The sequence below is a fragment of the Acipenser ruthenus genome, chromosome 52 (genome assembly GCF_902713425.1).
Source record: "Acipenser ruthenus chromosome 52, fAciRut3.2 maternal haplotype, whole genome shotgun sequence".
NCBI lineage: Eukaryota > Metazoa > Chordata > Actinopteri > Acipenseriformes > Acipenseridae > Acipenser > Acipenser ruthenus.
The window spans coordinates 2,126,682-2,184,753 of NC_081240.1; the positions used below are offsets into that span (position 1 = coordinate 2,126,682).

Below are 58,072 nucleotides of genomic sequence, written 5' to 3' on the forward strand. Positions count from 1 at the left end.
TAAGCACAATGTGAATACAATGTGAGCCAGCAAAACTGGTACATTTGAACAATGTTTACTGTTTCCGAGCGGGACAAAAAATAAATAAATAAAAATGAAGACTGAAAAAAAAGAAACGGTGACGCTCCCAGTTTTCCCCGAGACGTCTGCAAAATTTACACAATTGGACAGGGTCCCAGTCAGAGGATACTGAACACACATATGAATATCTAAATCATGAAAGAACCACGCAGCCAAATTCAGAGTTAAAATACAAAAATAAAACTCACACCAGACACCGTAAGGCGCTTCAGCAGCGGATCTGTCAGCCGTTCTACCTTCTAAATAAACGTCTCGCCGAGCCCGTCAAATAAATCGGTTTCTTACGACGAATCTGTCTCTCTCTGTCGTGTGTTTTATTTTTCTTTCATCTTGTTGTACACTTTGTAAAAGCTCTGCTGCGCGACAGTAACGCAATACGGCTTGTTTTGGTTTAGCTTTTCCGGTCCCCGCCGAACAACAGAGAGCGACTTCCTGTTTTGAATTGCTGCAGCTGCTACGGGAACCTGAGTGGGCAGCGTCTGCAATCACCTCAAACCGCAGCTTCTTGGTTTTAGCTATTGTGAGAAAAAGCAAACAGAACACCTTAACTTATCGCTCGTTCCCCCCCCCCCCAGAAAAAAAGTAATGTAATATCCTTACTTACTTAATAAGAAAAGTAGCGCGTGTCTAGTTGCAGTAAATGAAGATTTAGGATATTATGTCTCCAGTCTGATGCTGTGTACTATTGTTTATTTAATACAAAACCACATAGAAACTCTCTAATATGATTTCGATAATGATATTCAAATCGCGATATCGTGGAATTTAAAAAAAAAAGTGCATTATAAATATCATATGGGAGATAGTGATATTGAATAAGGGAACTATGAAAAATACCTAGGAGTTTATGTTGACTCAGAAATGTCTTCATCTAGACAATGTGGGGAAGCTATAAAAAAGGCCAACAAGATGCTCGGATATATTGTGAGAAGTGTTGAATTTAAATCAAGGGAAGTAATGTTAAAACTTTACAATGCATTAGTAAGACCTCACCTAGAATATTGTGTTTAGTTCTGGTCACCTCGTTACAAAAAGGATATTGCTGCTCTAGAAAGAGTGCAAAGAAGACCAACCAGAATTATCCCGGGTTTAAAAGGCATGTTGTTTGCAGACAGGCTAAAAGAATTGAATCTATTCAGTCTTGAACAAAGAAGACTACGCGGCGATCTGATTCAAACATTCAAAATCCTAAAAGGTATAGACAATGTCGACCCAGGGGACTTCTTTGACTTATTATTATTATTATTATTATTTATTTCTTAGCAGACGCCCTTATCCAGGGCGACTTACAATTGTTACAAGATATCACATTATACATTATTTCACATTATACAGATATCACATTATTTTACATACAATTACCCATTTATACAGTTGGGTTTTTACTGGAGCAATCTAGGTAAAGTACCTTGCTCAAGAGTACAACAGCAGTGTCCCCCACTGGGGATTGAACCCACAACCCTCCGGTCAAGAGTCCAGAGCCCTAACCACTAGGAGTCACAAATGGAGATTAGATAAAGGGGCATTCAGAACAGAAAATAGGAGGCACTTTTTTACACAGAGAATTGTGAGGGTCTGGAACCAACTCCCCAGTAATGTTGTTGAAGCTGACACCATGGGATCCTTCAAGAAGCTGCTTGATGAGATTCTGGGATCAATAAGCTACTAACAACCAAACAAGCAAGATGGGCTGAATGGCCTCTCGTTTGTAAACTTTCTTATGTTCTTATGACAGGCGCTTGCAGACATACTTTTTAATTGCTAATACTGATAAAGATACAAACGCAGTATATTCAAGTTTATTTTATATGAAGATACAACAAACCCTACACACACCAATCATTGTCAGCCTTGCAGGCAAACGCCACACTGTGGTGTCTTCCCATAAAAGACAGCAGCAAGTCATTTTATGAACCGAACACTTTATTAAAATAAAACAAGTAACAAAGTTGTACAAGCTCACTGGAAGGCAGCCATTTTATCCAACTCCTCCTCTGACACAGCCCTGCGTTATTTGTAGAATATCCAGTTGACTATATCACCCATTGACTACTACAGGCCTCACTCCAGCTCTTAACATTAGGTATATCTAAGTAACATTAGGTGGTGTTTTAATTGGGTGATCTACTGTTGTGATTAGTACCAGGTGAGTGTGGTTACAGTGAATATAGGTTGATTTGCAGTTTGATTGGTTTCCACACAGTTTTTGATCCCATTGAAGTGCATTGAAACGATTGTATTGCTTAAGTATTGTCTTAGCGCAGTTTAGCAGCTGTTGACCAGTTCCCTTGCAAAGTGAGGGTGCGAGAGGAGAGGCTGTTGGAGAAAATCCGAACCTTGCAGTGCTCTGGAAGACTAACTACTAGACTAACTGCTGCTCCTTCTCTACTCCCCTTCATCTCCTCCCTTCTCAACACCTCTCTGGTCTCTTTCCCTCTGCCTTCAAACAAGCCTCTATCAACCCCCTCCTCAAAAAACCTACCCTCAACCCCCACCTCCCTCCAGAACTACCCTTCCTCTCTAAAACCCTCGAGCGGGCAGTACACCGCCAGTTCTCTGCTAAACCCTCTTCAATCTGGTTTCCGCTCTGCTCACTCCACTGAAACTGCTCTCCGGTCTGTCACTAACTCGCTAAACTCTGCCCGTGCTGCCTCTCCTCTGTCCTAATTCTCCTCAATCTCTCTGCTACCTTTGACACTGTCGATCACTCTGTTCTCCTATCCTCTCTCGCTGACCTGGGAATCTCTGGCACTGCTCTGGCCTGGTTCTCATCCTATCTCTCGGCCCGCGTCTACCAGATAACCTGGCATGGCTCAACCTCCACACCTCACCCTCTGTCAACAGAGTTCCCCAGGGATCAGTCTTGGTTCTTTTCCTGTTCTCTCTCTACACCTGCTCCCTGGGCCCCCTCATCGCATCCTATGGTTACTCATACCATTTCTATGCTGATGATCCTCATATCTTCCTTCTGACCCCACCATCCCTTCCTGTATCTCTAACTGCCTGTCTACTATCTCCTCCTGGATGGACTCACATCACCTCAAACTCAACCTCTCAATCTGACCCCCTTTTCTTCCCCTCCTCTGATCTCTCTATCTCCATTTCTTTGGAATCCACCACACTCTTTCCCTTCTCCTCAGTCAAGAACCTCGGAGTAACCCTGGATCCCTGCCTTCCCTAGTCCCAGCACAGCTCCACTCTAGCAAGCACCTGCCGATTTCTTCCTGAGCAACATACGAAGAATCCGACCCTTCCTCACCAACTACTACACGTAACTCCTCGTCCAGGCCCTGGTACTCTCCCACCTAGACTACTGCAACTCCATCCTGGAAACTCTGCTAACTCCACTGGCTTCTCATCAACGCTCGCATCCAGTTAAAGATTCTTGTACTTGCCTACCGATGGCTTGACCAGACTGCACCCAACTACCTCCAGACCCTCATCTCTCCCTACACCCCCACCTGACCTCTCCTGCTCTGCCTGCACTAGAAGACTGACTGTACCTCCTCTACGCTCCCCGGCCTCCAAAGCCCGCTCCTTCTCCACCCTCCCCCCGCAGTGGTGGAACGACCTTCCTACGGATGTCAGGACTGCCCAGTCCATGACCACCTCCCGGCACCTCCTCAAGACACACCTCTTCAGACAACACCTGTAAAACTCAACTCTCCCCTCCTGCTGTACATAGCACTCTGCCTTTAATGCACTTTAACTTGCATTTATCTGCTCTGTAGTTAATCCTGCGCTTAATCTAATCTGTAGTATTTTGTTTTTCACTTGAACTCATATCTACTCTACAGTTATCTGCTGTTGAATGGCTCGATATCAAATTGTTCTGTTTTGTATTTGCTGAAGTCATTGTATTTTATATCTTGCTCTTAATTATTATTATTATTATTTATTTCTAAGCAGACACCCTTATGCAGGGCGACTTACAATTGTTATACGATATCACATTATACAGATATCACATTTTTTATTTTATTTTATATATTTTTTTACGTTTTAATTGGGTGATCTACTGTTGTGATTAGTACCAGGTGAGTGTGGTTACAGTGAATATAGGTTGATTTGCAGTTTGATTGGTTTCCACACAGTTTTTGATCCCATTGAAGTGCATTGAAACCAGCCCATTCATTCTCAAGAATAAAACACCTGAGTGTTTGTGATCACTGAAGCGTTCCAAGTATGGCTCCTACTAGCCATATTCACTGAAGTGCACCTCAATTGTTGTTTCTGAATATGGACAGTTAAATCTTGCTCAGATATTATTCAATAACACCACCCCGTCTTACTGTTCTTGACGGGGTTCCTGTGGTGCTGCCTCTATTGCTTCTGCTACTGTGTGCAATACTGTACCAATCGCAGCCCCTTCTCTCAGTGCTCTTGTTACTGCACTGATCACTGACCTTTGAGCTGGTCCTTCTCTTATTGCTTCCTTTGCAGCGTGGATTACTGCCCCGAATCTTGTCTCTTCTCTTATTGCTATGGTTACTGTGTGTAATACTGCCCCTACCTCAGCCCCTTCTCTCAGTGCTCCTGCTACTGCACTGATCACTGCCCCTAGTGCTGCTCTTTCTCCTCTCGCTTCAGCTGGCTTTTCATATGTGCTTATAAACCCATTGGATCTTTCTGCTTCTGGTCTAATGATTTCCACGTAGCGCTGCCTGACTGCCTCCATCTCTCTCCTGTGTTTCTCCTTGTACTCTCCCCTCTCTCTCCCCCCCTTCTTGATGCACTCCTCCTTATCTCGCGCCTCCCTTTCTTTCTCCTTTCTTGTTCTCCTGAGCTCTTCCTGGAGTTTGATCATGTGACTCTCTCCCTGTTCTTTCCTCAGCTCTTCCTCCAGCTCTCTGATCCTCTCCTCCAGCTCTCTGATCTTCTCGTCTCGTTTCTGGATTTCCAATCTCATCTTCCTTCTCATGTTCTCGAGTTCTTTCAGGTGCTTTGCCTTCAGTTCCTCTTCCTCCTTCAATATTGTCTCTTCCTTCTCCTTCAGTATCTCCTCTTGTCTTTGTCTGATCTTTGTTTCTGCTTGCTGGTACATCTCACTGGTGTAGTAGCTGTCATTGTTTTCCTTCACCATGTTGTCTATCTTGTCCAGGAGCTGTATGACCTGAGTGTGATCGCTCGTGTTCTCATTGTTGAAAACATGGTACCTGTTCCCACATTTCTCAACAAGCTGCTGGAGCTCCTTACTGCCAGTCTGAATATAATCCTCAATGATCTTGCCTTTCAGTTTGTCACCATGTGTAAAAAGGAGAATCATGTACCTCCTTACAGCCTCCTCACTGAATATCTCCTGGATTGTCTCCATTGCTCTCCTCTCTTTCTCTGTAAATTGGTTCACCGGTATCACCAGGAGGAAAGCATGGGGTCCCGGGGCAGACAGAGAAACACAGCTCCTAATCTGGAGTTTGTCCTGAGAGAGCTCTGGAGTGTCGATCACAGCAACACGTCTCCCAGCCACTTGTCCATTTCTCTTCTCACACTCCCTCATTCCTGCAGAGGAGCTGGCTTCAGATCTAAACTCCTCTCTGCCCAGGATGGTGTTTCCTGCTGCACTCTTCCCAGCCCCAGTTTTCCCAAGCAGCACCATCCTCAGCTCAGGGGGGCTGGGAGGCACTTGGTTATCTTCAAGGGTAGCCTCTCCTTCACCCATGGAAACTGAAAAACAACAAGTGAAAAGTGAAATGTCACATCTGTGACTGTGCTTGACTTTGCTAAAGATGTCTCTAAAGCACCACAGATATTCTATGATTAACCTTCAAGTCAGACTTATGAATGAAATATTACTGTAGTATTCTGCAATATTGAAAAACACACTTTATAAAGAGTGACAGGATACAGAATGATTTATTGGTATTTTTTCAAATAGTTTATTTGCTATTATTTAAAGCATCAATCAGTGTTTCTTTGTTCTAGAGCTGTAAGCAAGCTTCAATGTCACGACTAATAATAAAGACTGATTGCAGTTTAATACAGCAGGTAAGCTAGCAATGATTTTGCCCCGAGGTCCCACAGAAATATTGAACTTTAAATATAGTGGTGGTTAAAAGGAATACTTACAATTGGGACGTAGTCTATCAATGCTGTGTCTTCTCCTGACCGGCAGCTTGGATTCCTCTGACTTTTTCTCCAGCTGCTCTTCCTTCTTTTGCTTCAACTTCTCCATCATCTCCTCTTCTCTCCTACACTGTTCCTCCTCATATTTCTGTTTCATCTCCTCTTCTTTCTTACATTGTTCCTCCTCATATTTCTGTTTCATCTCCTCTTCTTTCCTACACTGTTCCTCCTCATATTTCTGTTTCATCTCTTCTCTCCTACACTGTTCCGCCTCATATTTCTGTTTCAGCTCCTCTTCTCTCCTACTCTGTTCCTCCTCATATTTCTGTTTCATCTCCTCTTCTCTCCTACACTGTTCCTCCTCATATTTCTGTTTCATCTCCTCTTCTCTCCTACTCTGTTCCTCCTCATATTTCTGTTTCATCTCCTCTTCTCTCCTACATTGTTCCTCCTCATATTTCTGTTTCATCTCCTCTTCTTTCCTACACTGTTCCTCCTCATATTTCTGTTTCATCTCCTCTTCTCTCCTACACTGTTCCTCCTCATATTTCTGTTTCATCTCCTCTTCTCTCCTACATTGTTCCTCCTCATATTTCTGTTTCATCTCCTCTTCTTTCCTACATTGTTCCTCCTCATATTTCTGTTTCATCTCCTCTTCTTTCCTACACTGTTCCTCCTCATATTTCTGTTTCATCTCCTCTTCTCTCCTACTCTGTTCCTCCTCATATTTCTGTTTCATCTCCTCTTCTCTCCTACATTGTTCCTCCTCATATTTCTGTTTTATCTCCTCTTCTTTCCTACACTGTTCCTCCTCATATTTCTGTTTCAGCTCCTCTTCTCTCCTACACTGTTCCTCCTCATATTTCTGTTTCAGCTCCTCTTCTCTCCTACACTGTTCCTCCTCATGTTTCTGTTTCATCTCCTTTTCTCTCCTACATTGTTCCTCCTCATATTTCTGTTTCATCTCCTCTTCTTTCCTACACTGTTCCTCCTCATATTTCTGTTTCATCTCCTCTTCTCTCCTACACTGTTCCTCCTCATATTTCTGTTTCATCTCCTCTTCTCTCCTACATTGTTCCTCCTCATATTTCTGTTTCATCTCCTCTTCTTTCCTACACTGTTCCTCCTCATATTTCTGTTTCATCTCCTCTTCTCTCCTACATTGTTCCTCCTCATATTTCTGTTTCATCTCCTCTTCTTTCCTACACTGTTCCTCCTCATATTTCTGTTTCAGCTCCTCTTCTCTCCTACTCTGTTCCTCCTCATATTTCTGTTTCATCTCCTCTTCTCTCCTACATTGTTCCTCCTCATATTTCTGTTTTATCTCCTCTTCTTTCCTACACTGTTCCTCCTCATATTTCTGTTTCAGCTCCTCTTCTCTCCTACACTGTTCCTCCTCATATTTCTGTTTCAGCTCCTCTTCTCTCCTACACTGTTCCTCCTCATATTTCTGTTTCATCTCCTCTTCTCTCCTACTCTGTTCCTCCTCATATTTCTGTTTCATCTCCTCTTCTCTCCTACACTGTTCCTCCTCATATTTCTGTTTCATCTCCTCTTCTCTCCTACATTGTTCCTCCTCATATTTCTGTTTCATCTCCTCTTCTCTCCTACACTGTTCCTCCTCATATTTCTGTTTCATCTCCTCTTCTCTCCTACATTGTTCCTCCTCATATTTCTGTTTCATCTCCTCTTCTTTCCTACACTGTTCCTCCTCATATTTCTGTTTCATCTCCTCTTCTCTCCTACATTGTTCCTCCTCATATTTCTGTTTCATCTCCTCTTCTCTCCTACACTGTTCCTCCTCATATTTCTGTTTCAGCTCCTCTTCTCTCCTACTCTGTTCCTCCTCATATTTCTGTTTCATCTCCTCTTCTCTCCTACATTGTTCCTCCTCATATTTCTGTTTCATCTCCTCTTCTTTCCTACACTGTTCCTCCTCATATTTCTGTTTCAGCTCCTCTTCTCTCCTACACTGTTCCTCCTCATATTTCTGTTTCAGCTCCTCTTCTCTCCTACTCTGTTCCTCCTCATATTTCTGTTTCATCTCCTCTTCTCTCCTACACTGTTCCTCCTCATATTTCTGTTTCATCTCCTCTTCTCTCCTACTCTGTTCCTCCTCATATTTCTGTTTCATCTCCTCTTCTCTCCTACATTGTTCCTCCTCATATTTCTGTTTCATCTCCTCTTCTTTCCTACACTGTTCCTCCTCATATTTCTGTTTCATCTCCTCTTCTCTCCTACATTGTTCCTCCTCATATTTCTGTTTCATCTCCTCTTCTTTCCTACACTGTTCCTCCTCATATTTCTGTTTCAGCTCCTCTTCTCTCCTACTCTGTTCCTCCTCATATTTCTGTTTCATCTCCTCTTCTCTCCTACATTGTTCCTCCTCATATTTCTGTTTTATCTCCTCTTCTTTCCTACACTGTTCCTCCTCATATTTCTGTTTCAGCTCCTCTTCTCTCCTACACTGTTCCTCCTCATATTTCTGTTTCAGCTCCTCTTCTCTCCTACACTGTTCCTCCTCATGTTTCTGTTTCATCTCCTTTTCTCTCCTACATTGTTCCTCCTCATATTTCTGTTTCATCTCCTCTTCTTTCCTACACTGTTCCTCCTCATATTTCTGTTTCATCTCCTCTTCTCTCCTACACTGTTCCTCCTCATATTTCTGTTTCATCTCCTCTTCTCTCCTACATTGTTCCTCCTCATATTTCTGTTTCATCTCCTCTTCTTTCCTACACTGTTCCTCCTCATATTTCTGTTTCATCTCCTCTTCTCTCCTACATTGTTCCTCCTCATATTTCTGTTTCATCTCCTCTTCTTTCCTACACTGTTCCTCCTCATATTTCTGTTTCAGCTCCTCTTCTCTCCTACTCTGTTCCTCCTCATATTTCTGTTTCATCTCCTCTTCTCTCCTACATTGTTCCTCCTCATATTTCTGTTTTATCTCCTCTTCTTTCCTACACTGTTCCTCCTCATATTTCTGTTTCAGCTCCTCTTCTCTCCTACACTGTTCCTCCTCATATTTCTGTTTCAGCTCCTCTTCTCTCCTACACTGTTCCTCCTCATATTTCTGTTTCATCTCCTCTTCTCTCCTACATTGTTCCTCCTCATATTTCTGTTTCATCTCCTCTTCTCTCCTACACTGTTCCTCCTCATATTTCTGTTTCATCTCCTCTTCTCTCCTACACTGTTCCTCCTCATATTTCTGTTTCATCTCCTCTTCTCTCCTACATTGTTCCTCCTCATATTTCTGTTTCATCTCCTCTTCTTTCCTACACTGTTCCTCCTCATATTTCTGTTTCAGCTCCTCTTCTCTCCTACTCTGTTCCTCCTCATATTTCTGTTTCATCTCCTCTTCTCTCCTACACTGTTCCTCCTCATATTTCTGTTTCATCTCCTCTTCTCTCCTACACTGTTCCTCCTCATATTTCTGTTTCATCTCCTCTTCTTTCCTACACTGTTCCTCCTCATATTTCTGTTTCATCTCCTCTTCTCTCCTACATTGTTCCTCCTCATATTTCTGTTTCATCTCCTCTTCTTTCCTACACTGTTCCTCCTCATATTTCTGTTTCAGCTCCTCTTCTCTACTACTCTGTTTCTCCTCATATTTCTGTTTCATCTCCTCTTCTCTCCTACACTGTTCCTCCTCATATTTCTGTTTCATCTCCTCTTCTCTCCTACATTGTTCCTCCTCATATTTCTGTTTCATCTCCTCTTCTTTCCTACACTGTTCCTCCTCATATTTCTGTTTCAGCTCCTCTTCTTTCCTACACTGTTCCTCCTCATATTTCTGTTTCAGCTCCTCTTCTCTCCTACACTGTTCCTCCTCATATTTCTGTTTCATCTCCTCTTCTCTCCTACACTGTTCCTCTTCATATTTCTGTTTCATCTCCCCTTCTTTCCTGCTCAGTTCCTGTTTGTGTTTCTCATTCATCTCCTGTTCCTTTAGTATAGTCCTTTCTTCTACCTGCTGGTAAATCTCATTTGGGAGGTAGCAGCCTCCACTTCCCTTCACCATGGTGTCTATTTTGTCCAGGAGCTGTGTGACCTGAGTGTGATCACTCCTGTTCTTATTGTTAAGAACATGATACCTGTTCCCACATTTCTCAACACGCTGATGGAGCTCATCACCAGCTTCCTCAATGTACTGCTCAATCGTCCTGTCTTTCAGATCATCCCCACAGGTGAAAAGGATCATCGTGTTCCTCACAGCTCTCTTGCCGAACAGCTGCTGGACTTTATCAAAGAATTTGTAATACTGTTTTACTACAGACTCACGGTGAGTGTCAATCATTCCTTTTGGATACACCGGTATCACCAGGAGGAAAGCGTGGGGTCCCGGGGCAGACAGAGAAACACACCTCTCAATCTTGACCTGGTCTGTTTTTAACAAGCCTGGAGTGTCGACCACAGTGACCTGTCTCCCAGCCACTTCTCCTGTTCTCTTCTCACACTCCTCCATTGCTGCAGAGCAGCCAAATACAACTCTGCCCAGGATGGTGTTTCCTGATGAACTCTTCCCAGCGCACTGTCTCCCAAGCAGCACGATCCTCAGCTCAGAGGGGCTGTGCAGCTCTTTAGAAACTGTTTCTTTAGCCTCTTGTTCTACAGCCATGATTCCCCTCCCTGTTAAAGAGAAAGAACAGTTTGTTCCTCTTAGAAATGAAAGCTTTACATGTGGAGCCCTGGATTAGTTTTCTCCTCTTGTTGTCATGCTGTGCTGAAAGAACACTACCTGTCACACACAGTACTGGCATGTTCCTGTACGTGTGGAGCTGCTGTACAGAGACACAACTAGCAAGCGCTTCTAACAAATAGTGAACATTAATTAGGAGAATCAGCTTAATGTCTAAATTGTTTGTCAACAGGTTTGTAGCATTTGCAGTTTGATTTCTTGTTTGTTCTTTCATGTGCTGTGCAGGTGTAACTGTGTCCTAATAATTTGTCCAGAGAAGCTAGATTTGTTCACATAAATAATTTATTCAGTTTACCCACCCACCCCATTTCCATAACTTTTCAAATATTCAGAAAAAATATTAAAGTTTAAGGACACTCAATAATAGTCACAAATAGCCATCGTAGCTTATCTCTTTAATAAGTGAAAGTTAACTTAAAATCAAATGACAGATTTGTTTCAATCAAATTAGAAACTTTCAAACCATTTCCAAAAACAAACCGTGTGTCCAAAAATGTCTTGTTTTATACAGATCTCTTTGGATGAGACGTAAAACCGAGGTCCTATTGTAAGTGACTCTGCAGCAGCAGTTGCTGTTGATGCATAGTTCACCCCCTGGTGTCTGTAAGTCACTTTGGATAAAAGTGTCTGCTAAATGACTAATTAATAATAAAAAATAATAATAAGTGAGGACGGTGTCTTTGAAACAGCAAGAGCGTTCCCAGTGGCTGGTGCGCTCTTGTGTCTGCAGGGCTATAAACTGGAAAGGGGGCTTTGTTTTGTAGAGTCACATCTGAAAATGGAAAGTTCCATCTGGTCAAGAGAAGAGGGGCCCAAGAATTTTATATGTCAAAACAAAGTGAGGAGGGAGGTGCAGATGATGGGAACTGGAGACATGCTGTGGAGTTTTTCATTATGTAAGAAATTATTAACAGATTCTCACTGTTTTCCAGTACTGTTTATACAGACATTTATAGCACAAGCATTGGCAATGCTGTACTTAACACTGTAGGGACATTTCATTTTATATATATATATATATATATATATATATATATATATATATATATATATATATATATATATATTGTGAAGGGTTTTAGTCCTTCGGGTTCTTTTCCAGCACTTAAAATGACCCAGCCACACACAAAACTTGATTTTTAAAAGCGCAGTTGCGCTATTTTTTTAATAGTCACAAAAAACCAAAATAAACAAAACAAACACTTAGCTCTTTTACGAGCACTAACTAACACACAGGTACACCCTGACTACCACGGGACAGCTAAGCTGTTTCCCCGTACTTACACAAAACACAAGTTTAACACCGCACTTACTTTTTAACTCTGGCTACTCGGAGACAGAGCACCTCTTCTGCCTCCTTCTACTCAGCAGCCCAGAACAGACTGGCTGCTCTCTTTAAATACCCTGCACCTGGCTCTAATTTACAATCATAGCCAGGTGCAGGTGATAATTAACAATAAAACAATTAACAGAATAACAATTAAACAATAAGCAAATTAACCAAAATGTGCATACGCACATGTTTTCTGCAGGGAGGATATTAACCCCCTCCCTGCTGTGTTACAATATATATATATATATATATATATATATATATATATATATATATCTGTGGTATTGCAGAAAATATAGCGCTCGAGACCAGAAGTGAAAATATTAATACTTTCTTTTAATTATTATTTTTATTTTATTTTTTTTTAACAAAGAAAATTAAAAGAAAATAAACACACAGGAGTTCTTCTTATAAAGGCTTATATAAATTGTAACACAGTCCCGAGCGTATCCAGATCCGTTTCCCCTTCAGAGGGGGACCCTCAGCTGTGGTGGCTCCGTCCTCGTTGGCACCTTTGCTGTGGTTTCCCAGGCTTCCAGGTTTCACCAACAGATGGCACTGCGAGGTCAAGCTCTGCAGACAAGTAGCACTCTTCGTTTTGGGTGCACTAGGTTGCCACCTGTCGTTCGCTTAAAGTACTGTGCCATCTACTGTTCCCAGTGGAGCTTAAAGTGTAAGTAGCTTGTAAATAAATGTATCACTATTATAACACGTTTATTTTCGAAAAAACTAAGGTATATAAATAATGGACATGGAAAAAATGTTTTTGGTTTCTTTTTAATCACTCGATCATTCATCCTTGACCATGACATGCTTGAGTTTCTATGACTGAAGCATATGCACTTAATCACCTAATTAGTGAGACAGTTGACTGGACACTGGACATGGAGTGGTTTCAGCTGTTGAATTGCAAGCTTGAATAAAAGCAATAACGAAAAGCACAGAAAAAAAACCAAAAACAATATGTCACGTCTGTCAAGAGAGCAGCTTGGAGGCAGGACTAGTGCAGCGTACTGTGGCTCGTCGTCTTGGGGGCTCACAGCCAGCAATTTCAAACCTGGCTAGACGGTATAACCAGACACACTCTGTCAATATAAGGCCATGAACTGGGAGACCAAGAGTCACAACACCCGCCCAAGATCCACAGATCATTTTGCAGCATCTTTGTGATGTCAATTGTTAATCAGCACAATAAAGTCACTGCACCTGCTCTAAAACAGTGTTTGTTCTAAAACATTTTTCGATCACATCTAGTGAATTTTATCCAGATATAAGTGATAAGTTTCTTTTGATGCTCAAATATAAGTGATACGTTTCTTTTGATGCTCAAATATAACTGATAAGTTTCAATTTGATACTCAGTATAAATTTTTAGTTGACAACATATTAATACAGTACGTTAGAATAACTTTCTCAAAATGTACACATTGTTTATATATTTTTTTGCTTAATTCTTATAAAAGTGGATTTGAAGTCTCTCCCGAGCGGCCCAACCAAAAAAACAACGCAATCTGGCAACTGCTGCCGGTGACGTCAGTTTGAGAACAAACAGGCTGTGTACTGCAGAAGGCCGCACTGGATCTGGCTTGTTTATCAAACGGTGACGGTATTTTGTTCTCTTGTAGGGTTGGAACAATGGCCAATATCGATAATCCCGATAATGTTAAATTAAATTATTTTCTATTTCTAAAATAAAATTATATTTTTACACCTACTGTGTACCTTCTTGTCAACTGCTGGACAAATGTTAAAACAATGTCACTCTTTTTCATCACTATTCCACTGCTCTTGCCATTTTATCAAAACCTTCTTCTTGACAATTCTGTTTACCTCTGTCCTACCCAATGAAGTGTTCATGTTTATTGTATTCTGTTGTGTTGCATTTTTTTTGCCATTAAATCAGCTCTTTCATTTCCCCTTATTCCGATACGTGCAGGAATCCAAATAAAACTCACACCAATTCCTTTACAAAATAACTTGTTCTACAGATGTATGATTTCCCATGCTGTATCCTGACTAGCTTTAGATACCCCTTACTGATTTTCCCACATCACATGTTGTCACATAAGAAGCTGATGACACTCTTCCACTATCAATATTCTTTCATCCATGAATGTATGTGTGTGTGTGTGTGTGTGTGTGTGTATATATATATATATATATATATATATATGTGTGTGTGTGTGTGTGTGTGTGTTATATTCTTTGTTTTTATATATATACCATTCTACTATCCTCTTTGCTGTTTTATCTTCCACCCCTTGTAATGTTTCTCTTAATTAATTCTATCTTCGGCTCTAACTGCCATGGTGGTGTAATTGACATGCATTTATCGTTTGTTATTTTAATTTCATTTATTTTAAAATGCTTTACTATTTCTGTAATTCTTCTACTATATGAATTTAATTGTTCCTCCCCATTATAAAATCATGGATTATTTTGCCTTTCCATATGCTTAACACCCATAATCAATTACTGACCGTATTGTAATATATAAATATATATATTACAATACGGTCAGTATTGGACAACATTGGGGGGCAGATAAAGGTACCTATATATATATATATATATATATATATATATATATATATATATATATATATATATATATATATATATATATGTGTGTATGTATGTATATAGGTACCTTTATCTGCCCCCCAATGTTGTCCAGAACTACATCTCATTAAATTAAGCCGTACTTTACACTTGTTTATCATATTATCTATATGCTGTTTCTCTCAAACCATATTCCCCAAAATTTAAACTTGGATACCCTTTTGATAGGTTCCTTATATAAACATCTTTTTTAAAGAAAAAAAAAGTTTTCTGTTTTGAATACTGAAATTTTAAAACCCCATCTATTTGAAACCCCATCTATCTGCCCGCTTCTGTACCTCATCCATTGCCATCTGCATCTTTCCTATGATATATTTTATGTTTAGCCACTTTTCCATAATGCCCCATCATCAACAAATAATGACACATTAACATTCATTTTTTTGGCAAGTCATTTATCATTATATTAAATAAAACTGGGCTAACACTCCTCTGTGGAGTACCATTTGCCACCTTATACATCTCTGAATATTCAGTACTCACTCTGACTTGCATAGTCCTAAATGATAAAACATCTCGTACCCACCAAAACATCTTTCCTTGTATCCCCATATTATGTATTTTAAATAACAAACCTTTCCACAACAAATCATATGCTTTTTCATATGCTATTAAATTCTCTTTATTACTAAAAGCTTTCTTAATATCTGACTCCAATCTTATTACTATAGTAGGGGAGACCGGGGCTGGTTGTCACACGGGTTGGTTATCACAGTGCTCATAACTATGACACTAGATGGTGCAGGCAGGTGATACAAACACTGAAATGTGTGTTCTATTGTCTGGAACTCAACCATCTTGTAATTTGAGGTCACATGTAAATCCTGTAGGAAGAAGTCTTATATTTTTTCTTTCTACTTTTTTTACACCAGCATGTGGGATATGTCACCATATAATGCTTATTTAAATTATTTACTGTTTGTCCTCCGGTTCTGTGGAGGCTGTGGTATTATTTTGTAGCATGGGTCAACATTTCAAATATATATAGGTCTATATTTTTTATGTTCACATAAAAAGTAAAAATACAACTTTTTCTTTCATTGTACACAGTAGAGACTTTATGTTATTTGAAAAAAACAAAAAATGTTGCATTATTGTCTACTGTAAAACCAAGAACATACTTTGTGACGCCCAACCCCAGTATGGGGTACGTTGTCACAGGTTACCGGGGCATTTTCAATCGTCTAAATATCATATTTGGAATAAAGTTACGCTGAAATAAAAAACATCAATTTGTACGTGAAGAGTTAATCGTCAATATAACGAGGAACAGAACCTCGCAGAATGTCACCAGATTGAGGAAACTAATAAAGAGTAAAAAGTGTGACAACCAACCCCGGTCTCCCCTACTTCTGTTTTTCCTAAAAAAAACAAACAGAAGTACTATATATAGTGTACAATGGGATGCTTTTATTACCAAAATTATATAACATCTTGTTCGGGTATTTTCCAGTCAGTTACCAGGATAGTTCAACAATAATATTCATTATTATTATTATTATTATTATTATTATTATTATTATTATTATTATTATTATTATTATTATTAACAAGTCAAGTCTCAGCCAACTAATTATTTTGACTATATTAATTCTGCAAGCAATGTTATTACCAGCATCACTAATAATATATCATTTGGTTTGTGACATTAATAATATAACCAAACACAGCAGGGAATCCTCATCACTGCTGTTTAAATCCACAGCGCCTGAAATTTTGCGAGCAGTGAGAGAATATAAGCAATCTGAAGAGACCGAGGTCACTAACTGCTGAATCGTGTGTTCTACACGTAATTTCTTTGGTAAATTACATCTAATGCTAACTAATATATATATATATATATATATATATATATATATATATATATATATATATACATACATATGTACTTTTCCTCAGAGAAGGGAGAGGTTTAGGGTCATGGCGTTTCTGCGTTAACTGCTGAATCGTGTGTTCTACACGTAATTTCTTTGGTAAATTACATCTAATGCTAACTAATATATATATATATATATATATATATATATATATATATATATATATATATATATATATATATATATATACATACATATGTACTTTTCCTCAGAGAAGGGAGAGGTTTAGGGTCATGGCGTTTCTGCAAAAGCAAACTTTTAAATTTTCCTCAGGATCGTATTCTGCTTTTTAATCGTTTATATCGACATATTATACCGCCCTCGTATTTTATTAAAAACACAATAAAAATACACAACTCACCGGTGTCAGGGTCTAAACCTGCAGTAGCCATCTCTTTAAAATAATGGTAATGTATTGTAAAGACCAATACAGGTTTATTGATTGTTAAAGGCTTCCCATCCTCTTCTGAACTGAGCTAATTCATATGAACATGGAATGCAATGAGAGAATTTCCACTGAGGCAGCTACTTAAAGTAGAATGGAGAAGAGAAACTGGAAACAGAGTCATGAGAATGGCTTATGTAATAATTGTGGTGAACAAGAAACAGTGGAGCATATATTCATGAAATGCAATACATATGATCAGCAAAAAAACATATTAAACAGAAAGTTAAGGGATTTAGAAATTGAAGTAGCAACAGTAATGATATTCTGAAGGTAAAAGGGAGAGAAAGAGAAATGTATATTCAAATAAGAACATAAGAAAGTTTACAAACGAGAGGAGGCCATTCGGCCCATCTTGCTCGTTTGGTTGTTAGTAGCTTATTGATCCCAGAATCTCATCAAGCAGCTTCTTGAAGGATCCAGGGTGTCAGCTTCAACAACATTACTGGGGAGTTGGTTCCAGACCCTCACAATTCTCTGTGTAAAAAAGTGCCTCTTATTTTCTGTTTGAATGCCCCTTTATCTAATCTCTATTTGTGACCCCTGGTCCTTGTTTCTTTTTTCAGGTTGACAAAGTCCCCTGGGTCAATACCTTTTAGAATTTTGAATGTTTGAATCAGATCGCCGCTTAGTCTTCTTTGTTCAAGACTGAATAGATTCAATCCTTTTCGTCTGTCTGCATATGACATGCCTTTTAAACCAGGAATAATTCTGGTTGCTCGTCTTTGCACTCTTTATAGAGCAGCAATGTCCTTTTTTGTAGCAAGGTGACCAGAACTGAACACAGTTCATAATCTAAGGTTCATAATCTAATTAATTAATGTAGATTAGGAAGTGCAGAGGGCCCAATAATAATCCCTGTGGTACTCCACTGGTTACCTCACTCTATTTTGTATTTTCTATTTTGAGGTTTCTCCTCTAATCAGTACTTTCTGACTAAGAAGAAACAGGGAACAGAAAAGGACATGCTGATTGACTTGCGGGTGCTGAGAGTCAGTGACTGGATTGTAGGACTACAAAGTGAGAGCTGGCAGCGAGGGTAGAAATGCCTTTTCCCTGAGTGACAGTGAGACAGAGACGTTTGTGAACAGTGCGAAGTTACTGGACTTCTTCAAATGTGATGTGAGGTTGCTGGTTTCTGAGCATGGAGACAGGCTGTGGGAACTACATTGAAACGGTCTGTGACACTTTTCTGAATCTGATTCCACCCTCACCAGTTTGAGATTATATTCCTCCCCTCCCTGTTTTATCTAGTCTTATGTATCGGAACTCATATATCTGAATGTATTAAAAAGTTACTGTGTTTTGTATTGGTCTCATTGAATTCATTGTAATCATTGCCAGTCATTGCTTTTCTTGTATTTTAATTTGTGTGTATGTGAATCAGTGGCTGTTTAGGAAAACTTTACACCCATTATGTTTGTTCTTCTTCGTTCTATATTTATTCCAGCATCAATTACTTAACTGAGTAGATCGCTTCCTATTATTTCCACTCGGTCTGATTTGTTAAATTGTTTTCATCAGATATTACACTGGTCCTGGTTTATTCAGTACAGTGACATGGTCACACCTTGTTATACTTTACAACTCTTTCTCTTTCTGCTTATACATTTATTACATTCCCACATATAGATTCTGTCAAATCTCTTTTAGTTGACCTGGGAATACTCAGTTTTTGTCTGATTCAGTGGTCATCTGTGATCCCAGTCCTGTCAGAGGCCGTCTTGCAGTAGAGTTTGTCTGTGTTCCTGGTTAGACAAACCCAGTCTAGTTCAGTGTCTGGTGGGAATCTCTTGCAATAGAGTTTGTCTGTATTCCTGGTTAATCTCAGACAAGCCCAGTCTCGCTCTGTGTCTGGTGGGAATCTCTTGTAGTAGAGATTGTCTATATTGCTGGTTAGAGTCAGACAAGGCCAGTTTCTCTCAGTGTCTGGTGAGAATCTCTTGCATTAGAGTTTGTCCGTATTCCTGGTCAGACAAGCCCAGTCTCGCTCCGTGTCTGGTGGGAATCTCTTGTAGTAGAGATTGTCTGTATTGCTGGTTAGAGTCAGACAAGCCCAGTCTCGCTCAGTTTCTGGTGGGAATCTCTTGCAGTAGAGTTTGTCCATATTCCTGGTCAGACAAGCCCAGTCTCGCTCAGTGTCTGGTGGGAATCTCTTGCATTATTGTCCGTATTCCTGGTCAGACAAGCCCAGTCTCGCTCTGTGTCTGGTGGGACTCTCTTGCTATAAATTTGACCGGTGCCTGCAGGCCAAATCAGTTCATTAATTTATTGTTTCAACATTCACTGATCTTTCCTCTTTCTTTGATGGTGATCCAGTTGGTTGAGTTTCTCTTTATGTCCTTTTTGTATTATTTAACTTGCTTACAATTTTAACCAAATTCTGGGGTGTTACGGTTGTATATTTATAGGAGCTCTTGGCTAGGCTGTTGTTCGTGATCTGTCCCCTCTTCTGACTTTGCTTGCTAGATGTTGAAAGTACGCTCCCTTTTCGCTGACTGTACAAACAAAGACAGCTTCTCCCTTAATTACAATTATTATTTTTGCCAAATTCAACCTTGATAACCAGGTGCAAGCAGGTGTAACAGGAGGGGGGTGCTACTAAATCAATCGTACCAGGTGTTGCTTGCACCCAGCAACTCTTGTACAGAAACTCACACTCTGCGTTGTGTCTAGAAGAATAGCCCAGTCACGAAGTGCGTTGCTGTCTGACAGTTTTATTTCTGATAAGTAAACACAAAACAGAACAACAGAATCATCAGCACTCACACACATCAGGTTACCATGCGTCTGCATATCAGGACTGGGATGAGTTTAGGGATTTCTAAGCTTAACCATTGATATTTAGTAAGTATTTACCTAGTATTTTCTTCTCTTTTGACAGTTTGAAAGAAACACTGTCCATCAAAAATGTTTTTCTTTGACTCCTCCCAGTTTTCTGAAATAGTACGGTCTAAGCACCAATACATGCAGCACATTACAACCAGCATATAACACAAGGTAAGTTTACAATCACTTAATAGGCCAACCAGTGTCTAATACAGTGCATATTTATTGAATTTTGATGATGTCAAGTGGAAGGGTATTTCTCTCTGTTACACTACTAACAATAAAACACATTGACAAAATTAAACTAATAGGTTGAATGTATTAGATGTAGCTGGTTTTACTTATTCAAGCAGTTGTTTAAAAAAAGGGTATATGTACATATTAGTATTACACAGACCAGGTGCAAGGGTTTTTATTGATTTAATTAATAATGTCCAGAGCCTCATGGCAAACACCTGTAAATAATAATGTTGGAGTGATACAGCGGTGTGTATCACTCAGTATTTGTAAATCCCCAGGTTTGACCCGCAACCAAAAAGTCCAGTTTTACACACCAACACTAAACACAAAACACAAACACAGTTCTTAGTGATAGTGAAATAAGTGCAAGTGGTGTATTACAGTTCTCCGTGAAATGCAGGGGTGAAAGTGATGTCCGGGTTTATGCTGGCTTCTGCTACAGCTCCGGATCGTGTTATAGGAAGTCTAGTTTAAAACAAACAGACAGTTATAACAAACACCAACAGACAAAACAAACTCACGGTTTACAGTACGGTAACACAGGTTCCTTGTATGTTGTTTCTAACCATTTACCAAGGAACAGATCACATCAGCTATGACCCCTATTTATATCCTCGCTCATGACCTCGCTCATCCTCGCTCATCCTCAGATGCCACACTGTTTAACGTCTGGGTCATTGATTTTGGATACCATAGCTGCGCCCCTTTCCTAAATGACCAACTTCCACCTACCCTACAGAATAAATTGTCGTGCCATTTAGATAAGGGTACTCTGTTCCTGTTACACAGTGCCCTCACAGGTCGAGAGGGAGATCTAACACCAAGCACCATTCGATCTCTGTCACAGTGTCCTACACACAAAATTCAAGCCTTGATAGTTCATACGAGAAATGTGAAGGGGGGGAAAGTGTGAAGTTTCCATTTTAGTGGGAGCAACGCACAACTGGTGTTTTGGCCAGCTTTGGCTTTTGTTAGCTGTTTTTACCCACAGTGTTTTGTTTTGTATTGTTGTATAAATAATGCATTTTATGTACACTTGTGTGTATGTCCATTGCTGGCACCCTAGTGGCAGCCACCTGCATCTGCAACTCAAACTTGTAAATATTGTAAATAAAATCTGCGTGCCTGTGTGGCGTGTCAAAGACAACTTGTGTCTCGATCTCCAGTCTTTTACAGCGCTTCCCCAAACCCCATATTACAAGAGGGAAAAATGGAGGCCCACAAATCTGTTTGGCGCCACGCCCACAAAAGGTTAATCCGGCCCTCCTGAAGGCATTGTTTGAATATGTGCTGTTTTATTAGATTTCTATGTAGCTGGTGTTTTGTAATGTTGATAGGTGTTTGTGAAGCAGGGTTTCTGGCAGGCAGTGACAAGGCAAGGCACACTGGGTGCAAACCCAGCACAACACGCTCTTCAGAACCAGATCACTTTACAAAAGAGACAGCCTCTCTCTTGCATGTGACACACTATTACATATTGCAAATACTGTGCTGCCAAAAATCCATTTATATCAGATTTCAATGGATGTATTGTTTTAGTGCAAATAAAAAACAAATAACATAATTTTAAAAAAAAAACCTGCAGACAGCAGACTGATCTAACCCAAAAAAGTATTTTGCACCTTATCCCAGTTCTCTTAACATTATTATACAGTTGCCATAAAACAGTATGATCATAAAAACATACACACTTAACCTTGGGTCCTACACATTGCATTGATAAGGCTGAATTGCTTGTTTCTGGAAGCTGTGTGTGTGTGTGTGTGTGTGTGTCAGTCACGTGTGCCAGTGTGCTTGTGCATGTATAGGAAAAGGCATGAAAAGCTAATGAAATAACTTTTTAAAAATGTTTCTAGCACATTACATAATTCCATAAAAAAAATGACCTGCCTTGCACTTCAATACACTTTGTAGATCTCACATATAATATGCAGTTGTTAAGGAAGTGCAGGATATAGTAAACTCTATCTAGATGAAATGACCTAGGAGGTGCAAGTGTAGAGCTTTCTTTAACCCAGGATGTTTTCAGATATAAGGGGCATTTATTATTTTCTAAAAAATAAAACAGAATGTTTATATTCCAAAGCTTCAAATACAGTGAATAACTCAGGAGTGTTTCAACTGTTCTGAATAACAAACATAAACAGTAATTCATTTTTCCTTTTTCAGAAAGTATGAAAACACATCCCTGATATCACTGCTAGTGAATGGAGGTGCACAGCAAGTAAGATTTAAGATGAACTCCCTTTAAAATGGGTCTGTTTAATAAAAGGCAGATCTCAGCTAGCTGTATGTAGGCTTTACGTGTTAGAAATGGTTGACTGCTTCGTTCAGGTGGACACTATACAGACTTTATTGTATAATCTTTTTTATTTATTATTATTATTATTATTATTATTATTATTATTATTATTATTATTATTATTATTATTATTTTTAATTTTAATAAATACACCATTCAACAGATCTGGTATTTCTTGTACTCACTGGGTGGGGTGGGGTTGGGGGGGTTGCAGTTGGAAAGGTTACTGATTGCATGCTTGAGAGCTCTAGAAGCCACACGCTGCATGAATGTTTTAAAAAGGGACCGGGATGTGATGACTGAAATCAGATAATGCTATACAAAGTGATTCTACACTAGAAGAACAACACATTGGTTAAGGTAACTGTGCTATGTTGTACCAAGTTGCTGTTCAAGCTGCATTAACCTACAAGTTATCCCACCATCGGTGCACCTGTAGCAACCACACTGTCCACATTTAATCATATCCTGATGTAACTATCACTATTATCTGCTGTATTATTGAATTGTGGTTTGTCACACTTATACTTTGCTTGAACAAAAGTTATTGTATTTCTTGCTCTTATTATATTACTTGTATTGTAACACTTGAAATGTATTTGCTTACGATTGTAAGTCGCCCTGGATAAGGGCGTCTGCAAAGAAATAAATAATAATAATAATAATGTCTGCTTCCAGGTCACAGGTGGCTGGCAGTTCAAATCCTGCTGTACTTCTTGCACCGCTCCCAAATAGCCACAGTTACCTGCAATTTCTTGTAAGTTTCTCTCTCTCGCTCTATATATAACTATACATAGGGCAACATTTTGAAATACTAAAATGAATTGAATAAATCCAATGTCAAATGTCAAGTGTTTTTAATCTCAAAAGCTGAATTTTGAATCATCTGTTTTGTTCGTTTCATTGCTTCTGCTGCACTTGCTCTTTGAAGGTGCTGTTTGAATATGTGTTGTTTTATTAGATTTGTGTGTAGCTTGTGTTTTGTAATGTTGATAGGTGTTTGTGTAGCAGGGTTTCTGGCAGGCAGTGACAAGGCGAGGTAACCTGATACACAGACAGACACTGAGTGCAAACCCAGCACATCACGCTCTTCAGAACCACATCACTTTACAAAAGAGACAGCCTCTCTCTTGCAAGAGCTGTGACACACTTGGGATATTCTCAGTGCATTACCTAATTTACACCTCAGTCGTGCCTCGTTTTCTTACATATTCCAAATTTTGTGCTGCCAAAATTATATCAGATTGCAATGTATGTATTGCTTTAGTGAAAAAAAAGTAAAATCAATTAAAATAATAAACAAAACGGTAGACAACAGTACTTTGTACCTTATCCCAGGTCTGTAGCATATTTCTACATAATTTATTACAAAGCTTCCATAAAATAGTGTGATAAGAAAAAACATACTGGTGTTGGACCTATAAATTGCATTGATAAGCTGAAATTACTTATTACTGGGAACTGTGTGTGTGTGTGTGTGTGTCAGGATGTGAGTAGTGTGGGAATAAGTGAATGTCAAAAAAAGGTATATATTTGCACAACAAAAGGTGGGTTTTCAGTCCCAATAATCACAATCCAATAATCCACAAGTGCATGCAAAAGTGCTCCAGGTGAAAGTGCTTGTGCAGGGGTAATGGTGCTCCAGGTGAAAGTGCTTGTGCAGGGGTAGTGGTGCTCCGGGTGAAAGTGCTTGTGCAGGGGTAGTGGTGCTCCAGGTTAAAGTGCTTGTGCAGGGGTAGTGGTGCTCCGGGTGAAAGTGCTTGTGCAGGGGTAGTGGTGCTCCAGGTTAAAGTGCTTGTGTAGGGGTAGTGGTGCTCCGGGTGAAAGTGCTTGTGCAGGGGTAGTGGTGCTCCAGGTGAAAGTGCTTGTGCAGGGGTAGTGGTGCTCCAGGTGAAAGTGCTTGTGCAGGGGTAGTGGTGCTCCAGGTGAAAGTGCTTGTGCAGGGGTAGTGGTGCTCCGGGTGAAAGTGCTTGTGCAGGGGTAGTGGTGCTCCGGGCGAAAGTGCTTGTGCAGGGGTAGTGGTGCTCCAGGTGAAAGTGCTTGTGCAGGGGTAGTGGTGCTCCAGGTGAAAGTGCTTGTGCAGGGGTAGTGGTGCTCCAGGTGAAAGTGCTTGTGCAGGGGTAGTGGTGCTCCAGGTGAAAGTGCTTGTGCAGGGGTAGTGGTGCTCCGGGTGAAAGTGCTTGTGCAGGGGTAGTGGTGCTCCAGATTAAAGTGCTTGTGCAGGGGTAGTGGTGCTCCGGGTGAAAGTGCTTGTGCAGGGGTAGTGGTGCTCTGGGTGAAAGTGCTTGTGCAGGGGTAGTGGTGCTCTGGGTGAAAGTGCTTGTGCAGGGGTAGTGGTGCTCCAGGTTGTATACTGGCTCCATAGCTGCAGCTCCCAAGTCGCTACACAGCACTCTGGTGCATTAGTGTTTAGCGTAAGGGCCCTTACTCACGTAGCTGCATTCTCCCCGTGATCAGCACGGCGCCACACTCCATCCAATCGCCGCACGGAACACAGCTGATCACAATAGAGTTGTTTAGCAGCCCTACAGCTACGCCCTTTCACTAAGATGGCCGACTTCCAGTTCCGTCCTGCCCTCGAGTCGGCCCATCCCTGTGAAGGTGTCCCATCAACCTTACTTAGCGCCCTCCCTGGTCGGGAGGTAGATTTGCAGCTCAGATTCCGTCTCTTCTCGTTCACAGAGTGTCAGTCACTTGTTCCAGTGTGCTTGTGTGTGTATGTGAAAAGGCATGAAAGGCTAATGAAATAACTTTTTTCAGTGGTTCTAGCAAATTATTCCATTAAAATGACCTGCCAAGCACTTCAATAAGCTGGGTAGATCTCACGTATAATAGGCAGTTGTGAAAGAAATGCAAGATATAATAAACTCTATCTAGATTAAATGACTTAGGAGGTGCAAGTGTAGAGCTTTCTTTAACCCAATATGTTTTCAGATATAAGGGGCATTTACTCCTTTCTAAAAAATAAAACCAAATGTTTATATCCCAAAGCTTCAAATACAGTGAATACCAGTTCTAAAACATAAACATAAACAACAGTTTATTTTTCCTTTTAGAAAACATGTGAAAACATATGATCGTGAAAGGAAGTGCACAGCAAGTAAGATTTAAGCCATACTTTCTTTAAAATGGGCAGATCTTAGCTATCTGCATCTGCTTCGTTCAGGTGGACGCTAACACAGACTTTACTGTATAATCCTAACCCTGTAATGTCTGACATTTCTGTATTGTGGAAAGCTGTCTACGCATTTGCGCTGGCTAAAATCCTTTTATATCAGATTTCATGGATGTATTGCGTTAGCGCAAATAAAAAACAAATGAAAAAACAAATAAAATAATAAAAACTGCAGACTCTGACCAACCCGAAACAGTACTATGTACCTTATCCCAGTTCTCTAATATCTTTCTATATCATTTATTATACAGCTGCCATAAAACAGTGTGATAAAAAAACACATGCAGGTTTAACCTCCCTTATGGAACAAACATACATTTTTAATATATGGTAGAAAAGTATGATCCTTATACTTTTCATATATAGAAACTGGCCCCTGTTTTTATATATTTTAAATATATGGGATATATTTAAAATATATTTTAGTCTGTAATCCATATATTTATTTTATATGGATTACAGGCTAATGAAAATATATGGTGCACCATATATATTCAACATATAAAATAAATATATGAATGGGAATGTGCATTACATTACGGAACGCAGAGTAATTTGAATTTTAAAACCCAAAACGGTCAAATTGACCAGCTTGGTGCTTCTAGTGTTAAGACTGACAGTCCTAAATTGCTGTGGCTGGTGTGGATCAAAGCACATACAGCATTTTATGCAGCAATGCTGATAAAGCTGAACTCCTAGCCATGGTCCCACCAGGTGGGCTACAAATGTATCTTCTCTTCTTTCTCTGTATCGCCTAAAACACACATTTGTTTTTTTTCTCCACTTTACTACCTTTCAATCCCACCTCTCCATTGATTGAAATTCTGAAATTATGTCATTAACATATAGGTTTGTCATTTAAATACTGAATAGTTATTCAGCCACCTTTATGTAAATTGCACCCATTCCACCTGTTGGAAAAATGTTTAATTTTATGACGGGAACAATATTCGGGATAAGAGTTGGGTTAAATCAGATGGAGACAGCATGTTTTAGACTGTCAGAATACACTTTTGATACCCAGGGCCATATTTCTTATGATCTCGCGACCTGGTCTCCCTGTGAAAATGTTACCTCAGTAACGACTTCTCTGGTGCTCTAAAACATTACCCAGTTAATGTTTTGCACCATGTACCATCATGCTTCGCGGCTACTTTTACAATCATGCTTCGCATGGTCCCCACACAGCACAGACATCCTGAGGGCGTGTGAGCATCCTCCGATCTCACAAGCCTAAAGCCAGAATTGCTTTTACGCTGAGCAATCCAGAGCAGAGGTGGGCGGGCTACCAATCTCAGAGAACAGAGATCAGCCCTGCCTCTTATCCACTCTGAATGTGCTCGTTGTGTCTGGCCAGTAGGGTTCGCTGTTGTGTGATGAGAAGCAATCCCTGCCGGTTTCCCATCCCCCACCTCGGGGGCGTCAGAGCCAATGTGATGCCCACCTCGGGCTCCCCAGCAAAGTTCAGCCTCTTTGCCCAGCCTGGACATGAACTGGCAGCGTCCAAGCTGTGTGACTCATCCTGCGCTCCCAGCTGCAGCACTTTAACTAGATAGGCAACTCAGGAACCACAGCCATTTTTATTGTATTTTTTAAATTTTGCTGATTTAAGTGTTTATAATCATCCTTTTTAAGATGTTTTTAATATAATATGTTCTCAGGTCTAACTTGAATTTAAAGTTATATAAACAGTTTAAAGTGTGAATTTCTCTGGAGTAGCTGGCACTTTCGTCTATTTGGCAGAGGCCTGACTATATTAGAACATAAGCACTCTTTCTAGAGCAGCAATATCCTTTTTGTAATTAGGTGACCAGAACTGAACACAATATTCTAGATGAGGTCTTACTAATGCATTGTAAAGTTTTAACATTACTTCCCTTGATTTAAATTCAACACTTTTCACAATATATCCAAGCATCTTGTTGGCCTTTTTTTATAGCTTCCGCACGTATTATTATTATTATTTTTAGGTAGAAGTGTTAAAGGGACTAGGAGCTCTTAAAATAAACAAATCTCCTGGGCCGGATGAGATCCTCCCAATAGTACTCAAAGAAATGAAAGAAGTTATTTACAAACCGCTAACCAAGATCATGCAACAGTCTCTTGACACAAGGGTTGTACCGACAGACTGGAAAATAGCAAACGTAATACCAATCCACAAAAAGGGAAACAAAACCGAACCAGGTAACTACAGACCAATAAGCCTGATTTCTGGAAACTTATGGATTTATGGAAACTATAATAAGATCTGAAATGGAAAATTACCTATATGGTAACAGTATCCTGGGAGACAGTCAGCATGGTTTTAGGAAAGGGAGATTGTGTCTAACTAACCTGCTTGATTTATTTGAGGATGCAACATCGACAATGGATAATTGCAAAGCATACGACATGGTTTATTTAGATTTCCAGAAAGATTTTGACAAAGTTCTGCATAAAAGATTAATTCTCAAACTGAACGCAATCGAGATTCAAGGGAATGCATGCACATGGATTAGGCAGTGGTTAACATGTAGAAAACAGAAAGTACTGATTAGAGGAGAAACCTCAAAATGGAGCGAGGTAACCAGTGGTGTACCACAGGGATCAGTATTAGGTCCTCTGCTCTTCCTAATCTACATTAATGACTTCGATTCTGGTATAGTAACCAAACTTGTTAAATTTGCAGATGACACAAAAATAGGAGGAGTGGCAAACACTGTTGCAGCAGCAAAGGTCATTCAAAATGATCTAGACAGCATTCAGAACTGGGCAGAAACATGGTAAATGACATTTAATAGAGAAAAGTGTAAGGTACTGCACGCAGGCAATAAAAATGTGCATTATAAATACCATATGGGAGTCACTGAAATTGAAGAAGGAATCTATGAAAAAGATCTAGGACACTGAGAAAGACAATGTGGGGAAGCTATAAAAAAAGGCCAACAAGATGCTCGGATATATTGTGAGAAGTGTTGAATTTAAATCAAAGGAAGTAATGTTAAAACTTTACAATGTGTTAGTAGGACCACATCTAGAATACTGTGTTCAGTTCTGGTTACCTTGCTACAAAAAGGATATTGCTGCTCTAGAAAGAGTGCAAAGAAGAGCGACTAGAATTATTCCAGGTTAAAAATATATGCAGACAGGCTAAAATAATTGAATCTATTCAGTCTTGAACAAAGAAGACTACACAGCGATTTGATTCAAGCATTCAAAATTCTAAAAGGTATTGACAATGTCGACCCAAGGGACTTTTTCAACGTGAAAAAAGAAACAAGGACCAGGGGTCACACATGGAGATTAGACAAAGGGGCATTCAGAACAGAAAATAGGAGGCACTTTTTTACACAGAGAATTGTGTGAGTCTGGAACCAACTCCCCAGTAATGTTATTGAAGCTGACACCCTGGGATCCTTTAATATATATATATATATATATATATTTGTTAATTAATAAACGTTTTTACATTTTTTTTTTCAATTTATTTAGTTAACCCATTTTATTAGCTCAATGAGGCAGTTCACCTTGCATGGTGATATTAGAGGAATCACACTCTCTGGCCTGCCTTATTGCTTACATATACAGTCGTCTCTGCCTAAGAGAACACCCCTCAGGAAGCAAGCAAAGTGTTCTCTTATCTGAAATGTTCTCTAAGACAGAACTGACCTCAGACACCATACGAATCAATCAATAAATAAATATGTATTACTTGTCATGACACACATGCATCAACATATGAAATGAACATAATACATAAGAGAAAAGCAAGCAAGGCTAGTGTATGTTAATAAACTAGAATAATAAAGTAACAGACAAACTAACATCAATAAACTGTCAAACTAAATGAACACAGCACGTGTTAAATAATGCAGCAGCAGCTATAAATTCATTATAAATGCATGTACAGGTGCAATATTCAAGACATGCACATTATTTAGCAGAATGGAAAGCACCACATTTCTCAGCAACTTTTCTCTGATTTAAGGTTTTTTTTCAAGAGCTTGAAAAATGTCCAACTTTTTGTAGCAAGAGAAACAGCAGAAATGGATTCCAGACCCAGTCATCACTTTTACCGATCCCTTGAGAGCTGAACCTGATGCAGATTTTTAGACATGCTGGGAGCAAGTGGATACTTGGAGAATATGATTAAAAATGGACTATGCAGAGCTGTAATAGTATTGAATGTAATAATTATGTACTCTGATTTAAAAGGATGTTAAAGCCAGCAGAATGACTATCACAGCAAACTATGAGCAGGATACTAAGATCTGAATAAAGAAAACTGAACAGGTACTTATTTAATGTTAAAAAGCTTGCCTCTGTTAATGGAATGTGTTTTCATCCTTTGAAACTAGCCAGACTTAGACACAGGCCCATTCTTATCTGTAAAACTGCTGGTGCAAGCAGCCCCAAGGAATTAGACCAGCTTGCACAATTATTATCTAATACAATAAATTCAAGGATGTGCTTACAGTTGAAGTTTCTTATCAGAAGAAGCAAAGTTCAGTTTGAAAATAGGGCCCCTCAGATTCTTATCTGTAGAAGGACAGGAAGAGGGATTTTGGCTAGCAAGGTCAAGTTTGCTGAAGCCTAGCTACTTTAAAATGGAAAAGTAAGAGTGTGGCAAAGTGTCTTGCCGTGCGCACGTGTAGTTGGTGCAGTGTTCAGGAATAACACACACTAGACAGTGAACGTTCAATAAAACAGCTCCTTTATTTGGCTGGGTTGCATGTCAACAACACATAAATAATAAGCACAGGTGCTACACAGCAATGCGTATCGCGCCGTGCAAAACAAGGGTTTCAGTCCCGAAACAATAAGGAGGCTGTGTGGTCCAGTGGTTAAAGAAAAGGGCTTGTAACCAGGAGGTCCCCGGTTCAAATCCCACCTCAGACACTGACTCATTGTGTGACCCTTCACCTCCTTGTGCTTCGTCTTTCGAGTGAGACGTAGTTGTAAGTGACTCTGCAGCTGATGCATAGTTCACACACCCTAGTCTCTGTAAGTCACCTTGGATGAAGGCGTCTGCTAAATAAACAAATAATAATAACAATAATAACTAACACACTACACATACACGGTAACTTCTCCCAATTGGAGCGCTGTTGTGCAGGTGTGGTGAAAGACAAACAGTTAGTCAAACAGTAGTGTAGTGTAGTCCGGGTTTAGTGTAGTCCGGGTTTAGTGCTGGCTTGTATCGACAGCTCCCGGCTACTGCTTAGCCATCTAAGATAAATGAAAAACAGTTAGCACAACAAACAAACAAAACACGAAACCCTCACGATAATTAATTACTTCTGTTTCCTTAACAGGTCCTTTCATTAACCACATCAAAAGGAACAGCTTACGGCGTCACGTCCCCAAAGATACCCTCAGCCCTGACCCCTCCGATAGCTAGTTCAAACACGTCTCCTCCAATCCATGACTGACACATCGCCTACCGTACTAGGGCGGTGACTTCTGGTACCGTGACTCCGCCCCCTTCCTGGATGGCCTGCTTCCGACTGACCCTGGAATGAACTGCCCAACCATCCAGTACGAGGCACATTGTTACTGTTACACAGCGCCCTCACAGGTCAGGAGGGAGATTGTTGACTAGGATTAATTCACTCTCTGTCACAAAGGGTTGCTAATTTATATCTATAAATTACACTATGTAACCCTCGCTGTACATTACTTCTTGGGATCGCTATCCCCTAAACTAACCTACTTATGAGCTGGTATTCATACAACGACTCCTGCTGCTTCATACGGCCTTGGCTGAGCATTGCCTTCACAAGCACCGCTTGCAGTTTCAGGGTTGCGTAGCTGTCGTTCCTACAGAGCGGACGCTCTCCTCCTGAGTATATGCAGCTCCCCTCTGTTGCATGGCATTGCAGTCGCCCCGAGCCATCTCCCCCGGATGGACCCGCCCACCTGCTGATTGAGGACTGGCACAGCCAATCATCCACTGTCCCTCCTCTCAACCAAACCCAATAGACAACAATGTCTCAAATGAGCGCCTGTCTGTAAACAATCAATTAATCAAATGAATCGAACAAATAAACTCCAAAATGCACACACAGTAAACCCATTTCCCCATATAAAATTACACCAACACTAATTTCCACATGTGCAGGGCAATTGCCCTGCCACAGGTAGGGATGAAACTTCAGTATGGCATCAGCTTCAATGTTTCCTTAACAGACTAGAAGCTGGTCCATTACCTGCAGTGCTCTTGCTGAGAATCTTGACTGACTTATTTGACTATTTGATAAGCATTATATTTTTCTTTTTGTATCTCTTATACTGGAGTGTGTGGTAAGGTATAGGGTTTTTATTTCATTTAGTTATAGGGAGCTGGCATATTGGCTGCTTTAGGACTGTGGATACTATAGAACTTGAAAAAACATATTTGTAACCATTTTGCTATATAAAGCTGATGCTGCAACAGACACTGGATTTCCCATGTTGTCTATGAACTATGATCTGATGTGGCCACCTGTTCCATTATTAATCATTTAACAAAGTACTGAAATATAGAGGCTCTGATCTGTTATGCATTAAATGAACTGAGTCCTTGTGATTTTTTTTTTGATTACTTAAAAGTTGTCTGGATATACCAACATCTGTAAGTCAATGCATGAACAATCCACTTTAAGAGTGTGCTCAGAGCATAAATACATGGTGAGGCTCCTCACTGGCCCTGGCTGCTTTCTGATTCACATAGGCTTGCTTCAGTGTGCTGCCTTTCTGACTGATCCTGACTTTCTCCTTCACACTGTCTGTTGTGCACATCTCAATATAGTAAACTGGAAAAAAAAAGATTTTAGTGCACAGGGACAGAGAACTCAAGCCTCCAGAGAAATGTGAAAGGCAGGAATGAGAGGCAAGACTTAGCCCACTGTCTAGCTGTTTGTCTGTGACACCTAGATTGGAACCCACCCTCAAGTACTGTGAACTTTGTTTGACTGCAGAAACGCTGCTGAATGGGCGGTTTTTGGGCGTTTTTTCAGCAAGAAGTGGGCTGGTTTTTCTAAAAGTAGTTGGTAGCTGGTTTGTTGCACTGGTTAGAAGGAAATCAAGCAACCTACAAGAAAGTCACCTCAGATTTTTTTGCTGTGAAGAATACTGTTATTATTATGTATATGTCTTTAAAAATAAAAATAACAAGTTAGCAGTTAAGAAAAATAATCTTAAATAACCAAGAGCTTTGCTGAACCTGAATCCTGTTTTTAATTATTCAGAACTGGTGAGTGACATTTCAATATACATGATTTTGTTTTCTATTATTGTATATAATAAAGTAAAAATACACTCAAACCAGCCAGAATTACTTATGGATAAATATCTGTAGTTTTTATGCTGAAAAGTAGAGTTTGAGCTGTAATATGGAGTGTTGAGAAGTAACACAGAGAATGTTACTGAAATTAAAAACAAATCCTACTAGATATATTTTAAAACTATATTTTGTCATTTTTATTATGTAGCTTTTCATTAAATTGATTTCTGCATTGACAGATTCATGCAAAAATAAATAAATAAATATTTTAGAAGGAAATATTTTATTTTGAAAGTAAAGTTAAAGACTTGAGCAAACGTGACTGAAGACAGTAACATGAATCCGAGTCCAGTATAATTATAGTAGCACATGAAGCTGTTCAGAAATGTATTGTGCTATTGCAGTAACATGAATCTGAGTCCAGTATAATTATAATAGCACATGAAGCTGTTCAGAAATGTATTGTGCTATTGCAGTAACATTAATCTGAGTCCAGTATAATTATAATAGCACATGAAGCTGTTCAGAAATGTATTGTGCTATTGCAGTAACATGAATCTGAGTCCAGTATAATTATAATAGCACATGAAGCTGTTCAGAAATGTATTGTGCTATTGCAGTAACATGAATCTGAGTCCAGTATAATTATAATAGCACAGGAAGCTGTTCAGAAATGTATTGTGCTATTGCAGTAACGTGAGTCCCAGTCCAGTATAATTATAATAGCACATGAAGCTGTTCAGAAATGTATTGTGCTATTGCAGTAACATGAATCTGAGTCCAGTATAATTATAATAGCACATGAAGCTGTTCAGAAATGTATTGTGCTATTGCAGTAACATGAATCTGAGTCCAGTATAATTATAATAGCGCATGAAGCTGTTCAGAAATGTATTGTGCTATTGCAGTAACATGAATCTGAGTCCAGTATAATTATAATAGCACATGAAGCTGTTCAGAAATGTATTGTGCTATTGCAGTAACGTGAGTCCCAGTCCAGTATAATTATAAGAGCACATGAAGCTGTTCAGAAATGTATTGTGCTATTGCAGTAACATGAATCTGAGTCCAGTATAATTATAATAGCGCATGAAGCTGTTCAGAAATGTATTGTGCTATTGCAGTAACATGAATCTGAGTCCAGTATAATTATAATAGCGCATGAAGCTGTTCAGAAATGTATTGTGCTATTGCAGTAACATGAATCTGAGTCCAGTATAATTATAATAGCGCATGAAGCTGTTCAGAAATGTATTGTGCTATTGCAGTAACATGAATCTGAGTCCAGTATAATTATAATAGCACATGAAGCTGTTCAGAAATGTATTGTGCTATTGCAGTAACGTGAGTCCCAGTCCAGTATAATTATAAGAGCACATGAAGCTGTTCAGAAATGTATTGTGCTATTGCAGTAACATGAATCTGAGTCCAGTATAATTATAATAGCGCATGAAGCTGTTCAGAAATGTATTGTGCTATTGCAGTAACATGAATCTGAGTCCAGTATAATTATAATAGCGCATGAAGCTGTTCAGAAATGTATTGTGCTATTGCAGTAACATGAATCTGAGTCCAGTATAATTATAATAGCACATGAAGCTGTTCAGAAATGTATTGTGCTATTGCAGTAACATGAATCTGAGTCCAGTATAATTATAATAGCACATGAAGCTGTTCAGAAATGTATTGTGCTATTGCAGTAACATGAATCTGAGTCCAGTATAATTATAATAGCGCATGAAGCTGTTCAGAAATGTATTGTGCTATTGCAGTAACATTAATCTGAGTCCAGTATAATTATAAGAGCACATGAAGCTGTTCAGAAATGTATTGTGCTATTGCAGTAACATGAATCTGAGTCCAGTATAATTATAATAGCACATGAAGCTGTTCAGAAATGTATTGTGCTATTGCAGTAACATGAATCTGAGTCCAGTATAATTATAAGAGCACATGAAGCTGTTCAGAAATGTATTGTGCTATTGCAGTAACATGAATCTGAGTCCAGTATAATTATAATAGCGCATGAAGCTGTTCAGAAATGTATTGTGCTATTGCAGTAACATGAATCTGAGTCCAGTATAATTATAATAGCACATGAAGCTGTTCAGAAATGTATTGTGCTATTGCAGTAACATGAATCCGAGTCCAGTATAATTATGAGCGCATGAAGCTGTTCAGAAATGTATTGTGCTATTGCAGTAACGTGAGTCCCAGTCCAGTATAATTATAATAGCACAGGAAGCTGTTCAGAAATGTATTGTGCTATTGCAGTAACATGAATCTGAGTCCAGTATAATTATGAGTGCATGAAGCTGTTCAGAAATGTATTGTGCTATTGCAGTAACATGAATCCCAGTCCAGTATAATTATAATAGCACAGGAAGCTGTTCAGAAATGTATTGTGCTATTGCAATAACATGAATCCCAGTCCAGCATAATTATGAGTGCATGAAGCTGTTCAGAAATGTATTGTGCTATTGCAGTAACATGAATCTGAGTCCAGTATAATTATAATAGCACATGAAGCTGTTCAGAAATGTATTCCCATTGTTGTTTTATATTGAGGGGTTATGCATACTTTCAAATGTACGAGAGGACGTGACAGTAAAACTGTTTACAGATAAGCTGCAAGTAGCAAAACTAGTTTTAATAACACTTGATACTGTGAACTATGCATCAATATATCTGAAAAGTGAAAATGAATAGAATTTTAAGGACATAAGAACATAAGAAAGGTTACAACCGAGAGGAGGCCATTCGGCAAAATACATTGGAGAAAAATCAACAGGAGGAAACGAGGGTGGGTGGAGGGGTGGGCGGGTGGGGGGGAGGGGGATCCAATCCTGGTCCTGGAGGGCTGGTGTCCCTCCTGGTTTTTGTTCCAACTGTGTCCTAAATTACTTAATTATAACAATCATTGTTTAGTTTAGTTTAGTTTAGGTTAATGATATAAAAAACAATCCAGTTAAAATGTTTAGTACCGCAGTACATTTAAATATCAGTAGTATATCTACAATAGGCTACCATACATACATACCGCATTTCCCATTTATAAAGACGTTCTAATAATAATAATAATAATAATAATAATAATAATAATAATAATAATAATAAAAAAATAAGAAAATCCAGTTTTTCTTTTCTTTATCTTGTTTTCATACTTTTAAAATAAATCTTGCTCAGTGAATTTGGCTCAAGCCTGATGTTGGTAATCCGCAGCAGTAACACAGCTCTACTAATTAACCCTTTAATGCCCAACCATAGAAAAAAGCAACAAAACAATCAGATTTTATGTCAGAATGGTGTATTTGGAACTTAAATAACACGTACTAATTGTGTGGCATTTCTGATGAATGTGATTCCACTTAATTCCCACTGTATTATATCTGATATGCATACATTACAGATACTGTAATAAGCCCACCAAAATAAAAATGCTAATTTGTGAGATCTATATTCTTTCTTCGACTCCTCTATGAATTTAATTTTTTTAATCAAATTTGTACTCAACATAGCTTAGTCCTGAAGTGATTTTGGAGGGATGGTGAGGGATGAGAACTTGATTGCCATTGTAATGCAAATAAATAAATAAAATGCCATGTCCTGTCATCTGGTGGCAGCCCAGATGTTACAAATATGGTAAAATGTGCAAATGAGGTTGTGGCAGTGTGACCCCGCCTTGTGTGTATTGTTTGTTTATATGTTGCATTTAGTGTGTTAAATGTTGGTGTATAGTCATTGGTACACGGGATATAAATGGGTCTGTGTAGCACATGTGATAAAATGTATATTTGTATTTAGGGTTGCACATCACTTCACGTGCTGATTAAAATGTAATACTATGTGAGCACGGGGAAGGACACGTAATTAATCCATGTGCAGTTGTACCGAGATTCTAATTGAATGATTGATTAGCAATTGTGTAACATAATGAAATCGGAAATACCGACCCCATATTATCAGTAAGAGCTACTCAATGAGCGATCCCAAGTAAAATAAAGGCAGTCCAGCATCCATTTAAATTACAGTAATCCGTCGTGTATCTGACTGTGGTGGGTAAGGGTGGATATGTAAAAAGTTTGATAAATTAATCTGGCTTTAAATACCGTTATACACAGCTGTAACACACTATTCACACAGTTATTGTTTTTGAGATTCAGTTTTTATTATGGAACTCCACTAAATCCCTTGTTTAGAAAGATACAGGGTATTAATGCTTGTGACAGGGTAGCCGTCTGCCGTGTGGGTGCGTGCATTCGCTGCTGAGTGACAGGCAGGAGAGCGAGACGGAGGTTGAAGTTGATACGGCCCGAAGGCGAGCAGGATTTATTTACATATCAAGTCAACACACTGAATAGCTCACATGACACTACCAGCAATGGTAGTGCACGGAACTGTGGCAGGGCCCTGCCTTTAAATAGTGTTTGTGGTATTTTGGTGGTGTTTGGCAGGGATGGGGTTAATTTCAATTTCTCAACACTGCACCACATTTGAAGATGGAAACTACTGATCAGATGTGTCACCCTTGTTTTGTAGGGCCTCTTCAGATAAACCATGGCTTTTACAGGGGATGAGACTCTGGAGATGGCAGCTCTCGGACGACCCTTCCAGCTGGGAATGCTGTATGACTGCCGGAAGGATCGCCTCATTCCAGGTGACTGCTGACCCTTGCTTGCACTTATTCAGCCCACACGAGTGAGACAGCGCACCAGTGTGAGGCGTAGGAACAGGAGAGATTCAATAGGGAGCCCCCGCAGGGTAATCAGGCACTCTGCATCTGAAGAGTTTATTTGTTTATGTGATCTGTAAATCTGGTACAAATTTGAGTACTGTGAAGCCATGGATATTTGGAAGCCTTTTGTTGTGAGTTTTATGGGTGTGATTCGACGAGTATTGTGGTAGCAGGTATTTATGGCTTTACCGTATATTTCTTGTGTTCTTATTGATGAGGATAGTGATTACTATTTTACAGTTTTGTCTGTGGTGAGTGTGCTCTTTGACTAGGCTTTAATTTAATTCATTTAAATTAAACAACCCCTTGTCTCTTAACTCGGTACCATTTGCACCCCTCCCATCTCTCACTGTCTTCCTTTATTTCTTTTCAACTATGCCACCACCTGGAACTAAATAGTAGTACTGTACTTGTTTGTTAGTGCTGTATAATCAACAACAGTGTGCATACTGACTACATGCTATATGTGCAAATCTGTGTATTATTTATTTATCATTATTAATGTATTCATTTATTTATTCATTTTACACGTATGGAGCTCACACAGGGTAGTGCTGCGTGCACAACTCGTGATGTACGATGTGCTGTCAGCTAAGAGGCTGACAGCATTGCCAAGGACAGCATTGCCACACATGGGTCCCTTAAAGCTGCTGTTCCTTGCCCAGGACTATTACCAAGAATTTGGTGATTTTAAGGGAGGAGGTGGCCTTTGAGGCCATGTGTGCTGCTCACAAGGGGGGAGATATGTGGCAGTGTGCCCCGCCCCTGTGTGTATTTTATGTTCATATGTTGCGTGTGGTCTATTAGTGTTGGTGTATATGTATTGGTGCACAGGATATAATGTGGGGTCATGTAGCATGAGTGTTATAAAATGTATATTTGTATTTAGACACGAGGATGGCACAATCACAAGTGCAGATTAAAAGGGGTATTTGTCTGGAAGCACAGGAAGTGCACAAAGTAGTTCACTTGCAGATGTACCGAGATTCCAATTGAATGATTGATTAGCAATCTAATCTCGGTACAGCTGAATGTCTCACTCACTCGAGGTTGGGTGTTCAGGGAGAAAGAACGGCGGAGAGAGAGAGGAGAGAATAAATAAGAAAAATAACAATTGCGATACTTGGTGTGTGTTTAGTGTTCGTCCCCTGTTTGTTAGTGTCTGTCTGTTTTGGCAAAAGTGCCAAACCTTTTATTTTGTTCACCAGTTGTTTATTTAATAAAAGCGCTGCAGTGCATTCATTATTAATCTGCTGTGGATTTCCCTTCCTTTCACTCACCATATCACCTTGCAGTGCTATGTTTCTTTGGGGTCTGACATCACCGCACAGGCCAGCTTGCCACAATGCTAGATGCTCGGGCTCCCCCCTTTTTGTTTTATTATTTAGTAGACGCCTTTATCCAAAGCAATTTACAGAGACTAGGGTGTGTGAACTATGCATCAGCTGCAGAGTCACTTACAATTACGTCTCACCTGAAAGACGGAGCACAAGGAGGTTAAGTGACTTACTCAGGGGTCACACAATGAGTCAGTGGCTGAGGTGGGATTTGAACCGGGGACCTACTGGTTACAAGCCCCTTTCTTTAACCACTGGACCACACAGCCTCTTGGCGCTGGATGCTTGGGCTCCCCCCTCTAGACTCCTCCCACTCCAGGTCCATTTCCATATCAGCCTCCAAGCAGCTTTCTTCTTCATGCCCATAGCACAGGCAATATCTCTACATCACATGCAGGAATTCTACGATGGATGAAGGCTATAAATTTGCAGCATTTACAAATGCATAAGCAATATTAGTACATAGAGCCCATTATGTCTACCATCTACACTAAGTTGTCCTTCACTAAATATATAAAAAACTATATGGGAACAGGATACTGAGTCTGACATCTCAGATGGCATCTGGGAATCTGCTCTGTCCAGAGTGCATTCATCTTCATTCTGTGCTCCTCATGGGCTAATCCAATTTAAAATTTAACACTGTCTTCACTTTTATAAAACTAAATTAGCGAGAATCTACCCTGGATTTGACCCTATCTGAGACCAGATGCAAACAAACACCTGCCTCTCTATTTCATATGTTTTGGTCCTTGTGTATTTATTGATGGTTGGCAGGGATGGGGTTAATTCCTCCCTGTCAAAAACATGTGGCTGGAGCCTTAATTATATAATCGCTAATTATTGATTAATTACGCTCCAGCTACATCCCATAAAAGGAGAGCCCAGGGCTCCATTTGGAGAAAGGAGTTTGGTGAGTGAACCTGTGTTGTTTTTGTGTCTCTGTGTTGTCTTTAAAAGTTCAGTGAAGACTCTGCCCAGCCTGAACAGTTTTTGTATGTTTGTTTAAACCTTTATTTTGCTATTTTAAGTTGTCTTTGATTTTCTGTACTTGTGAAAGAATTGTAACAGTTCAAATCTGGTCACTCTTACGGTTTACCGGTGATTGTCAACATTTACACAGTGTGTGTGTGTATATATATATATATATATATATATATATATATATATATATATAATACACTGTGGCAAAGTGGTGAATACGTGCAGGTGAGTGCAGTGGAGAGCGGATTAATCACACAGACAACGTTGTACAGGTGCAAGGGTGTTTATTCAATTTATTAAATGTCCAGAGCCTTGAGGCAAACCTGCAAACAATAATAGTGTTGGAAGTGGTACAGCGTGTATCACTTCTGATTTATAATCCCACGGGTTTGACCCGTAACCCAAAGTCCAGTTCCTTCACCCACACAAAACACAAAACACAGACACAATTTCGACAGTGCGTGATTTTAGTGCTAGTGGTGAAAACTTTCCTGTAGTGGAAAGTTGAGTGGTGAGGTCCGGGTTTTTCGCTGGCCTGCGGCTGCAGCTCCGGATCGTGCTCAGTATTCTTTAGTGACAAAACGACACAAGACATACAGTGTTAATACACACACACGCAAAACACTCACGGTTCTTTAGGACACAAAAACGGGCTCCTTCTAGGTTGTTTGATTTAACCATATGCAAAGGAACAGATCACGTACGCTACCCCCCTATTTATATCCTTGCTCATGACCCCTAAGTTAACGAGCGCATCCGCTCCTCCAATCCTCGGATGCTACACCGTTTACCGTCGGGTCATGGAGTTTGGATACCGTAGCTCCGTTCATCTCCTAAATGACTGACTTCTACCTACCCTACGGAATAAATTGTCGTGCCATTTAATTAAGGGTACTCTGTTCCTCTTGCACCGTGCCCTCACAGGTCGAGAGGGAGATCTAACACCAAGAGTCATTCGATCTCTGTCACATACACACAGTATCTTGTTGTGCAGTGTGTGTATATATATATATATATATATTTTTTTTTTCTCAGTTATGAAACATTAATGGGGATTTTAAAAAGTTATTTTTGAGCTTGAAGTAAACTTTGCCTTAAGCGATGATTATATTACAACAAATAAATAATAAGTTGTTTGTCTTGATTTTATGGCAGGAATTACTTTGTGGAACCAAGAAGAACTACAAGGCAGCATAAATCAAAGAACCCAGCCGATAACAGAGTTCAGCGTCACTGCCTCGGACTCCATTGAAGATAAGGCTTCTGCTTTGAAAGTGGACGCTTTCCTGAAGGCGAGTCTCCTGGGGGGTTTGGTTCAAGTGAGTGGAGCTGCAAAGTACTTCAAGGACACAAAGAAATCAACAAGACAATCCCGAGTCACTCTGCAGTACTACACAACGACACGATTTGAGAATCTGACCATGAATCATCTGGCCAAAGGGAAAGTGTCTCACCCCAGCGTGTTTGAAGACAAGACAGCGACTCACGTGGTCACCGCTGTGCTGTACGGAGCTCAGGCATATTTTGTATTTGACCAGGAGGTATCCTCAGAGGAAAAGCAACAGGAAATCCATGGAGAAATGGAGCTTGCAATAAGTAAAATACCTACATTTACAATCGATGGTAAAGGCTCTATTGACTTGAAGCAAACAGAAAAGGCTGAAGTTCAAAAATTCGACTGCACATTTCATGGAGATTTTCATCTCAAATCTAACCCGTCGACTTACCAAGATGCTGTGAAAGCCTACTCAACTCTTCCAAAATTGCTCGGGGACAAAGGAGAGAACGCAGTGCCTGTGAAGGTCTGGCTGTACCCGTTAATCAAGCTGGACTCCAGGGCTGCCAAGCTGGAAAGGAACATAAGTGACCACTTGGTAACATCTGCGCAAACTGTCTTAGAGCAATTTCATACAATCGAAATGCAAAGCAACGACATGATAAAAGACATTGCTGCCGGAAAATTTCCTGAAATCAACGAGAAGATTAGAAAACTGAAACAAAGGACCTCACAGTACAAGTTGAATTTCATGAGCAAACTGTCCGCTGTGCTGCCTTCTATCCGCGGAGGTGTACAAGAGGAAGAATCGCTCGGAGAGATTTTAAAAAATCATGAAGAGTCCCCTTTTAACTTTAAAGCACAAAAACTTTGGCTGAGCAACAAAGAAAGAGAAATCAATGCAGTGAGACGTTGCTTTACTATTTTAAAAGACATACATGTTGTATCTTCTGTGAATGAGCTAGACGAGGAAGAATTAAACAATGAGATTGAAAATATTGTTTGCTTTACGTTCACCTCACTGCACGAGCCAGAACCATATCTGGAAGATCTAAAAAAATACCTTGAACCCCAAGCGAGTAAGAAACCTCAGAGTAAGAAACCTCAGAGTAACAAACCTCAGAGTTATACGCGTCAAGACAGCAAGCAATGGGTGAGCAGCGAAACTAATCTGAAGATAAGAATGTATTTGAAGGTATTCCAGGAGTTAATGAACATCAACAGGGAGAATAAGAAAACAAAGTTCTTCATAGTGTCTAAGGAAGACAAGAACTTTCCTGGAGCCTGCATTCTCCTGCATGACCATGAGTCATCAAAATACATACATTTTGAGATCCCAGCAAAACCTGACGTCCCTGAGGTCTGTGATGTCACCCATGACAGTGCGACTCTGAAGGTGGTGCCTCCCAGTAGTGATGCTGATCAGAAACTAAAATACCATCTGGAGTATAAGTGCCTTAATCAGAAGGAATGGGCAATTCAATCCAGCACTAATAAAACAGAGACCCTCACTGTATCAGGCTTGCAACCGAACACAGAGTATGAATTTAGATACACAGTGGAAGGGAAGTTGGGGTATACTGTGAGCAGTGACACAACCAGCAAAGTCAAGACAACAAGTCCACCTGCACAAGATACAGGTCAGTGGTTAGTTACTTTTTTAATTTCACAGATATCTTCCTATATCATCACCCTTCTCTGCAACAAATTTTCATTGGCAAATTTTCATTGGCAGAGTCTTGTATACCTTTTTATAAAACTCAAACTCAAGAACATATGGATAATAACTAAAGTTTGGATCTTTAAATTATAATTTCTTGAAAAAACTGCAGTTTTGGATTAGAAAAAAAAAGTTTCACACCCAGGTGTCAGTAAAGATACAAACATTATTTTCAGCGAAATAAAATACCAAGCACTTTTGTTGCAGTACCATGGTTTGAAAATAATTTATTTTAAGTATGAAGACATTTTAGATAGGACAGCAGTGTGGAGTAGTGGTTAGGGCTCTGGACTCTTGACCGGAGGGTCGTGGGTTCAATCCCAGGTTGGGGATACTGCTGTTGTACCCTTTAGCAAGGTACTTTACCTAGATTGCTCCTGTAAAAACCCAACTGTATAAATGGGTAACTGTATGTAAAAATAATGTGATATCTTTTAACAATTGTAAGTCGCCCTGGATAAGGGCATCTGCTAATAAATAAATAAATAATAAAAGATTATTTGCAAACCCTCCCATACAACATCATGAAGTGTCAATAGCAGCACACATCCTCCCATACAATATCATGAAGTTGAATCCAGCATACAGTTGATTCCAGGGTCCATCGTGATGTGAAGATGTCCTATCTCAGAGGGAGTCGTTGTACTTACATGGTTGTTTCATTAACTTCGGTGCATTATGAATGAACAGTGCCAGGTACATCCATGTGTTTAAGACAGCGGTTCTCAAACATATTTTTTGTTGGCCTCTGAAGTGGATTTTTGCCTTCAAATTCATATGCAGCAATGTTTGTTCGAATATAACGATAGTTTCTCGACTCTAAAGATATTTCTCCATACTGCTGTTTTCACAACGCATGACTAAAGTCTTCTCCATTAATCAACCAATGAGCACTGACAGAAAAGCAAAATGGGTGGAGATTTGTGACGCATGCCGAAATGAAATCTGATCAGACTGAAAGCTCTGCCAATCAACATGCAGTGATTATACTGATAATGCTGGTCAATAGCAGCTAACAGAAACAGACACCGTATGAAGAATCAGGAACTGTGGTGAATGAAGGCTGGGTAGCCTATTAAGATAAAGTTGATTAAAGCATGATTTGCATGAGACTAAATATCCTCTAGAGTCTTGTAACCTCCCAGATGTGGATTAGTTTTCATCAAGCAAAGTCAGTAAATTCAAAATGAAATGCGATGTCCAACACACTCTTTTGGCCGTGTGCTATGCTCAAACCAAGTGCGGTCTTCTTTCTTTGTTCCTTATCTTCACTCAGCTACTTGTTCCCTCATCCAGGCCCCAGCTCCAGTGCACCAGCCACCAATCCCAAGCATGCACGGCTTCCCGCTCATTGCCACGTAGCATATAGTTTGGATTCCGAAGTGGGAAGAAGCAACAGCACCTTATCTCCTGTGCGAAAAGTCAGAATCCGTGCTTGTTTGTTGTACTGTTGGTCCTGTCGATGCTAAGCCAGTTTTAAGTTGTCATGTGCCAAACGACCAACCAATTCTAGGCTGTCTCTTAATATTATTACATACTTCACTATGTTTTTTCTCCTCCCACCTTTCTTTTACTAGATTCAGGATACCTCTGTGTTGGCTCTCATACAGTAGATCGAAGGATGAAAACCCGGTCGAACTCTGTGGCACCTCTCTCACCACAAACATCAGGTATGGAAGGCAAACCGCCTCAGCATCTGTTTAAATGTTTGATTAAAACGTTCTACCAAACTGTCTGTCTGCGGGTGATACACGGAGGTCCGAATGGAGCGAATTTGCAACAATTTATACAATTCTTTTAACCTTTTGCGGTTCTATATCGGACCTGGTCCGACATTGCAATTTTCCCTTTCCGGTCTAATGTCGGACCTTGTCCGACATCATCAAAAAGATGAGGAGTCAGTTGGTATTTTTGCAGAGAATCTTCAAAGGCTTCAGCCTGGCTGACTGCTGCATCCATCATGGTGTGCTGATGCCGGCTGACCCAGGTTTGACTGTGTTCCCCCAACACCTGGTTAAACTGCTCAATAGAAATGAGCTCTACAATCTCTGCAGTGGTATGTGTGTCGGGGCAGAGCCACTGTGTCAGCTGATCCACAAACTGCTGTGCCACCACGTGGGGCCTGAACCCTGCTGGCCCTTGATACCCCCAGAACCAGCGACAATAGGTCTCCTGGAGGATGGCCTGCTTGACGAGGTTGAAATCCAGGGCGGCCTCATGTGATTGCCCAGTTGAACGGCCCAGCAATCCCGAGGCCATCTGGTTGGCGTTGCCTGGTGCTCAAATGCAACCAAATGTGCCTTGGGTTCATCCTCCAGCGTCATCTTGGTAAGTTTGGCCTTGGGGATCACCATTTCCAGTTCCGGTTGCAGGTCCCTCCCGACGTCGGTCAGGGTCATTACGATCATCCTGTCCACCAGTCCGATGAGCTCTTGTCGGTTCTCCTCTTGTCGATTGGCTTCTCTTTCCTTGCTTCTCCTGTCCTCCTCAATCCTCCTCTGCTCCTGTGCTTCCATGCAGGCCATTACTGCTGGGTCTATCTTCAGCTCTGATGCATGTGGATAAACAAAGTCCAAACATGATTCAAATGCCCCAATTACAGTACGTATTTATTTTACAAAATCAAAATAATAGTCAGTATTTATTTTAGAAAATCAAAATAATAATCGCCCCATCTATCATCAATGGTATTGGGGGTATGCAGCAGGTTTTCAATCCTCAAATAATAAATAATAACAATAATAGCTTTTTGGCTGCAGCTCCTGTGCTCCTAATCCTCAGTGCCTTTCCTGGTCAGGAGAGAGATTTGCAATTCGAATAACTTCTCTCTCTGTAACAGGCCCAATGAAAAAATTGCTCACCAGTTAATATAACGTTATAACTACATTAATAAAAGAAGCTTTCAAACACCTTACAGTATACTGCTAAAGAATAATAATCACACTTAGCTGAGTAATGTATTTAGAGCTATTAAAATATGTTTGTTAGTGAGCCTGTTAAAATTATGCGCTTTAACATTTTTAGTTTGCCATTTTGATGTTCACTAGTTTCTTCCGAGGGTGTTTGTGTTTGCTAACATATCTGTGTATCATTTTGTGAGAAGTGGCTTACCTTCACTCAGAATCAAAGTGTATTACAAAGCATCTTTGTCTGTGGATGGGAGATTTTTTGGGTGGCTGATTTATAGATGTTTACGATGACTCCCTCATGGGAAAGCAGTTTGGCCTGAAGATGGAATGCAGAGAGCCTGTTGCTGAGGTAATATCAATGTTGGAAACATGGGTTTCTCTTGGATTGACCCACTTATCACTGGACGTGAAGGGCTGAAGAGGGTTCCTTATCAAGTACACACTATAGAATTGTGGAGATGTGTTGCTGTTTGACAGTTTGACGAGAGCTCACTCTGGGGTAAGCGCTCTGTTGCTGGTATTAATGAGCGTGAGTTTCCAGTATCACATAGCTGTGGATGAGCCCATTTATATGGGAGATATAAACTGGATGAGCCTATTGAAAAAATGTGCTTTCCAGTTAATATAACGTTATAACTACATTAATAAAAAATGCTTACAGACACCTTATAGTATTCTGCTAAAGAAATAATAATCACAGTTAGCTGAAAAATGTATAAAGAGCTATTAAAATATAGATGTCTATATATATATATATATATATATATATATATATATATATATATATAGTAACAAACGATCAGTTTGCAACACTAGGGGAAGATATCAGGAACTTGGAGTCAGGTCGAATTTATTTTCACACACGCAGTTAATTTTAGACACGCTGTTTAAATATTTTTTTTCCACAGTCAAAAGGGTTTAAAAGGCCCTGCATATCAACAAAGCACTCACTAGGCATCTCCAGCCCTGCCCCACCCTTTTGTTCACTATAACTTTCACATATGATAATAAATAAATAATAATAATAATAATAGTCGTACATACTGATCAATCATCTCCTGATCACTCGTTTTATCACCAAACTCCTCAATCATGCGATCCAAGTCATTATTTTATTACTAAAACATCTTAAAAAATTTCTGCAATTGTCTGATATTCTCTGAGCGATGATGCAATGGGTGCCGTTATCTGATGCCAGGGGCAAGTATGACTGTTCATGAGATATGCCCTTTTTTTCGTCTTGTCTCGGCTGCTGTCACTCCCACTCGGCCATTGAATGGTTTTCTCGGCTTTTTCCGGAGAAAAAACGACTAGAAACCTGTTTTTTGCTTTTTTTTGATGATGTCGGACAGGGTCCGACATTGGACCAGATAGGAATAATTGCAATGTCGGACCAGGTCCGACATAGGACTGCAAAGGGTTAATGCACATTAACTGAAATTGTATTGCATTAAACTGAAAATGGTATCAAAGGTAGATGATTAAAAAGTTTCTTCGAGGGGAGGAGTTCTCAGCTGATCACAATGAGGTCGTTCTGCATACTGACAGATGCGTACCTCCGACCAGTCTTGGAGGAAACATACTACCCACCTTACACTGCGCCTTTTCTGTCTTCTTGGTGAGATCCAGCAATACTCAGGGATAAAGCGGTGATAATAGCTGGCTAACCGCAGTAGTGATCTCACCTGAGACTTGGTTCTCGGGATTGCCGTCTCCACCAAAGCCTGGACTTTAGGAGGGGATCGGCTTTACCCACCCACTACCCATAATGTAGCTAAGATACTGGGTCTCTTGTTTACCAAATGTACACTTGCTCAGATTAGCCGTCAACCCTGCCTCCTTCGGAGACCGTAGGATGGCTGAAAGTATAATAATATGCTCTCTCCAGGTAGAGTTGAAAATCACCACGTCATCAATGTATGCGTCTGCATACTTTTGATGGGGTGCCAAGTCCTGACCCATCAGTTTTTGAAAGGTGACTGGGGCTCCATGCAACCCAAAGTGCATGGTCTGGAAATGGAACAGGCCATCTGGGGTAGAGAAAGCAGTTTCAGAGTGAGTGGAATTTGCCAGTATCCCTTCGTCAGGTTCAGAGTCGAGATCAATTGCACCCGTCCCAGTCTGTCAAGGAGCTCGTCGACCCGGGGCATGGGATATGCATCAAACTTGGAGATGGCATTGACCTTTCTGAAGTCCACACAGAACCGAGCAGAGAAGTCCTTTTTCGGCACCATCACGATAGGACTGCGCCACTCGCTCCGGGAAGGTTCAATGACTCTCACGTTCGAGCATATCCCTCACCTCCTGGTCTGCAGGACCCCTGCAGCTCTCCGGGATCTAGTATGGTCGCTCTCTGACAGTGTCACCTGCTGCAGTAATAATAGCATGTTTAATTAGATTAGTTCTACTGGGCAGGTTAGAAAACACATCAGTAAACTTTGTCAATAACTCATGTAGCTCACACTTCTGATCAGGATGTAACTGTTCTCCAATCGGAATGTTAACTGTAGCTGGTGGATTCACAGTGGAACCAAAGTCCTCTTCTGCACAGTCATTAGCTATAAATAGGGCCTCTCTTTCTTTCCAGGTTCTTTTAGCAGATTAATGTGATACATTTCAGTTTCCTTTCTGTGACCGGGTTGTCTAATCTCATAATTTACATTACCAATACCCCGTATCACCTGATATGGCCCTTGCCACTTAGCATATAGTTTGGATTCCGAAGTTTGAAATGCCAAACGACCAACCAATGTGTCTCTTAACATTATTACATACTTCACTGTTTTTTCTCCTCCCACCTTTCTTTTACTAGATCCAGGATGCCTCCGGGTTGGCTCCCATATAGCAGATCGAAGGAAGAAAACCCGGTCGAAATCTCAGGCATACCTCTCACCACAAACATCAGGTATGGAAGGAGTTTAGCTCAATGTTTCTGTTCTTGATTGACAAACCGCCTCAGCATCTGTTTCAATGTTTGATTAAAACGTTCTACCAAACTGTTTGCGGGTGATACACGGAGGTCCGAATGGACTGAATTTGCAAGAATTTATACAATTCTTTTAAACATTGAGACATAAAGTTTGTTCCTTGATCAGTCAGGATTTTTTTAGGGAGCCCTACTCTCGCTATAATCTGTATTCACTCTTTTGCAATTGTCAATGCACTAGTGGAGCTCAATGGTACTTCCTCTGGATATCTGGTCGTGTAGTCCACCACTACCAAAATATGCATGAATCCAGAGTCAAACTGGCTCAATGGACCCACTATGTCCATAGCAATACGTTCAAAGGGGACATTAGCTAAGGGCAGTGGGACCAGCAGAGCCTGGCGAACCTGCCCGGGTGATACTTGTTGGCTTACCAGGCATTCCGTCATATGTCTCGTCACCTCACTGTACACTCCTGCCCAGTAAAATTGAGCCAATATTTGTTCCTGAGTCTTTTCGCTAAATGTCCTGAACAAGCGACATCGTGAGTCAACCGCATGATCTCACGTCGAAAAGACTGGGGAATGAGTAATTGCCTTACAGTCTGACCTGTGCTCGTGGCTCGGGATACCCTATATAGCAAATGCCTGACTTCAATGTGATGAGAATAGGTGAGCGGCCAGGTACTGTCAATCTCCTTCCCCTTGGTAGACTGAACTTACCCCCAGATGTTGGCCAGCATAGGGTCATTTTTTTTGTTCCCACGCTAGGTCCACATCTCGGTCCCAGAATTTCGGGATATCGAGCAGAGCTAAAGTAGCTTCAGCACTGGGGGCCTCAGTAACCTGCCCCTGCAGGTCACACTGGGTCCAAACCCCCTTTCCCTTACATCTGACAGATCCTGAGGCTTCCCCCACCAAACCGCAGCCTTGTTTCATTAATGTTCCTTCCCATTTTTCAACCATTCGCTCTCTTTGTTTTTTTTGGGCGAAATCGAGAGTGGAACAAATCTGTGTGCAGTGGAAAAATATTACCAATAGTTTCCCCCGCTGCTCCCATGGTCTTACCGGAGACTGGCTTCACCGTTTTGTTAATCATGCTGTCAAAATGCGGCCAGTCTCGACCTAAAATAACTGGATATCGATTACGCGGCGGGCATGACATCCAACTGTCAAATCTAATTTGGTGATGGGGTAGTCCTTGTTATCCCCATGAATACAGGAAATGACCATGACCCCTTGTGACCACCAAGGTACCCCTTCAATAGAGCTCGCCTAATCAAAGTCTGCCCACATCCTGAGTCCACTAAGACATGGGTGCTCATGTCACCAACCCGTACATTAACAACACAAGGCCTCTCCCAGTCATTACCCCTGCACTTACCTGGTGCTGTCAGGACATAGTGGGTGGTCACCCCACACTCCATGACCGCCGGACAGTTCCGTGCCAGGTGACTGACCTCCTGGCACCGGTAACAGGTGGGGCGAAAGGGTGCCCGCGGAGCCTGCGTGTCCCGTTGCCGATTTGGCAGCGGGGAAGGGTACTCTGCTCTTACCCCTCTGGGGGTCGCCCTCGCTTTCCACAGTGTTGGAGGGAGGCCGCCTATGGGGTGACATTGCAGTGCTGGTCTATGGGTAGTAGGGGTGAAGCGTGGTGGTGGTGGTGGTGGTGTTGCCGCTTGCAGTCTATTGGAGGCAGGAGCAGGTGGGGTAACCACTGGAGCGGCAGGTAGATCGTCCTCGAACCCTTCAGCCAATCTGACCGCTGCATCCAGCGTGGTGGGACGGTAGCGACTAACCCAGTTTCTTGTGTCTGGCCCCAGCACCTTCACGAACTGCTCGATTGCAATGAGCTTGGTTACCTTCTCTGCACTATTGGTGCCGGGGCAGAGCCACCAGGTCATGTGGTCTACCAGCTGTTGCACCACCACGCGGGGTCGCAGTCCTGGGGGTCGCTGGTATTCCCGTAACCGGCGAAGGTGTGTTACTTCCATAATATCTAGTCGCTGGAGAATGGCCTGCCTCACTCGATCGTAGTAGAGGGCGTCCTCATTTGTCAAGGCTTGGTAGGCTGCCTGGGCCTCCCCAATCAAATTGGGCCCCAACTGGGTAGCCCACCAATCCCAAGGCCACTGTGCTGCCATTGCCTGCCTTTCAGAGACAACCAAATAGACCTCTGGATCATCCTCCACTGACATTTTTACTACCCTTATCTTCGGTAAGGGTGGCGTTGGTTCAGTCGCCGGTCCCCCCCGATTGGCTTCCAGGAACATTGCGTGCATCCGCTCCGTCATGGTCGCCATTCCCTCCTGGTGTCTTCGATCCTGTGCCTCCAATATCGCTCCCAATGCGACGGCGTCCATCCCAGATCCCTCTTCTGAACACCAACTGTGACAGGATGAGTGGTGCGGAACGGAAGATATATAATGTCCAGACTGTTTCTCCCAAAGGAATGTTCTTTTATTTTTACAAACAAAAATACCAAAAATAATCCAAATGAAAAACAATAATCCACCCCGCTATCAATGATGATTTCGGGGTAAAACAGAAATAAACTCAGTCTCCAAAAGTAAACAATAAGACACTCCACAACCACAATCCTCCGTGCACTGTACTCTTTTTCTCTGGGGATCGTGGTGCATGTGCTGTGCTGTGTTGTGCTGTGTGATGAGGGGCGTGCTCTGGGGTTAGTGCTGCATCAGTGGCTACAGCCTCCCATCCTCCTGTTCCTCTGTGAAAACACAAACAAACACGTAACAAAACAAAGACATGATTTCCATTACACCAGAGTAGATGTTAAAACTTCATGCTGATTTGAACTCGGCTCTCGCCAAGATAAGCACCAACTAAGACGTAGCTTTACAGTAAACTAATGTGATCCATATGTGTCTCCATCCATTTACGTTCCGTATGATGATGTAGATATCCTTCTGTCTGGTGTTGATGACTGAAGTGTAATGCTGGCTCCAGGGATCAACTTATTTTGCCTCCCTGGCGCATCAGCACACACACGGCTGCGATGCTGTCTCCGGGGATCAAACACAGTGCGGCCTCCCTAGCGCATCAGCATGACAACCGTCTGGATTGAGCTAAGTAGGGTACATCTGTGGGGTCTTCAAGTGGGCACCTTCCATCCTCAGTGTTTCGTCGACTAGCCCACGACACCTCAAGAGGGCTCGACGGTGATTCTGGCGTCCCAGCATCACCCCCCTCCGTCCCCCACTCAACTCAGCCCAGCTTACTTACCTGTACATCAGCGTTTCTTTCTTTCTATTGTGCTTGAGATCCCCAGCCAGAATCTTTCCGTCTCAACCACAGCCAGTTGCTGCTCCTCTCTGCTGCATCAGATAAGTTCTTCACTGTGCGACGCAACTCTTGGCCACTGAATCTGACGTCTCTGAGAAACCAGGTTGTAGAGTGTGCCACAAATCCTCGACAACCCACTTCCACTGGGTAAACCCGGACTCTCCATCCTCACTGTTCCGCTTCAGTGGCTAGTTGAGCATACCGCATTTTCTTCCTCTCATACGCCTCATCTACAGCATCCTCCCATGGCACTGTTAACTCTACCAGGTGAACAAGTCGTGCTGATCCAGACCACAAGACAATATCTGGTCGAAGGTTAGTGGTGGCAATCTCAGGTGGAAAAATAAGCCGTTGACCAACATCTGCCAGCATTTTCCAGTCTCTAGCAGCTTCCAGTTGTCCTGGGTGAGGATTGGTTTTAACACCTTTTCTTGGTGGTTGCTCTCCTGGGCGGAGGAATGTTGTCTTTTGTGTGTAATGTTTTGATGGAACATTTGGCAACTTATTGGTCATGTTACGCTTGTCTTCCAATGCTAAGGCCAAACATCGCAGCACCTGGTCATGGCGCTAAGTAAACCGTCCTTGGCTAAGAGCCACCTTACATCCTGTCAAAATGTGTCTTAATGTTGCAGGTGATGAACACAAAGGACATGAGGGATCCTCTCCTACCCAGAGGTTTAGGTTCTGTGGTGATGGGAGAACATCATACTGTATGTTGACCTGATGAGGAAATTGATCCTGCTCTGTTCCATTGACCATAGGTCTTGCCAGCCAATCTTGCGTTGTTCCACATTCTCCCATCTCATCCATTCTCCCTGCTTGGCCTGGGAAATGGCCTTTATACACCTCATCCTCTCTTCCTGCTTTTGCACCTCGTTGACTACCATCTTTCTCTGTTGAGCTGTGGCTGCCTTGTGCCATGTAGGAGGACCTGAACTGAGACCAAGACCCCCTCTTCCATGCTGAACTTGCCCCATGATATCACCAATTCGAAGGGCAGCCTTTGCATCTTCCACAGCTTTCTTTGCCGCCCACTTCCAGTTTTCAACACAGGTGCTGCCTCCCTTACGCATTTGTCGGGTGACTCTACTTATGTCATTTCCAGTCTGAACTTGGTGCACTTAAACTCCTCGGCTAGAGAGGAGACTGTTAGCTGCAGTATTCCTTCACCATAAAGTCCCACTCTGCTGAGGCTCTGACCAGTCGCTTTAGTTTCTCAGCGCAAGGGGAGGTTTTGACGTAGCTGCTTCCCCTTTGTACCCAGCAAACTCCTCCCTGCAGTCAGCGCGTCGCCATGGTTTCTCCAATAGAGGGCTGCCCCGCAGCTGACCGCAATTGAATCGTCCTGAGTACTTGCAGCTACGCGCCCCTCCTAATATGGTCACCTTCCTAGGTGGCAGATCTTGGAGGCAGCATACCTTCCCCCTTACACAGCGCTCTTTCTAATCGGGAGGGAGATTTACAGCATTGATCCTTTCTTACTTTATCACAGACATGTTGCATTTTTCTACTTGATGCATTATGAGCATCAACAATTTACTCAAGCCTCCACTAGTGTTTTCTACTATTATAAGAACCTTGACTTGCATAAAGAAGGAAAAAAATTGAGTGAAATAGCTTGCATCACTCGATTTTCAAGGTGTGGCATCTGAAGCATATTCAACAAGTAGGACTGGAAGACCCAAAAAGCTGTCTGACAAGGAAGAGAATACTTGAAGATAATATCCTTAAGGAATAGAAAGAAGACAAGCGTCGAATTGACAACAGAACTGGCAGAAGGCTCAAGTGTCGTTGTCCATCAAATCAACAGTATGAAGGTCACTCTTGAAATCCGGACTTAACCCTTTAAGGATTGGAATTGTGTTAACACGATCATACTCAAGGACTTAACCCTTTAAGGACAGCAATCGTGTAAACATGATAAAGCACTTTTGATTGTTAGAGTGACAGGGCCACCATACTTTGCAGTACAGGCTTGAAACACACATCAATGGACAGGGGAGGGACTGACGTTCACTTCCTGATATTTTTTTTTTTCGTGGGACGTCACTGAGAGGGCATTTTGCATCTAAAGTGTGGATACTGTTTACAGCAGCCCGGCAGAGACAAAAGCAGAAACAAACCATCACAGAAACTTGTTTAGAGCGAATAAAAAAAGGGGAAACACTGTAAATCTGATGTATTTGATTTATAATTATATTAGAACATTTATTCTGTTTCATGTGTTTTAATATATATATGTTTTTACAACATTTATAAATATCAAGAAACAAGTGTATACAAGCATATACTATTTCATGAACTAAATGTTTAGGTACGTTTTTTCCTTATTACTGATAATAAAAATGAGTAACTATTATTTTATTTATAAATATTTATTTTGAGACAATAAAGTGAGAGTAGTGTCCATTTTTGTATTTAAAGACCCTGAGAATAAACGTGTATTACGTCATGGCAATCACTCAGGTGTAACAATATCTTGTAATCTGCCCAAACAAACAAAACATTCAGGAAGAATTGTAAGGTCCCTTGGGTCACAGAATAATGTGTTTTTATAAAAGTATCTCTAGCAGAATACATAATAAAAATTACTTAAAAAAAATATTGTGTTGAAAAAAAGTGAAGATGGTTTCTGAAGTACTTTAAGTGTTCTGAAAAACATGACACCATTTGCAAGATGCTGCTGTAAAAAATTAATTTTTAGTGATTTTTTATAGGAAGAGAGTTAACTCCTGAGGAGGAGGAGACAATGACTGTTGTATGTTTGATGCACAAGGGTGTCCTAATATGGACACCGTACTGTTGGGCTAATTATGTGATGGAGAGGAAGGAACACAAGACTCCAGTGCAGTGGCAGACGTGTTCACATTGACTTTGGCTGCTCCACCGATACGGAAGGAATACATATTCATTGTAATCGTGAACATCTTGAAGTACGGATTTTTACATCCTGAAATGCCGTGAATAAGCCTTGTTTCTTTTCAGATTTCTGCGTGTTGTGTATTAATTCACATGTTTTAATTCTATTTTTCACTCTTTTTTCTACCCAGAGAATGAAGTTGCAGTTTCCAATCTGCAGGCTCCAGAGCAAAGGAACAGAGCTGAGTGTTTAAAATGTAAGTCTGTTTTCCGTGAAACATTTGATTGAAAGATGTGTCACTCCATTGTGAGAAGAGCTAACACTGCAGAACAGGGAGGGGTGGAGCTTGAGGGCAGCACTTCTAATTATTTATTTGTAATTGTGACCCCATTAATCCACACACTTTTCCAGCAAGTATTGGGACAGATGAATAGATGCAGAATTAGTTGGGGTGGGGCATTTGTTGCCTGTTTTACCCCACTCTGACCTAAATATCAAAATGGGTAAAATGAGGAAGTAAGGGGTCTGAGTGGGTAAAATGGCAGTGGGTGGATGGAGCAGGTAGGAGATAACAGGGAGGAGTGAACATGGAGGTGGGAGCAGGGAGCATGGATGATGGAGCAGGAAGGTGGGATAATGGAGCAGGGAGAAGATAGGAGGAAGCATGGAGGCAGGAGGATGGAGGAGGGATAAGGGAGCAGGGAAGAGAGATCATGGAGGATGGAGCAGGGTGGGGAAGATGGAGCATGGAGAAGGGAGCAGGAGGAGGGAACACAGTGGAGGGAGCAGGGAGGAGGTAGCAAGGAGGAGGGAGCAGGGGGAGGGAAGATGGAGGAGGGAGCATGGAGGAGAGAGCAGGGAAGGGAGGATGGAATATGGAGGAAGGAGAGGTAGCAAGGAGGATGGAGCCAGGAGGAGGGGTGAGGCTGCAGGGAGGGGAGAGTATAGAGGGGAGCAAGGAGTAGACAGGAGGGAACAGGAAGGAGGGAGCATGGAGGAGGGAAGAGGGAGCAGGGTTCTGCCTGTTCTGTATCATTCAAACTTTTTCTCAGTGATTTGACTTTTCTAACCATCTCTCCTCTAACCGTCCTCTTCTCTTCAATCAGATTTCTGTCAACTCACACTGGACCCCAAGACAGCGCAAAGAGAGCTCTGTCTGTCTGAAGGGGACAGAAAGGTGACATGCAGGAAGGAGACCCAGCCATATCTTGATGACCCAGAGAGATTTGATAGCTGTGCCCAAGTGCTTTGCAAAGAGGGTTTGTCTGGCACTTGCTGTTACTGGGAGATTGACAGGAGTGGGGGAGGGGTTATTATAGGAGTCACATATAAAGGAATCAGCAGGAAAGGAGAGGATAATTCCTGTATCCTTGGACGGAATGACAAGTCCTGGAGTTTGCTCTGCTCTGGTTCCAGTTACTCTGCCTGGCACAATAACAAGAGAACTGCAATAACTGCCCCATACTTCCCCGGAATAGGAGTGTATCTGGACTATAATGCCGGTACTCTGTCATTTTATGGTGTCTCTGACACAATGACCCTCCTGCACAGATTCCAAACCACATTCACTGAGCCGCTCTATCCTGGGTTATTTGTTTATTATGATTCCTCTGTAACAATTTGCCAGCTGAACTAGACTGTTTGTTTTGTATTTTAAGAAAACATTTGTATTGAACTCTGTGTCTGTCCTCTCCACTCCTCAGGTGAAGGGAATGTTTAATCTGATACAACTTTATATGCACCATCTGCAGAGCGAAACAACATTAATTGTTTGTTTTTACACTTGGAGCTGAGGCCTTATTTTTACTATTTAATCTCTGTCAGGTTAGTGTTTTTGTGATTGTAAACACTCACAACTGGATAGGTGTTTCAGCATTAAATGTTCAATATGTCCTGAGTATTTATTGATTACAAACACATAAATAGCAGCAAGTGGCAGACTTAGTTGGCATCTCCGCACAGTGCTAGAATTCCCACAGAAAGTACTGATAAGTATCTCTTAATGTGATTGTAGCTCACTAAATAATTCCACAATGTGTTCCTATATTGCACTTCCATTGGCTACATAGGTCTCAAATGTGCAGTTTTGAAAAACATGAGATCTGGTGCTACTTTAGGTTAAGAAAGTTCACAGGTTCTATTCCTTACATATATAACGAATGGAAGAGCACAACAGGTAAGATTCATGGAATTAGTTTGTCAGCTACATTCGCTATAAATGTCAGGTAGTGTAAATAGCAGTTCACAATACTTGCCATGTCAAAGGTATATCAATACAGTTTCTAGCAAATTTCTGTTTACAATAGAATAATGTTAGCTTTTAAACGTGTTGCTGAAGTTTATGGTAAACTATGAAGGTGTAATTTTTAAATAATTTATTAACACGTTATATATGCTTAAAAGATGAGTTATAATGTTTTATAATGCATTATGGAACAAGTAGTACAGGGTAGTTACAGTGTTTACTAATGTGTTATAAATACTTATAATAGATTATAATATAAGAAATCTGAAATAAATTAAAATATAAAACTGTATATTAGCTGTAAACAAATCAAGACAAATTACATTAAACACAAATGTTTTACACTTAATTATATGGGTCATTTATGTATTTTAAATTAATTTGTTTATTGAAAATGTTTTTATCATTATCTGTACAAAAAAATACACACCTGCCAAAGCAGTGTCAATACTGTGTAGGGTCTCCATGGGCAGCCAGCACAACACTGATTGGACGTGGCAGGTGGCAATTCTGCAAGGTGCTTTTTAAATTGTGCTGGAGGCATACGGGACCATTTCTCAATGATTACCAGCCTCTAATTCCTTCAGGTTGTGTTGTATTCGGGGTGGAAATCTGCAGTCAAGTCAGAATGGCCATACATAGAGAGTCACATCACTTTTGAGACTGTTCCTTGTGAAAAAGCCTCAGTAGTAATTTGTGCCTTCTTGAAAACAGAAGCACCTGCCAGCCAAGAACCTTTTATCAGTGAGATCTGTGGTCCTGTGGTCCCATAGTGACTGAAAGGGACTTGGAGATGCATCTTTTACACATCACAGAATACATGTCAAGGATACCATTTCAATCAGGCCTGTGGATGTCACAAAAGTGTA

The 58,072-nt window shown here is 40.8% G+C and overlaps 2 protein-coding genes and 1 long non-coding RNA gene across 4 annotated transcripts in view; 1 reads left to right on the top strand and 2 right to left on the bottom strand.

Moving 5' to 3' along the window:
- LOC131722963 (uncharacterized) overlaps positions 1–557 on the bottom strand; it is an 18,139-nt gene extending 17,582 nt beyond the window's left edge. Inside the window, exon 1 of the long non-coding RNA XR_009320073.1 lies at positions 270–557. This is a non-coding gene — a long non-coding RNA (uncharacterized LOC131722963). The remainder of the gene's footprint in view (positions 1–269) is intronic.
- A 1,635-nt stretch (positions 558–2,192) lies between these two features.
- Positions 2,193–10,759, bottom strand: LOC131722938 (trichohyalin-like). The gene is made up of 4 exons (XM_059016101.1): positions 10,597–10,759; positions 10,236–10,380; positions 6,148–8,615; positions 2,193–5,745 (listed from the first exon to the last, which is right to left on the bottom strand). Exons 1-4 carry the CDS (start codon positions 10,757–10,759, stop codon positions 4,370–4,372), a joined length of 4,152 nt encoding a protein of 1,383 aa, XP_058872084.1. The 3' UTR covers positions 2,193–4,369.
- Positions 10,760–32,706: 21,947 nt separating this feature from the next.
- LOC131722956 (neoverrucotoxin subunit alpha-like) lies at positions 32,707–57,537 on the top strand. Of its 2 annotated transcripts, XM_059016141.1 has the most exons (7): positions 32,707–32,876; positions 37,446–37,563; positions 41,118–42,878; positions 44,536–44,628; positions 48,680–48,772; positions 55,149–55,214; positions 56,065–57,537. In XM_059016141.1, exons 2-7 carry the CDS (start codon positions 37,464–37,466, stop codon positions 56,592–56,594), a joined length of 2,643 nt encoding a protein of 880 aa, XP_058872124.1. In that variant the 5' UTR covers positions 32,707–32,876; positions 37,446–37,463; the 3' UTR covers positions 56,595–57,537. The 2 variants fall into 2 exon arrangements, with proteins under 2 accessions (XP_058872124.1, XP_058872125.1); XM_059016142.1 differs by lacking the exon at positions 44,536–44,628.
- The last annotated feature ends 535 nt before the right edge of the window (positions 57,538–58,072 follow it).

Bases quoted from the DNA above. Each gene is read 5' to 3' on its own strand.
- LOC131722938 (XM_059016101.1), bottom strand. From the start codon at position 10,759: ATGGCTGTAGAACAAGAGGCTAAAGAAACAGTTTCTAAAGAGCTGCAC. The intron at 8,616-10,235 runs GTATCATGTTCT...ATATGAGGAGGA, and splicing joins GTTGAGAAATGTGGGAACAG to ACAGTGTAGGAGAGAAGAGG. The intron at 5,746-6,147 runs GTAAGTATTCCT...GTTGTTTTTCAG, and splicing joins TGATAGACTACGTCCCAATT to TTTCCATGGGTGAAGGAGAG.
- LOC131722956 (XM_059016141.1), top strand. From the start codon at position 37,464: ATGGCTTTTACAGGGGATGAGACTCTGGAGATGGCAGCTCTCGGACGA. The intron at 42,879-44,535 runs GTCAGTGGTTAG...TTCTTTTACTAG, and splicing joins TCCACCTGCACAAGATACAG to ATTCAGGATACCTCTGTGTT. The intron at 55,215-56,064 runs GTAAGTCTGTTT...CTCTTCAATCAG, and splicing joins CAGAGCTGAGTGTTTAAAAT to ATTTCTGTCAACTCACACTG.